Source organism: Electrophorus electricus, chromosome 13 (genome assembly GCF_013358815.1).
Source record: "Electrophorus electricus isolate fEleEle1 chromosome 13, fEleEle1.pri, whole genome shotgun sequence".
NCBI classification, from domain to species: domain Eukaryota; kingdom Metazoa; phylum Chordata; class Actinopteri; order Gymnotiformes; family Gymnotidae; genus Electrophorus; species Electrophorus electricus.
In genome coordinates, this window is record NC_049547.1 from 19,387,828 (window position 1) to 19,459,916 (window position 72,089).

At 42.5% G+C, this 72,089-nt stretch overlaps 3 protein-coding genes across 4 annotated transcripts; 2 read left to right on the forward strand and 1 right to left on the reverse strand.

The window, feature by feature from the left end:
• Nucleotides 1-7,826: 7,826 nt before the first annotated feature.
• vax1 (ventral anterior homeobox 1) lies at nucleotides 7,827-13,317 on the reverse strand. The gene is made up of 3 exons (XM_027024599.2): nucleotides 13,101-13,317; nucleotides 10,940-11,127; nucleotides 7,827-8,449 (listed from the first exon to the last, which is right to left on the reverse strand). The coding sequence occupies exons 1-3, from the start codon at nucleotides 13,315-13,317 to the stop codon at nucleotides 7,886-7,888; spliced, it is 969 nt and encodes a 322-aa protein (XP_026880400.2). The 3' UTR covers nucleotides 7,827-7,885.
• A 10,283-nt stretch (nucleotides 13,318-23,600) lies between these two features.
• On the forward strand, nucleotides 23,601-46,218 carry pla2g4f.1 (phospholipase A2, group IVF, tandem duplicate 1). Of its 2 annotated transcripts, none has more exons than XM_027024588.2 (20): nucleotides 23,601-23,712; nucleotides 28,434-28,503; nucleotides 29,385-29,521; nucleotides 29,698-29,826; nucleotides 30,631-30,671; nucleotides 32,392-32,434; nucleotides 33,379-33,433; nucleotides 33,561-33,700; nucleotides 34,006-34,104; nucleotides 35,156-35,190; nucleotides 35,338-35,476; nucleotides 37,092-37,228; nucleotides 37,395-37,617; nucleotides 39,636-39,747; nucleotides 40,177-40,314; nucleotides 40,485-40,592; nucleotides 41,101-41,271; nucleotides 42,916-43,085; nucleotides 43,784-43,970; nucleotides 45,513-46,218. In XM_027024588.2, the coding sequence occupies exons 1-20, from the start codon at nucleotides 23,707-23,709 to the stop codon at nucleotides 45,713-45,715; spliced, it is 2,343 nt and encodes a 780-aa protein (XP_026880389.2). In that variant the 5' UTR covers nucleotides 23,601-23,706; the 3' UTR covers nucleotides 45,716-46,218. The 2 variants fall into 2 exon arrangements, with proteins under 2 accessions (XP_026880389.2, XP_035388777.1); XM_035532884.1 differs by having other exon boundaries at nucleotides 41,104-41,271.
• A 4,896-nt stretch (nucleotides 46,219-51,114) lies between these two features.
• kcnk18 (potassium channel, subfamily K, member 18) lies at nucleotides 51,115-59,317 on the forward strand. Its single transcript, XM_027024585.2, has 3 exons — nucleotides 51,115-51,411; nucleotides 51,663-51,800; nucleotides 58,473-59,317. The coding sequence occupies exons 1-3, from the start codon at nucleotides 51,177-51,179 to the stop codon at nucleotides 59,315-59,317; spliced, it is 1,218 nt and encodes a 405-aa protein (XP_026880386.2). The 5' UTR covers nucleotides 51,115-51,176.
• Nucleotides 59,318-72,089: the final 12,772 nt, after the last annotated feature.

Consider the following 72,089-nt stretch of genomic DNA (forward strand, 5'->3'; position numbering starts at 1 on the left):
AGAGGGGGAGGGAGGGAGGGAGAGAGGGAGAGAGGGAGGGGCAGAAATGAGAGAGAGGTTTTGTTTTTGTTGAACCCTGAATGACCTTGCTCGTTTGGAGAGGTGAATTACCTCATAACATAAAGATATGATGCTAACCCTCATCCTGTCTTATGGCTAAAGATATGATGCTGCTCCCTCTGCATTAATTATCTGGACGTATCTGTTCTATCATGCATATGTATGTGCATAATATATACAAGACAATGTGCATGTTTTTAGCTTGTGTATTAATTCTGCATATTTTTTTCTAGCTGACAGAAAAATTACTTTTGCACTCTATTGATGAATTCTATTTTAGTTTTAGTTTGCAGCCTGCTTTTTAACTAGCTTATATGAAAACATTAATGCTTCATTGTCTAACATCACATTAGGCCCATGTAACCCCTGCAGGGGACGTTTCTAATGTAAACATCTAAAAGACATACTAGCATTCCAAAGCGGCTACCTTAACATGGGCGTGTTTTCTTAAATAAATCTGGATTCATTATACCAACATTTCCAGTTAAGCTTAATGGATATTGCGAAGACGAATACCAATTAGGTAAACCAAGTCAGGCTTTAGCACTTTGCATTCAAGTTTCAGTGGCAAATAAAAAGAATGCACTTGCATTCCTCTTCTAGCCTTTGGGGCATTAATGCCCTGTGGGGTAATAAAAGCTGTGGGGTAATAAAAGCTGTGGGGTAATAAAAGATGGACTGCATACATTACCCTGGCTTCCATAAGCTCACCTGGAGCCTTAAACCATGCTGCCATTACACTTTGTTCATATTATGTACTGTTTTATATGCTTGTTGATTTGTTTAAAAAGCAGGCGAGTGATAGAACAATTTTGGGAGGCTTCAACAGGCTCTAAGATGAATGCAAGCTAATGAAGTGGAGTTTGGTTTTTACCTACGACATGTAATGTATAATGATCTATTTATAAGAATATTGACATAAATGTAGATGTATAGAAATGTAAAACATGTGCCCCAATCATCATTTCCACTATTCGAACAGGCCATTAAATTGCCAGATTAGTTAAATTAAGATGTTTTTATATGAACAATTGGAGAGTGAGATGTAGGGAGCGCTTTTTGTACATATCTTATTACCATTGCTTAAAACTTATGTGATATGTTCCGTATCATATCATTCACTGGTTATAAAACAAAAAGCCCAAGGAGAAATAACAAGCACTGAGCACTGGAGTAGTGTGTGGAGACATTTGTTTTTGTGAGAAAGTCTGCTGTAACAGTTTTGGAACATGTGCAGGTACAGTTAGAGTTTCCTAACAGCAAAAATATTCAGCATGTGGTGATACGCCAGAATGTCTGCTGATATTGACGCTACAGACATACCCACAACTGTACCATGTTGGAAAACTACAAACCTACATACATCTGTATCATGTTGGAAAAGTACACTTACCTACATCTGTATTATTTTGTAAACTTCACAAGCTTTATTGGCTTCATTCTACACCCCATAGCTGTGCCTTTTCTCGACGGGACCTCTCAGATGAGCAGCTGTCCTCGCTTGAATGTTTGTGTTTGTGTGTTTGCTGTGGTGTCTGCCCTTCCTTTTCCTCCAAGTGATTTCATTGGCTCGTTTATTCACTGAGGTTCACGTCCTGTCTGCACTGACGCTTAAGGAGACCCTGTAGCCAGCTATGGGAAGGTCCCCGTCAGGAAGGCGGGTGGTGTTTACTTGTGCCCGTTCCGTTCTCCCCTCTCCTCCATATGTATGTATAGCATAAAGGGAGAAACCACAAAGGAGACAAAACATCCACAGGATGCGCTCCTTCCTGCTCCCGCCGGCCTGGGCTTAAGCAGTGCTCATGTGTCAGAGGAAGCGTGTAGGTGGTCTCACACAATCCCCCACTCCCCACCCCTGCCGCGCTAACTCCACCCCTATTCTTTCCGAGCCCAGTCCTGACCTTCAGTATAATTGATCTATACAGGGACAGAGGGGAATGAAGGAGAAAGACAAGGTAGCAGCTGGGTTTTTTTTTATGCTGTTTTAATTTGTTTGGGAGATTCCTAAACTTCAGTTATGGTCTCGACGCAGGCTGACACTCAAACACACAGACGGACACTCAAACACAGAGGCTGACACTCAAACACACAGCTGACACTCAAACACACAGACGGACACTCAAACACAGAGGCTGACACTCAAACACACATGCTGACACTCAAACACACAGCTGACACTCAAACACACAGCTGACACTCAAACACACAGCTGACACTCAAACACACAGCTGATACTCAAACACACAGCTGATACTCAAACACACAGCTGATACTCAAACACACATGCTGATACTCAAACACACATGCTGATACTCAAACACACAGCTGATACTCAAACACACATGCTGATACTCAAACACACAAGCTGTAATAAAGATGTCATTCACTGTCCTGTGAGCTGTACACAAGCACATAAACACACAAACACACAAGAACATATATGGAACATATATGCACACAAACACAGACACAAGTGTGGTAACTTATATAGACACCTAAACACATACCGTAAGCACATTATTATGCTTGTGTAGAATGGAGTCCTGAAGCTAAACATGCATTAACAAGACAATTCATGTATAAATTTCACATTTGTAAAGAATATTCTTATCACATGTATTCTTCCCTCCAGAGAAAACTTATAATAACGATATACATTCTCCATTAACTTTTACAAGGACGACTGTTGTTCCACACAACTATGCTCTGGATAATACATAGCTGTGAAACGCTGTTCAATTCACATGAATTATTTTTCTGAATTTCAAAACTGATTCATAACTCAAAGTGCCCATGAAGGTTATAACACAGGCACCTACTGCTGTGAACAAGTCAGCCAGCAAAACACTCTTCTGCAGTCAGATGTGTCTATAAGACCACAAACACTGATCTAAGGCCAGCTATGGCTTTTTATGTACTAATAGAAACTCTTTGTGAATTGTAAAGCTGATCTCAGTCCTGCTGTATTTTTTTCTGAGAACTGCTTGAGATATATAGGCACTGCAACTCTCTGTACACTCCATTTGGACTCTAAACTAGATTACAACCTTCAGATGACTGCAGTCTATGACAACTGCACCCATTCACCCAACCTGTACAGAGAGATGCGTTTATTCCTCTGTGCTACCCCCCACCCCCACCGCACAAACACACTCACACACACACACACACACACACACACAAACACATTTTCTTTGCTTTCTCTCTGTCACAAAAACGCAATTGTGAGCACTTTCATCTTTCTTGCAAGGACAGTCTATTCTTTTATCCCTTGTATAGCCCCTCCTTTTCTCAGGCAGAGAAGGAGTTGTGTGCCTCACCCTGTTTGTACAGGCGATCTCTTGCCCGAACTGTAAAACACAATGGAATAAAATATCTTAAGAACGACCCCTCAGAAAATCTGCTCCCAAACCCCGAGCTCTGCAAAGAGCATTTTCGTTTAGTTTGCGTACTGTATTAAATCTACTGTAAATTGTCAGTTGGTTCCTTGAAAAAATTCCTTAATTTTCCTCTATCCGTGTTCCTCTGCTCCCACTTTAATATTACTGCTAAATGACAGAATAGTTGGAAAAAATTTAACTTTAAGAATGAAAAATTAACGAAATATGGAACACATACTGTCACTGGTCAACAATGATTTTGCTTCCTGCAAAAAAAACCCAAAAAACTACCTGTGTATTATGTATTTTTGCAATTCAAATATGCTTTTAGAATTCCTCTATCGTCTGTAGTTTTTTTGGTCCTGTATACTCGTATGTCAGTATGTATACTATGGAAAAGTGGTACCAAAGAAAGTCGAGCCCCTCTATGTTGGTACACTACTACTGGACACTGAAGAGGAATGAGGTCAAATGTAGGGAAAAATGTATGTTTTTACATACTATGAATAGGTAATATATAATTAATGTAAAATTGAATTGCCCTATGTGATAGGGACATTCTAAAAACAGACTCTAATTCAGTATAAGAAGTATATACGAAATCCAACCATTTTAGTTTGGGAAGCAAAAAAATGGTTCAGATATTGGTGTCTAGGACAGTGGTGTTATTGCAAGCCACGTGACAGTTCTTTCGTTAAGCAGTGTACTGCTATGTGTACTAGCTGAGTCAAACAGCTAATTCAGGAAAGAATAACGATTCCAGACCAATTCCAAACTAAGTCTTCAATTGTAGCTTACAATTATTTCTGATCTAATTCTCACAGAGTGGTTTAGAGCAAATCAGACTCCTTTCTTTTCATTAGAGCAGAATAACCAGATTAGGATTTAGAACACTTCTGTCACTTCTACTCTCCTAGAGACATTTTGCTGAAACGTCCAAAGCCTCCTCTTTAGGCAGTGGAGAGGCGGTTTGATTTTATTTCACATTAATGTCAGTGAAGGATTTCGCTAAACACTGCGACTGGGGCCCTCTGACGCGGTTCACCCTGATAGCGATGTGGTAGAGTATGGCCTTGTTCCTTTGTCTTTTAAAATCGGCACAATGCACTAAGCATGAAAGCCACACACGTGCAGTTTGCTGATCCTGGTGACACTGTTCAACCTTGTACCTGTGAACCCACACAGAAGAATCTGAATACCACCACGAATGGCATTCACACCCATACAAATAATCTGTTACTTCAGTAAAAAAAAAAAAAATTACAAAAAAGACTCATAAGCTTAATACCCACTAATGTGTATGTAGTGACTGACGGAAGACATTTTTGGAACTCAGTTGAAAGCAATGGCATTCAAAAATCATCCTTCCTTTTTCTGCTTGGGTATAATTGTATATCATAATAATAGCTATGTAAAATGTGTACTCTAACCCTATACCGTATCAAGCCGTAATTATTTTAGTGTCAGAATAATTCCATTTGATTTCGAAGAAAGAGAATTTTAAAATCCGCATTTGCTGATGTGCGTTTTAAGTCCTAAAATACAGATGATGCCCTCCAAAGGATCAGGAATCCGATCCAGCAACGCTAAGCAGAAGAGGATTTATGCCTAACAAGTGGTCATACCTAACAACTTAGAAAAACAGAAACCGGTGCACAGCAGCCAAAGAGGCATGTAGCACAACGAACTCTCCATAAAGCCTTGTAGCTAATTTGCGTCACAGCATATGAAATGGAAATAAATAAGGAGACGTTGTCTGCTGTTGTTTTTGCAGTCGTATATATATATATTCACACTCGCATCACAGGTCACAAAGATTCAACATAATATTGAAGCACATTGAAGTTGGGGATGGACTGTCCCTGACTCTCTCCCCCTCATTCACTCCTGCATTATTTGCAAATAGACTAATGATCTATTTATTACAGACGTGAAATAATTTACAATAAAATAACATTTTTTTTTAGTTACAATTCTCGATTTTCTGTTCTTTATACTACATCAATGTCAGCCCCAGGCCTTAGCGGATACCGTATTCTGCTCTCTCATCGCCTCCTGTCCCACTGTCTCCATGGTGACAAGGGTGTGTAGAATCTCTCAAGTTCTGGGTTTTGTTTTGTTTTTGTTTTTGTGGTAGAAAGGACACTGGATTTTACAGAGAAAGAAAACAGGAAAGGAAACAATTCACATTGGTGTTGTGCTTTTTTTGTTTGTTTGTTTTCATTTTGGTCATTTTGGGGGTTTTTTCCACTTGGCAAAAAAAAAAAGTCACGGTCCATTAAATCCACGTAAATGATAAGTGAATCTCCAGAACAGAGTTCCTCTCCTCCTGACCCCTGGCCTTGGAGCACTGGGGGGAGTCTGACCTCGTCTCAGTACACGTAAAACATGAACTCAGGACAACATCTCCAGGACCACCAAACACGCAGAAGAGCAAGACTGCATATTCAAGACATTAAAACACAGATCGAGACGACCTTTGAGAGAAAACAAGCAGGAGAAGGAACCCTCACAAAACCGTGAAAAAAAAACAACAGTGATCACAGGACTACGAGAACGAGTTTCAGCAGCTCAACTGGGCTTCTTGATTTTGATTTGCTTTCATCTGAAAGTGAAAACCAGGCCTAAAGTGTAAAGTTTGTGTGTAGTTGCTGCATGTTTCAAACACTTAAGCTGTTGATGCCATCATATATTCACGTGCTGTTCACCGCCCGAAGACTGGAGGTGTTGCGGGTGTTGTGGGTGTTGTAGGTATTGTGGGTGATATGGGTATTGTGGGTGACGTGGGTGTTGTGGGTGTTGTGGGTGATGTGGGTATTGTGGGTGACGTGGGTGTTGCGGGTGTTGTGGGTGTTGTAGGTATTGTGGGTGATATGGGTATTGTGGGTGACGTGGGTGTTGCGGGTGTTGTGGGTGATATGGGTATTGTGGGTGACGTGGGTGTTGCGGGTGTTGTGGGTGTTGTGGGTGATGTGGGTATTGTGGGCGACGTGGGTGTTGCGGCTGTTGTGGGTGTTGTAGGTATTGTGGGTGATATGGGTATTGTGGGTGACGTGGGTGTTGCGGGTGTTGTGGGTGATATGGGTATTGTGGGCGACGTGGGTGTTGCGGGTGTTGTGGGTGTTGTAGGTATTGTGGGTGATATGGGTATTGTGGGTGACGTGGGTGTTGTGGGTGTTGTAGGTATTGTGGGTGATATGGGTATTGTGGGTGACGTAGGTGTTGCGGGTGTTGTGGGTGTTGTAGGTATTGTGGGTGATATGGGTATTGTGGGTGACGTAGGTGTTGCGGGTGTTGTGGGTGTTGTAGGTGTTGCGGGTGTTGTGGGTATTGTGTGTGATGTGAGTGTTGCGGGTGTTGTGGGTATTGTGTGTGATGTGAGTGTTGAGGGTTGTTGCGGGGTTCCATGAGTACTGTGGGTGTTGTGGATGTTGAGCGTGTTGCGGATATTGAGAGTGTTGCGGGTGTTGAGGTTGTTGTGGGTGTTTGCGGCGTGTGCGGGTGCCGTGGGTTTTGTGTGCCGGCTGGGCTCTGGAAACATGAACCAAGATCTCTGTTCTTTGTACAAAAAAAATAATATATATGAAATAAATAAAAAATTATTAAAATGAACATTTGGTATCTGAACAACTCAGTTTAACATCGGCAAGTAATGGGTTAAATTATAAACACAGCAGTGTTCACTAGTGAACAGTATCTGGCACTCTACTGCCTATTTAAAATTCCCTTCCTTACGAAGGGGAGCCTGTTAGTTAAATAAGGGGTGTGCGGAATAAATCCCTACACAGGACCATGGACCTCATTGGATAACGTAACTCTGTTGTCAACTTACCAGTGCTTAATGTAGCTGCATGTGTGATTAAACGCGAAACATGTGACTGCTGTTTACTATGACTTAAGCCAACCTTTATGCATGTATCAGAAATGGAAGCTTCCTTCATCATTTCCCAGCAGTCTCAGAAAAAAAAAAAACCCTACTTGGCTTTCTAGTAGACAGAGGGCTGTTATCTTAGCATAATTAACATGACTAAAAATGTCCAGCTCAAAAAACGGGCTCCCAAAAACATGTGACAGTGAATATCTTGGGGGGGGGGGGGTTGTTTGTTTTTTTCTTGCTACATTCCTTCTTCAGGCATTTGTGTCAAAATTCACATAGGAGTAAAATTCTGAATTAGTGCAACAAGCTTGAAAACTCCTCCTCTTTCTGCAAAAGATGAGTGTAGATCTGTCTTTCTGCAAAAGATGAGTGTAGATCTGTCTTTCTGCTTTCACTGTTCCGAGAGGCATCACATGTGCGTTCTGACAACATGAAGAATGAAATAAAAAGCAAGTGTGACAATCATAGCACAGACAACACAAAGGAGACCAAGAGAGATTAAAAAGGGCCAAAAATGAAAGTTTCAAAACAAGAAGAAGATATTTAAAAATAGCCACCTCCCAAACAATCATTCCAGAACTTTCTTGTCCACGGCCTCTTTGCCATTGGTCCGCGAGTAAGGCTCGAAGGCGGAGGAGCTCAGGTAGCGAGCAGACAGTTCCTGCAGGTTTCCCGCAAGCGAGCCGGCCATGCCCAGCGGGGCGGAGGAGATACGGGAGGCCACGGAGCCCAGCAGCGAGGGCATGGGAAAGCTGAAGAGCCCGTGGGCCGGCGACGAGCCCTGCAACCCCGATGCAGTCCCCGAGCTGGTCACTGCCGGCAACGGGGGGCTCCCCGCAGCACCGCCTGAGCTGGCAGCTCCGCCCCCGCTACTGACGCTGCTGCTGCTGCTGGAGGTTCCCCCGTTAGCAGTGATGCTCAGCGGGGGTCCACGGAGAGCCGAGCCCAGCGAGGAGCTCCCGCAGTGGGGCATCAGGCCCGGCAGCCCTGGGGGTGTCAGCAAGCGACCCTGCTCCAGCAGACGCAGCACACTGCAAGTGGCTGCAGTCTCAGACACCACAGAGCGAAGCTCAGAGTCTTTCCCCTGGTCCTTCTTCTGCTTGGTCCGGCGGTTTTGAAACCACACCTTTACCTGACCACAGGCACAGACAGAGGGGGAGAAACAGAGGTAAGAGAAGAAAGGCTTTATAACTAACTATGTTGAGAAGCACTTACTGATTTATTAGTTTGAGCAAATAGGAGGCGAAAAATATAAGTGACCACCGTGGCACAGATACAAAGGATAAACACTAGAGTATGAAACTGTGAGTACCTTTTAAAACAGAAGGCTATCTGAGTTAACCTTCTTTATTCTCATTAATATTTCTCCTTATAAAAGGACTTTGTGCTTTTAAATCAGTTTCCTGCTACCAGCCTAGTAGTGGAGGACTTAAAGGTATGGCTTAGAGGCTCACACAGAACTATAGTACTAATAGTTACCCAGATTTTTAAATACGAGAATACATTCGGAATAAAATGCATAACCAAAAATTAGGAAGCAATTAGAAACCAAAACATTATAAAGTAGGCTGTTGTTGTTGTTGTTTTGTTTTGTTTTTATTTAGGGTTTTGCTCAGAATACATATGAGATCAATAACCTGCATTTTAACCTGAATTTTACGGGGGACAAAATATGCTGTAGGATTAATAGGGCGTCCTTTCGGGTCTGTTCTCCATCGACGGTGTCAGGCAGAGGTAGGTACCACCAACTACACCACCTGGCCATGAATTAAACATAACTAAATAAAATTACACAGCTGCAATGATGTGAATTATGAGCTTGAAAGGTGTGTAGTATGAGGATGTTGTGTGAGGTGTTGTGTGAGGGGGTGGTAGAAAGTCCAAAATTATCAGTCTAATTTCATTACTGCTAAAATAAGGTTTTCGGTTTGGTTGGGCTATATCAAACAGGTTTGCTGATATTTCTCTGGATACTGGTTTCTTGATGAGCACAGACATACACAGACACAGGCAAACACAGGCAAGCACAGGCAAACACAGGCAAACACAGGCAAACACAGTCACAGAGCACTAGGGAGAAAGAGCAGACAGGCTGTGTGACCTCATACGTTCCAGATGAGAGTTCTGTAGATGTTCTGATGGCTCAAATTATTCAACAAATCAAAATGGTTAAATGAATGCAGGTCAACTTTTAACTGTGTCTCTTAAAGCTTCCGCAGTGTGTTTCAAAATATTACAAAGCACATCACAATCACAGTATGGAACAATATAATATTTTTGTTTATAATGCGCAACCCTTTTGTCTATGGTGCCTCTTCTGCACCTGGAACCACTTAAGATGAATCACTTTCTCTCTCATACACACTAATACACAGAGAGACAACAGACACACACATTGACACACACACGGACAACAGACAACAAACACGCACAAACTCTGGCAAACGGCATTTTTTGCGCTTGGTGATTATATTTTGTGTGTGTGCTTCAGAACCAAGGAGTGCCAGTTGAGTGAGATGATGTCTATAGGTTCATTAGGGGAAAGTTGTGTGAGACTACAGTCAGAGGCAGGGCGCTGTAGAGAAGGAGAGCTATATGGGACTACAGTCAGAGGGGGGCGCTGTAGAGAAGGGCGAGATGAACAGAATAATATAAGTAGAGACACGCAGAGCGGAGACACGTGAAGCTGAGAGGCACAGACCAGAGGCATGCTTACTTTACATGTATGAACATGTTATGTATGTTAATAACAGCTGCATGAAGCAAGTTTCTTTTAGTGTGGCTTATAACATCTGTTAAGGAGAATGTCCTGCATCGCTACCTAACCAAGCTGAAACCCACCAGAATATTTCAGTGTATTTTGTCTTCTGCCGTATGAGGTTTGGGTCACATATATATGCATATATAAACACGGTTAAACAGGCCTGCGCGTATTGCTTGTCGGCTCATTAAAGCTATAACGGGATCTCCGTACCAGTGCAAGCCAAAAGAGTGTAGGAATTTCCTTCAGCGAAAACCAATTCTGGGGGCAGGGGATACACAGAGGTGTGAGCAAGCCAGTCACACGCACAAACAGATGCACGCACACACAGGAACACACGTGTGCGCGCACATCCAGATGCACACACCTACACTGATACACGCATACATATACGCACGCACACATGCACTTCTGCGCAATGCTTTCATGGCATTTCAGCAGAAAACAAAGCCCATCTAAGAAAGCCTCAAATGAAGAGAACATAAGAGCAGTTCAGCTGGCACTACGATGTAGACTACAGCCTGGCGGTGTACATTACAGCCAACCGCACAGTGTAGGCTACAGCCAGACCTGTAGTTTAAGCTACAGCCAGCCCTATGGTGTACAGCTGGGGTCCTCCATGCATGAGTGTTAGGAAGGGAAGGAGTGTATGCATATTACTTAGAATTATCTGTCTGTGAATACAGACATGTCTATACACAGACTTGATATAAACCTATGTAGTGTGTTTGCGTGTGTCTGGGTATGTGGGTGTGTATACGTGTGCAAGCGTGTGCGCGCGTGTACGTATGTGTCGTGTGTGAGTGTGTGTGTGCGCATGTGCACGTGTGTGTGTGTGCATGCACGCGCACATGCGTGTACCTGCGTTTCAGACAGGTTGAGCTGGCGAGCGAGTTCAGTCCTCTCTCGGCCCACGACATATTGACAGCGCTGGAACTCCATCTCCAGGCGATATAACTGCTCCGCTGTGAATGACGTCCTGGTCCGCTTCGGCCGGTCCAGATCCAGGCCCTTGGGTAGGATAATCTCTCGGATTGAGCCTTTGGCATCTGGGAAAGTAAATAAATGCCTGTCTGTATCTGAATCAGATTATTCAGATATTATAACATCTATGTATATTTGTGCCAATTTACAATTCAAACATTAAATACACAGATAATGCAAATAAGATTAAAAAAGATGATTGCTTCATTTTTCTCTGGATGGTAGAATTTGCTGCAAAATAAACATGCACATTTTGGTTCAAAGTTGATGAAATTCTTTCTTTTTTTTAAGAAATAATCTTAACAGAAAAAGAGCATCTTTTGGTTACAATCACATTAATATATACAGCGTACTTCAAATTAATATTTGATTACAGGATCTAATACATATTTATTACATCTACAATTAAAAAAAATAAGAAATTAAAGAAAATACTAATTAAAACACAAGTTCATAAATCAGTTGATAAAACATCAGAATAAAGCCTTAATAAAAGTGTGGAATGCTGTATAAAACGAAAAGACAATTATAGCAAATAATATTTACTAAACATGTAGCTGCATTGTTTATTCATGTGATTTCAAGATGTTTGACATTCCCCGTCTCTTTTAGGAACACACTTAAGGTTTCCCAAAATAACGTAATTTAAATATTCTGCTTAAAAGGCCAGCGATTTTAAAAATATTTTTAAAAAATGTAAGATACAATTATCATATTTTCCTATTCCTAAAAATAGTTTAATTTTTTCTAACTCAAAAGTGATTTTAAATGTATCAGTATTACTGATAAAATTCAGACACAACCAATTTGAAATTATTTCACTCAATTTAAAAAGGACTATTTTTAAAAAAACATACAAAAAACTTCACTTAGATGTGAAATGCAATTTATAACACTTCCTTAAAATGACCACATTGTTAATCTTATAGTTTTGATGGACATTCTAACACCACTTATAATAAAAACTATCACTATGTATATTACTGTTAATTAAAATTAATTAATTAATCAATGAATCCCCTTTTGTGGAGTTTTCTACACTCTTATATGTTAAATATAGCCCTGATGACAGATTTATCCTGATTAGTGTTATAATACTGTAGTTCTACTTTGACCGTGACACTATTATCCGCTAAGTGTTGTAAATTAGGAATATTGGTTTCTTAACAGCTGGAAGAAACAAGACAATAATTTCATCAGGTTCATTTCACTGGGGTTTGATCAGGTCTCTGCGCGTGAGCCAGGCTGAGCTCAGCAGAGACCAGCCTTATAGGTATTAGGATGCAGTTAACCTACACAGCACATAACACTCTTCTATTCTTCAATTAGTATAAATCTAAATCATTTATGGCTACTTTATCCTGCACAAAATTTTGGTCTGATAGGTTTTTCAGTTTCTTCTGAATTAATCACTAGAACTTTGTTCAGCCCCCCTCCTCCAAAAAGACTGAAAAATGATAAATTTCACATTTGTATTAACTCTTAAACATTCTTTTAAAAATTAAATCACTTTTAAAATGAACAGATTAACTGCACAAATTAAAACTATGCAGGTGATTACATGCTTTGATAAATTAAAAAAAATACTTTTATGAATTTAAATACTAAAAATAATTCATATATTTTATCAGTTTATTCATGGAAATTAATCTGGAGGCAATTATCTTATATAGCTGGAAAATTATTATTCAATTAAATTTAGGAAAATTATTTTTTATCAATTATTACCTCTAAATGTGATTATTTTTAGCAATAGGACAAGCACAGAGTGTTATTTATTCTTGTTGGAGATTAACCTGAATTTCTTTGACGTGTGTTTAAAGGCTAACTATGTCGGTAGGTCTAGGACGAGTTGTGTGTTTGTGAGGGGTGTTGCGATCACAAAAGCTAAATCTTCATCTACATTCTTCTTCTCTGGACCAGGAGTTTTAATTCCTGTCAGTGCTGATGCTAAGATGAAGGAAGCACACTTCACGAGAGACAAGTCTGTCCGGCCAGGACACCGAGGGGCTTCCGTTCGCGGAAAAAGCTCTCTTACCTCGCACCAGTATCCGACGACAGTAGTCCGGGTCTCCAGAGCTCGTCCGGGTTTTCTCGCAGTTTTCTACAGATCCAGATGAAACAAAGGGCTCCAGTGACTCCTTCAGCAGCGTTTTGGAGAGGCTCCCCTGTGCCTCCTTCCCCTCCTTCATCTCCTTCATTCCGTTCTTCAGTCCCGCACCTGCGTCGGGTTCCTGGCCGTACCGCACATCCATGCTTAGCTGCTCCACTGGGACTCTCCCTTCACCTTCTCCTTTGTTAGGCAAAAAAAAAAAAAAACGAAAAAAAAAAGACCCGAGCCGACACCAGGGGTGTGACAGGACAGTGCGCCGCTGCTCGGGACTCTCGGTATTGTAGTTTCTGGTGGCCCGTGCGAAACAGCAGATTTCGGAGCGCTGGAGTTAGAGAGCTAATACTGGTGCACCGCTTGGCTTCGGAGCTCTGTTAGCAGCGTGCATGCTCTCTTGGTCGCTGAGCATGAACTTCTCGCCCAAATTCAACAGTAATTTGGCGTCCCCTCTCCTCGTTAGCTGCACATCAGCCTGATAGAGACGATCCCCAAACAATCAGAACAGCGGATGGACGCATGCTCACTCGTTTCAGATGATTACCGTAATTTTGCTGCCTTCAGATTTGCGTAACCTCCTGAATGTGCTAAATTGTTTGGGGAAATATATGCTGCACTAATGGAGGGGTGCACTGTCGACAACTGCTGTACTAGCTCGTCCTCACGCACACGTACACACACGCTCGCACACTCACACACGCACACATACAAACACACACACACATACACACAGGATCCCAGTCGATGATTGGTCTTGAATCGCAAAAAGAGAGAGCACACACACTCTCACTCATGCACTCACACTCCCGACATAGAGTGAAAAAGAGAAGCCCTCAGACAGAGAAGCCCAGAAAAGTTGGAGTCAAGCTTGAGAGTCCCGCGGCTGGCCAGAGTCTTGCTACCCAGTGTCTCGCTACCCAGAGTGTCACAGCCCTAACGGGACGGGCTCGGGCTCTGGTCTAAGATCACAATTAGCCTGGTCACAGCACAACCAGCCCTTAGCAATTCACACCGCCCCACAATTCACACCGTTCTCTCCCAATCTGAGAGTGTGTGAGTTCACGCAGACATGGACAGAATGAGAGAGAGAGAGAGAGTTGGGAGGGGGGGAGAGAGAGAGAGAGAGAGAGAGAGAGAGAGCGAGCAACAGAATTTGATTGAGGGAAAGAGGTGGAGAGACCAAAGGATACAAAAAGAAAATGAAAAAAAAATGAAATCCACTTTGGTCGGAATTCACAGTGCACAGTCTGACAAAAGAAGGGAGAGGCGCACCGATGAACTCCCACCGGCAGGAAGACAGGCGGACTCGCTCCGGCAGGAAGACAGGCGCCCAGCCCGCAGGGTCTCGTCGAGGCACTCAGAGCCTTAACAAAACCTCGGAGCAACTCTGACATCTACAAGCAGGCTGTCATCTTTAAGGCAGGTCTTTTACCAACACCCACCACTACACACCTGAGAAACAACCAACCACAGAACCTTTAAACAAGCAAAAAATCAGGGAAAAATCAAGCACATAAAAACCTGCCTATAGCCCCCGCATACACACACGCACACAGACACACACACACACATACACACACACACACACACACACACACTTACACACATACTCCAGAAACAGCAGTGGCTGTACCACCCACCCACACACCCTCCTTCCAGCCTGTTTTACACACACACACACACACACACACACACACACACACACACACACAGACCGTACTTTCAGCTATTTTCATTGTCAATGCAACAATAAATGGGAGAAGCACAGTGGTGGGTAATCCAATAAGACCATTGATTAGGCTACAATGACTCAATTCAAGCCAATAGCTGTATGCTCAGGGCCTTCTTGCCACCTTGCTGGGCCAGAAGCCCTCGTCCCTCAGAGCCCCCCTCAGACCCCCCCTACCCAAAGCCTTTCAGCGCTTTATGGGAAAGGGAGAACACAAGGGTAGAAGGATGGCAATTATCTAATTGGACTATTAACAAACAATTCAGCGAGTGTGTCTGGTAGGGAACACTGCCTGAGCGGGGGGCGGGGGGGGGGGGATGTTGAAGGGGGGTTGAGAAGAGTGGGGAAGATGCAGAGGGGGTCTGAACTTCATTCAGCGTGTGTTGTGGCCAGTCTGTTCAAGAGTGGGAGAGGGAGACAGAGAGAGAGAGAGAGAGAGAGAGAGAGAAGGAGAGATTGTTTAAAGAAGAGGAGACAAGTGGAGGAGGGTGGGATTGTTTAAAGAAAGGGTAAGAAGGAGGTATGAAGAGGGGGGCCAGCCACGGGGGTGGGGTTAGGGGCAGGAGGTGGTGGTGGGGGGGATTTTTAGCCTGTTGGAGTTGAAGCTTGAGAAAAAAGGTTTTGGTTTGACAGGGACGAGCTATAGGCTGTATCTGCCCACCTCCACAAAGGCACGACGGAAACATGGCAGGCGGTCCTGGGGCAGAACGTCAGAGTTAGAGTGATGGGGCAGAACCAGAGCAATGGGGCAGAACTAGTCTTGGGGTAGACCCAGTGTTGGGGCAGAACCAGAGTTGGGGCAGAGCTAGAGGCTGAACAGAACTAGGGCGATGGGGCAGAAGCAGAGTTAGGACAAATCAGAGCCGGTGCAGTTTGCAGGGAGTGCTGCAGGCAGTAGGTGGTGCTTTTCTGCACATGATATCTGTGTTCAACTGTTTAGTCTAGTACTGGGTTTATCCTGCACATGATATCTGTGTTCAACTCTTTAGTCTAGTACTGGGTTTATCCTGCACACAGGAATGAAAGTGCAAGTAAATTATTCCTAAATCTACACTAAGAAGGATTTCAATAGTGAATCAGTACTATTATTACAATTTGGTCCTAGACTTGGCTAATCCCTTAGTCCCTAGGGTTACTTCCCTGGACATGGAAGTTTACTTATGTTACTAATAGCTAAAATAAATCAATTAATAATTGATGAAGCAGTTTTACTGATGAAGATGAAAGTTCCAGCCTTGTGTGGAGTTTCTAATACAAAAAAATATGCATACTTGACCACAAAAAGTTACAATATGTACACTAAAAATAACGTTTAAAATAATCAGCAATTTCTCAGTTTAATATCACCACTGAAATAATACAAATAGATTATTTATAGCTCTGTTTTAAATGTTGGATAGCGCTGCTTTAAATGTACGATTGCTCTGTTGTGCATGAGGGATAGGTTTGTTTCAAATACAGGATCGCTCAGTTTAAAATGTTGGATAACTGTTTTAAATGTAAGATGACTTTGTTGCAAATGCTAGCTATGTTTGAAATGTTGGATGGCTGTTTCAAATATAGAATAGCTCGCTTTCAAATGTAGGCTAGCTTTGTTTCAAATGTAGGACAGCTGTATTTTATAAAACGCAGTGCATGATAAACAGCCAACATACCCTTACCATCTATTTAGTGTGCAGACCATTTATGTAGCAGTATAACTCAAACCTGATGTCCAGTCACACACACACACACACACACACACACACACACACACACACACACACACAAATGCACGCATGCACACACTTAAATGAATGTGTTTCTGTACAGTTAGTACATCCATTACCCATAAAGAAATATGTCTCAGCTAGGCTACTTAATGAAAATAGGGACAGACAGATAGAGCTAAAGAGAGAATGAGAGAATAAGAGAGAGAGAGAGAGAGAGAGAGAGAGAGAGAGGGTAAGATAGATACATAAAGAGAGAGAGTATGTAAGAGAGAGAGAGAGAGAGTAAGCTAGTGTTTGAGGGAGCTCAGCTTGTTCTAATAGCTCATTTCAGCTGATTAGGAGAATCTGCTTTGGATCTCCTCCGGATGGCGAATCCCTTTTAGCTGCTAATATGTTTGGCACCTCTTTACCATCTCACCAGCGGTAATGGCACCAAGCCAGGAGTTCACTGCAACAACAGCCCAACACAGCAGCCTGGCTCACGGCACACAAGAGTTAAGGCCTTATTACAGGTGTTAAAGGAGAGCTTCAGCCGTGTGTGTGTGTGTTTGTGTGAAAGAGATTCTCAGGGAGGGCACACACAAACCCTCTGCAAAATCTGTGACATGTGACAGGCTTCCAGTGCACCACACATCTGTGTATAAACAATAATACAATTCTTCTGTGATTAAACAATACCACACTCACATCTATGCATAAATAATAAGACGTTCTCTGTGCTTTTTTTTTTCTTTTAATGCATAAAATATTTATTGTGTATGTATGATGTGTTTTTCTAGTGTTTTAAGACTATATATATATATATCAGTATTACAGAAATTGTTGTTTACAATCCCTCCTGTACTTCAGAAATGAATTTATTTCTTAATATGTATTTCCCTTTGTAGCTCTACTGTAAAGAGAGAAGTAAACAGAGGTTCAGAGAAGAGAAGAAAAAGCCAAGACAGGAAGAAAATGTGTGTTTGTGTGTGTGTCTTGGTGCGCACGTTCAGTAAGGTGGACCCCAAGGCCCCTGTTGCTGTGTATGTGTGATCAGTACATGGCTCTTCCCCTTGTGTGCATGTGTTCAGTACACAGCCTTTCCATATGTGTGTGTGTGTGTGTGTGTGCGCGCGCGACTTTCCCCAACTGACACACCACTCCACCCACTCCACCCACTCTACCCACTCCACCCACTCCACCCACTCTACCCACTCCACCCACTCTACCCACTCTACCCACTCCACCCACTCTACCCACTCCACTCTACCCACTCTACCCACTCCACCCACTCTACCCACTCTACCCACTCCACTCTACCCACTCCACCCACACCACTCTACCCACTCCACCCACTCTACCCACTCCACCCACTCCACCCACTCCACTCTACCCACTCTACCCACTCCACCCACTCCACCCACTCTACCCACTCCACCCACTCTACCCACTCTACCCACTCCACCCACTCCACCCACTCTACCCACTCCACTCTACCCACTCTACCCACTCTACCCACTCCACCCACTCCACCCACTCTACCCACTCTACCCACTCCACTCCACCCACACCACTCTACCCACTCCACCCACTCTACCCACTCCACCCACTCCACCCACTCCACTCTACCCACTCTACCCACTCTACCCACTCCACCCACTCCACCCACTCTACCCACTCCACCCACTCCACCCACTCTACCCACTCCACTCTACCCACTCCACCCACTCCACCCACTCTACCCACTCTACCCACTCCACTCTACCCACTCCACCCACACCACTCTACCCACTCCACCCACTCTACCCACTCCACCCACTCCACCCACTCTACCCACTCTACCCACTCCACTCTACCCACTCCACCCACACCACTCTACCCACTCCACCCACTCTACCCACTCCACCCACTCCACCCACTCTACCCACTCTACCCACTCCACTCTACCCACTCCACCCACACCACTCTACCCACTCCACCCACTCTACCCACTCCACCCACTCCACCCACTCTACCCACTCTACCCACTCCACTCTACCCACTCCACCCACTCCACTCTACCCACTCCACCCACTCTACCCACGCCACTCACTCTACTAACTCTACCCACTCCACCCACTCTATCAACTCCACCCACCCCACCTATTCCACCAACTTCACCCACTCCACCCACACCACTCTACCCACTCCACCCACTCTACCCACTCCACCCACTCCACCCACTCTACCCACTCCACTCACTCTACTAACTCTACCCACTCCACCCACTCTACCCACGCCACTCACTCTACTAACTCTACCCATTCCACCCACTCTATCAACTCCACCCACCCCACCTATTCCACCAACTTCACCCACTCTATCTATTCTAATATTGCACCATGCAAAGCACTTAGTACTTCTCCCTTTGTCACTCACACACACACACTCACACACACACTCACACACAGACACTCACACACACACTCACACACACACAGACACACACACACTCACACACACACACTCTCACACACACACACACACACACCAAGGACCTTGAAAGATTCTGAAGATTTAACCCTTCATACAAAGCTTAAAATCTCAAGTAAAGTAACAGATAACAACACAAATAGTCTTCATTTCAAAGTCAGAATAATGACCTTTATTATATAAACATAGTATTCATGCTGCAGATTACTGAAGGATAAAAAATCCCAAAAGTCTCTTTCACAAGTTAAAGACCAGGTGTGCAGAGCAGCAAGTAGGAGATGAGCTGCATTTGTGCGCATGTATGTGTGTTTGTGTGTGTGTGTGTGTGTGTGTGTGTGTGTGTGCTTGACAGAGAGCGATATTGTGCTCCAAACATGCTACTGCAGGAATCTTAAATGTGTTCTCTATTGTCTATAAGCGTGTGCGAGCATGTGTGAGTCTTCGAGAGTGTGTAAGCATGTGTGAGCATATGCGAGCGTTACGAATGTACATGAGCATGTGTGACGTGTGTATGAAAGTGTGCATGCATGTGAACCCGTGCATGTGTAAACATGAGCACGAGCGCATGTGAGCATGTGTGAGCATGTGTGAGCGTGTGTGAGCGTGTGTGAGCGTGGGTGAGCGCGTGTGGGGGTTCACAGGGTGCCGATCTCTCAGGAAAAACACATCAGCACCACATGAAGGCCAGAAAACTTCACACCACGTGTTTTCAGTCAGAGCATAATAACCACATTCTGACCTTCAGAGAAACAGAAAGACACTCATAGCCCATTCTGAGAAAAACTGCAATACTACATGACAAAAAGACTAAAAGTAGCAGTCCAAAACCTTTATTCATCTTCTTTTAAAGCTTCAACATCACAATTTTGAGAGCCAGTGAGACGCTACTACTGTTTACACTAACAATAATAATAACAACCAATAATCATCACCATCATTATCACCATCTATAAACCCCACATTTGCGACAGGAGATCAAAATGACATGCACAACAAAAAGACAATGTAGAACAAGATCAAATTACAATAACAAATTACAAACAAATGTAGAACGAAGTACAATAAACATCACAGAAAATACAATAAACATCCCAAAAAATACAATGAAAAACAAGAGAAAAAACTAAAAATAGAAGCCTAAACATAGAACAAAAAGGAAATATGAACGAGTCGCTTGGTGAGATGAGATTTGGGTGCATTTGCATTTAGGAAAAGCAGGGTTCCACTCTTCTCCAGGCTGCTTTCAATGGTTCATAAGGGAGCCGTTTTATGATTCATCAATAGTTACCCTCACTGGACCTCCAACAATGTCTCCTGTAAGTCAGTCTTTGTTCAATTCTTTTTGCGCACTAAGCAGAAAATCACAAGAACCATTAAGCAAAGCCTGCAACCATTAGCAAAGCCTGGATCTGCATGATAAATGTAGAACGAGCAAAGAAAAAAGTAAAAGAATGCACGAAAAAGAGAAATGCAGTGTGAAAAGGCCTCCCTGATTTATTTAGCCACAGCAAAATAATGGTAAAAATAACAGCTGAGCAAATCTAGAACGCCACAGCTAATACACAAGCGCCACCATGTGTCCGTGCAATGGCATGACATTATGCGTTAGGAATTGTGCGGCGTTAAAAGATCAATTACAGCCATTTTAAATGGATGTGTGTGTGTGTGTGTGTGTGTGTGTGTGTGTGTGTGTGTGTGTGTGTGTGTGTGTGTGTGTGTGTCTATATATATATATATATATATATATATATATATATATATATATATATATATATATATATATATATATATATATATAAACGAATATAAGTTCATAAACCAGAAACTAATAATACATTAAACAGGTTGAGTAATTAATATGTTTGACTATATTTCGGTGACTAGACAGACACAAAAACTGTTGCGAAATTGTATAAGCCATTACTTATAATGAACGAAATCCAGTAATAAAATTTATTGTCGCGTTATTTTATTAGTAGGTGAAGAATCTCAGAGGACTGACAAACGTTAGCCACACCTTCATTAAAGTCGCCATTCCCTTAAAGGGCGTGGTAGACTGAGCATTTATCATTGTATAAGGCAGTTTAGACTTAATAGCCTAATAGTCCTAAACAGGTATGGCTTGAGAGCCCAACAGGTTCCCATAATCACCACATCATTAAAACCTCTTACCCTTGTTAATAATGATATTAACAACATTAATAACAGCAACATTGTTATTATTATTATTATTACTGTAGTTTGCCAAAACCAAAGTTACATCATAAACACCAAACAGAAAGCAAAAGAAAACAGGTGTTTACCTAAACATTAAATATTCACAAATTCCTACAATAATCACTAACTTTATTTAAAAAGTCCTCTCTCCTTTAAGCTTGGTTTATAAAGAATTGCATCTGAAGTTCTGTGCAAATTGTGTGTCATTCCTGTTACCAGTTACCACTTCCTATGAAAACTTTGTGGGCTCTGTATCCTAGCAGTGCTCCAATGGCCACTCAATTCTACAAGTTTGCAGTTGCTACCCTTATCATGACACAGCTATGTTCCTTATTTTGCTCCAGTTGCCATTAGTCGTGAAAACTTTAATCTTGTTTCAGTAGCAGTACATTAAAAAAAACGTCAAACCTGGCCTGCTCTGCTGCGGCATGTTCAGCGAATTCTACGTGCCAGGGAGCTCATTAAATGCATCTAGCCAACACCTTTGGTCAAAACCAGGTCACTCATGACAAAGGCCAGTAAAGGTTAGTCCAATTTTCTGAGGATGTAGGACCCCAATATTCGCGGAGTACAGGACCCCAGTGTCTGCACGGTACAGGACTCTGACACTTCGTTCTCTCAGTACAGAAGCCTCCTTAACAGAACTTGTTTATCAAAACAATAATGTATAACACAATAAGTTTAATCACTCGCAGCACTTTAAAGGTTGATACAGTATTTTATAAAAGTAAGTACATTTGTACTTTAACTCAAGTAGAGGTATAAAAAGAGGAATTCTACTTTAACGTAATATTTTACCAAAGGTATTTGTGAGTAAAACAGCTAGCCATAATCTGTATTAATCCAACCCAACAAACAATCTAAAATGGACAATAAGAAAACTGTAGACAAGTTAAATAATACATACAATGCTCATATTGAAAAACTTTAATTGAATAATTAGTTTCACCTTATAATAACACAAACCCTTTCACACCCACTCTAAGTGACATCCAACTGTGTTCATAACAGATCATACTATGAATAGCTTGTACAGCCAGTGCATTTATTTTTCTATCTGAAACAACTGCTAAACATACAAACATCAAACACTTTATAATGTTAGAGTCCATTTGCATCTGCTACATTTATGAAATATGCTGACCTGTTTGGTCAGAACATGTGAGCAGGCTTGCATGTTGTGACTTAACTAATGAGCAAAACTTTGTGAGTAGCCCAGTTCACACTACACAATTTATATTTATGGAATTTAGCACTCTTATTCAGAGTGACTTACAAAAGTGCTTTAGTTGTCTTAAATTATTGTTAGCTAGGTTAAAGTCCAAAAATATCCTTAACCAAGACTGAATAAACCATGTGTTAGTGCTGAGACATAGAATGAGAGCTACAGTAGTGCTATAAAATGCAGCATAACTGAAGAGCATTTACTAAATGAGACCACTATAAGTGCAAATACAATCTTCTTTAAAGTGCCTGATTTGGTTCAATCACAATATTTAGTTTACTTAGTTACTTGCAACAATCTTAATTTCAAAAGGAACTGGAACTTGACTGGGATTCTCCACTTCCTGTGTACGGGGAGAAACTTACAGCAGATTGATGGCTAATGTAGTTCTCTTCTGTTAAGGAAATTGACTTCTGTAAACTTAATGGCGTAGATCAAGGTGTGGGTGCATTCTGGTCTACATACAGCATTTTTTAAATATTCTTAGTGGTGTAATTACTCTTCAAAGTACTAGAAGACAAAAAGGCAAATAAGGAACATTTAAAGAGGAGTTTTCTACTAAAACAAAAAACTAATCCTTCAGTCAAATTGTCATCAGATCCACCTCTCTGACCAGACAGGGTATTTCACACAAATAAATATAAACCCCATCATCTCAGAACAATTCCAAGACCAACTCTCAAGAACAGTGTCCTTATAGTCGCCCGCCAGTGGAACAGAACTTCCTTACAGGTCACTGCAGATAAGGGAAAATTCTTTTCAGGATGAAACTACTAGACTATTAAAAAAAATGTTTTTCTCTCATGCCATTAGTCAGTGCACAAAAGTGTTTCGTTTTAGGTTTGCTGATGCCATCTGGGCTCGACTGTAATTCTGCATTCTTCTCGTCTTTTATTTTTTAAGTTTTGGTCTCATCGTTCTGTTCAGCCAGCTGCGTTACAGGCACGTCTGTGCTGACTCGGTTATAGCCGACAGTGGGTCAGCGGTTATCCCACACCACACCGACTCCTACTTGGTATAGACTGCAGGTCCTGTTATCACTTCCCAGCCACAGGATTGCTGCTGCCAGGAACGTACCGAGGACGAGATTAGCTCCGTGTCATACAGTCAGCGTCGCAGCTTTGCCGGTCGCGATTCGCAAAGTTCCCCGAACGCTTATTCTCGGCCAAGCACTTGTGATACCTGCGCCGCAGACATTTCATTATGAAGGTAACATTTATTTATTTTCCATTTAGGGACTGTTGACAACGCGTCTGACGGTATATCTACTCCCCAATGCTGCTAAGAGAGGCTAAAGGGTTGTAAACGTGCTTTCGTAGTCTAATCCGTAGCCGACCGCAGTTTGCGTAGCTAATTGTTACCGATTCGGTGTTAAGTGTTATTTCTGCGGTCTTAATACAAAAGCCTGATATGTGAGCAACTCCTGAAGCCACAGCTGAGCAAAGAAAAAGTGTTGAACACACGTGGAGGAGACGAGGGGAACGTCGGGGTTCCTGATTCCTCTCATTTTGTCAAGACTGGCACCAGGTGTAGAATTATTATTATTACTTTTTTAAATAAATGCATTAATAGGAAACTTAGGCTACTGACTTCTAAGAACGCACTGTAACTAAAGGCAAATAATTCAATAAGCCGAGCATTTTAGCTATACATAAATGCACAAAGTTCAAATCTGGTAAACAGTGTGGGCGAGGCCGGGTTTGGCGCGGGATAAAGAACTGCGGCGTTTCCGGTTCTGGCTGACGGCAGTGCACGCGCCGTGGACTCCCACGCTGTCATGCAGCCGAAGCTGCAGGTGCGTGTCGTTTTAGCCTGGCGAGACCCTCTGGCGCGGTGTCGGGAGAGAGATGCAAACCCTTCACTTGAGCAAAAGCTGGGAGGGTGTCCCCACGCCCCGTATTCACCTGTTGGCGTGTATCTGCAAATTGTTAAAGGTTGCACTCTGAATTTCTACAGCGAATAAAATATAATGGAGGTTATCACTAAAGTTCACGACGTACATTTAAAATGACAAGCGTTTGGCAAACTATTAATTTTATTATGTATAATAATAATGTTGAATAATTTAACAATGTGATTAGATTTACTTTATTGTCATTGTAGTGTGTGTATATATATATACAAGACACTGAGGCGCATATATACACTGCCTGGCCAAAAAAAAAGGTCACCACCTGGATTTAACTAAGCAAATAGGTAAGAGCCTCCCATTGGATAATTACTGCATGGGTGATTATGTTTCAGATGGCAACAAGTTATTGAACCCTAACTGATGTGGTGAGCAGCTTCTCATTTGTTAAACAACCATGTGGAAAGACACAGCCTTTGGTCGTGGAAAAGGTGTTAATCTGTTTCAGAAGGGTCAAATTATTGGCATGCATCAAGCAGAGAAAATGTCTAAAGAGATTGCGGAAACTATTAAAAACGAGTTAAGAACTGTCCAACATATTATTAAAAAGTGGAAGGACTGGGGAAATAACATCTTCGAGGAAGGAATGTGGCTGGAAAAAAATGATCATGATCAGCAATCACTTAAACGTGTGGTGAAATCAAATTGTAGAAAAACAGTAGAACTCAGGGATATGTTTAGTAAAAGTGAGAGCATTTCCACACACACACAGTGTGAAGGGAACTCAAGGGATTGGGACTAAACAGCTGTGTAGCCTTAAGAAAACCACTTGTCAGTGAGGCTAACTGGCAGAAACAGTTTCAGTTTGCTGGGGAGCATAAAGATTAGACTCTGGAGCAATGGCAGAAGGTCCTGTGGTCTGATGAGTCCAGATTTACCCTGTGTGAAGGGCACATCAGGGTAAGAAGAGAGGCGGCTGAAGCGATGCACCCATCATGCCGATGGCCTACCGTACAAGCCTGTAGGGGCAGTGCTATGATCTGAGGTTGCTGTAGTTGGTCAGGTCTAGGTTCAGCAACGTTATCTGCCCAAAGAATGAGGTCAGCGGACTACCTGAATATATTGAACGACCAGGTTATTCCATCAATGGATTTTTTCTTCCCTGATGGCACGGGCATATTCCAAGATGACAATGCCAGGATTCATCGGGCTCAAATTGTGAAAGAGTGGTTCAGGGAGCATGAGACATCATTTTCACACATGGATTGGCCACCACAGAATCCAGACCTGAACCCCATTGAGAATCTTTGGGATGTGCTGGAGAAGACTTTGTGCAGTGGTCCAAATCTCCCATCATCAATACAAGATCTTGGGGGGGAAAAATGAATGCAACTCTGGACAGAAATAAATGTAACATTGCAGAAGTTTGTGGAAACAATGCCACAGCGAATGTGTGCCGTAATCAAAGCTAAAGGCTGTCCAATGAAATATTAGTGAGATATTTTGGCCAGGCTGTGTGTGTGTGTGTGTGTGTGTGTGTGTGTGTGTGTGTGAGGATTTATTTATATATATATATATATATATCAGGCTCTCTTCATTCATACTCGGGTACTCTAACAGAGGTCTGGGAGCTTGATGGCCTTGCATAGAATATAGCTGTTCTCAGGACTGCACTCTTCAGGATGGAGATCGTAGATGTTGTTCTTGGGATCTGTTGGAGCCATTGCGGGGATCACAGTCCCTAGTGCACCAGTTATCACAGGAACCGCTGTTGCCTTCATTTTCCACATTTTTACCAGCTCTTCTCTCAGCCCTTGGTATTCTTCAAGCTTCTCATGTTCCTTGGTCCTCGCGTTCCACATATGTTCTTCCTGCTAGCATCTTGCATCCTGCTTTTATGTGCTGGATTGTCTCAGAGGCAACATTGCACAGCCTGCATCTGGGGTCCTGCCTGGTGTGGTAGAGCCCAGCCATTATTGTTCTTTTATTCAGAGTTTTTTCCTGTGCCACCATAAGTGCCTTTGTGCTTGTTTCATTCATGCCTTTTCCAGCCATTGGTAGGATTTCTGCATATCAGCTACTTCCATTATTTTCTGGTGGTACATACTGTGCAGGGGTTTATTTTTCCTTGATGGTTCCTGAGCCTCTTCATTCCCATCTTCATGACTCCCATTTGCCTGTGGGATTCCAAGGTACTTGTAGCTGCCTTCAACAGCTGCTGTCACCTTCTGGTAGTACAATTCCCTCAGTTTTGACTACCTTTCCTCTCCTGGTAACCATCCGACCACACTTGTCCAGTCCGAATGATATTCTGTTACTATATATCCTGGTGTTTAGTGAGTCAATGTCTCATTCACTTCTGGCATGCAGTTTGATGATGTTACTGAGGGGCTTCAGGCCTATGCAGAACAGCAGCAGAGAAAGGTCATCTCATTTGTAAATCCCATACTTGATTGTGACCCATGCTGTTGGTCTGAATTTGGCCTCTAGGGAATCATAGACATTCTTGTAGTCAATCCAAGTGGTGCACAGGTTGGTCTGTCTGGTTTTAGTCTTGAGGGACTGTTTTATACACCAGTAGATTTATCCATCAGGTCCTTGGCTCCACCGGTGTTAATGTATTGAGCCATGTGCCTACTCATTTTAGCTGCAGTGACACCTTACAGGAGCTTCCATGTTTTGCAGAGGCAGGTTATAGGCCAGTAGGTGGATGGAATGGACACTTTCTGGGGGTCCTTCAGGATCGGGACTGTCCGGCCTTCGGTTAACCATTCAGGGTGGGTTCCATTCATTAGCAGCTGGTTCATTTGTCCTGCCAGGTGCTCAAGGAATGCAGTTAGCTTCTTGAACCAGCAGGCGTGGATTATGCCAGGGCCTGGAGCTGTCCAGCTCTTCATCCTTGAGACCCTTTCAAGGACGTCTGTTAGCGTGTTGGGTACTGGATTCTGTTCAGGGAGGTTGCTGTGATCTGCTCTCAGGTTCATCAACCAGTGAGCATTGTTGTTTGTGTGATGCCTCCTTCTCCCAAATATTTTTTTTTTTCTAGCATTGTTCAGTTTCCAGCTTTGGTGGGTCTGTTCTAATGCTGGTACCCTGCCATCGAGAGTACGCTTTCGATGGCTTGTGGGAGAACATCCTGTATATTCTTTTGGGTTCTACTTCTGTTGTGCGCCTTTGGCTGCAAGAGCTCTTAATCTTGGCAGTTTTCTTGGCAGTCTCCAAGGCCTGAGGTATGGACAATTCTGCTATATTCATCTTGTAACCAAGCATCTCAAGTATATCAGCTGATTGTGATCTCAGTAGTGATCATTCATAGTGCCGCATTCACATCTTCCAGCAAGTCTTCAGGTATTTCACTTGACCTTGGTAGTATGCTAAGCCATGATGCACCAGTAGCTCTGGTACTGAGCTTGATGAATGGATATGATGATGATGATGATGATGATGATGATGATGATATCCCGCTTCTGATCTGTCATCCGGGCTCCCGCTCCAGACTGTAGCGTTCACTGCTGTAACCCATAAATTCATACTGGCCTCTTGTAATGAAGGCTGAAGGTAGACGCCCTACCCAGGACTCAAACCTGGGTCTGACAGGAAGTAAATGTGAGCTCTGATTACCGAATCAAAGAGGCAGCTGTCTGACATAGCAGCCAGAGCACCCATTTAACCTTCCTAAGTGACGGTCTCTGTCACACCTCCCCAGCAACCAAGGCCATAACCAGCCACGCTGACACCTTTTACATGTATGTTTAGTGCGACAGGTTTCATCTGGATCTACCACTCTAGACATGACTGACATATGAAATATGCAAGATTTGTGAGCTCACCAAAATATCAGGTTGTTTCACATTTTTTCATTTTGTTGTAATTATGATGAATTATGATGGTCTCCAAAAGTGTAAACAACCAAGCAAAGTGCAAATATTCAAAGCTGGTAGTACTCAAAAGTACTAAAGTGTGTTAAAGGGGCAATGTTTAATTTGTACACTTGGTACCGCTAGGTCTTTTACCCATATTATACCGGTCTTAAACCCAAGTATGTCTGACTGTGTATTACATGGTTTGCTTTTTCCGTAAGGAGCTGATGTCACACTGGAAGCTTTCTGTCAAAGTTCTGAAGGGGAAGTTCCACCATTCACATGACATCTGTATGTCTATCACACACACACACACACACACACAAACGCATACACAAAATAGGCATGTGTTTACTTAAAATCATATGGAATACAACAAATGTTTCTTTATACTGACTTGTTAAAGGTTCATCAAGACCTTCATGTTGCCTCATCCTAAGGCATAAGAAAGGTGCAGTGAGGAGGATTGTTACATTTAATTAAAGGTGCACTTAGAAAGACTGTTGCATTTTAAGGTGCACTGAGGACCTATACATTTGAAGTTGCAGTGAGAAGGACTGTTGCATTTAATTAAAGGTGCAGTTAGAAAGACTACTACATTTAAAGGTGCAGTGAGAAGGACTGTTACATTTAATTAAAGGTGCACTTAGAAAGACTGTTGCATTTTAAGGTGCACTGAGGATCTATACATTTGAAGTTGCAGTGGGAAGGACTGTTGCATTTAATTAAAGGTGCAGTTAGAAAGACTACTACATTTAAAGGTGCAGTGAGAAGGACTGTTACCTTTAATTAATTTTTCACAACAGATCAAAGATTCAAAGACACATTTAAATATAAAAACACAGTAAAATACACTTCATAAGAAGAGAATATGGTTGCATAACTCAAACAGGACAGCAAAATTTTACTGCAGATAGGGTGCACATAGAACTACTGTAATGACATTAGTGCAGTAAATAAAACATGGCAGTATATAATATTCTTAGTAATGACAGGTAACACCAAAGCTTGTGATTCAGTAATTCACCTGTATCAGAATGGTAAAACTATGATTCAGTGACTCACCTGTAGTGATTTAATGGCAAAACTTGGTTTAATATTACATTTGTTCCTCAAAGTTCCTCTGTTTCTCCTTCTCCCCATTTCTCATCCTCTCTTGTTCTTTTACACAGTGTCAGAGTCTGACCTCTACGTCACCTTGCACCTGCCTACGGCCTCTGCGTGTACCCTGCGCACCACCTGTATTCCCAACAGCAGCACACCTGAGTGGAATGAGACCTTCCACTTCCGTGTGCACAGTCAGGTCAAGGTGAGCAAGCACCATGGCAACTTGGTCTGACCCCCTCTCTGTTTAAATATACTCATTTCTAAATGTTGTGAATATAGTAACATGTCCAGCAACTTTTATCAAACATACATTGACAACAATTTTTTTTTTAAAGCGTATCTGTCAGTCAAACTGTAGACTATTGCCCTGTCCTCTAGAACATTCTGGAAATTAATGTATATGACAAAGACCTGATACAAGATGACCTCTGCACCACTATCCTGTTTGACATTGCCAGTCTCAAACCAGGACAGAAGGAGACCAAAGTCTTCTTCACCAACGAGAAAGTGAGTAGCTCCAAAGTTTTTTGGGTCTAGGAAAGCGAGAACCACAAAGGACCACAGATTTTTCTAGCAGGCAAAATGTTTATGTTGGACAGAGGAAGACAGTGGACTTATCACTCAGTGGAAAATGGTGAAATTACATCCTGCCCTTCATAAGAAGGTCTCCCACAGAGGTTCATGCAGTTTGGTTAGTGTTCAGTGTTTAGGTAAAATCGCTTAAAATTCACTTTGCATTATTAAATCTGTAGAATCATTGCATCACATATTAAAATCATTTTTCATATTATTTTGAGGAAAGTACAAAACCAAACTCCCAAATAAACAAATAAAGCTAACATTGACTTTGCAGTAGTGGGCCTGTGCATTAATGGGCCTGGGTGCCTGTGAGGGGCCTGGCTTTGCACTTAGGGGCTCACAGGTGTAGAGTGTTCAGCAGTACACATTGCATTCAGTAATAATTGCATTGTGTTCAGTAATGGTTACTGTTCTATAATATTTATGTTCAGTAATTCTTTCAAATATGTGTATTACATATAAAGGGCATATATACCATCCGGTCTAGATCTTCTTCTAGTGTTCAGTAATACTATGTTCAGTAATCAGTAATATTTACTGCTCTCAGTAACACATACTGTGTTCAGTAATAATTATATAGTGTTCTGTATTCCTTAGTGTGTTTATACACTTAATATGCAGTAATGCTGTGTTCAGTAGCACTTACTTTGTTCAGTAATACAAACAGATACACACACACACACACACACACACACGTATATGATTTTAATGGGCTGTGCTGGTTCTTTACAGACAAAGGATGAGCTATGGGTGGAATTTGAGATCACAGAGAGGTAAGTGACAGGTTCTTGTATCAAAAATATGTTGCACATTATTCAATCTAGTGAAGTTTAAAACTAAGTTTCTTAAACATTCTAATGTTAATTCACTGAATTTTCAAAATGTCAATTTGTGCTCAGCTGAGCTGGTCAATGTCAAACTGCAGTTTTGGAGGTCATGTTTTTACGGAATTAAGTGTCACTGTTTGTTTAGGTTTATTGGCTCTTTTTGAAATTGAGATGTGGCGTAACTGAATTTTGAGAAAAGCACATGCCAGAAACTCCACCCTTCCTCCACAGTTCCTCCTCCCTGTTTACACTCCCAAAATTCCCCTCATTTTTCTTCTGTCTAGAATCTCTCAGAATCAGGAGTGATTATGACTTTATTTCACCAAGTGTGTTAGACATACAAGTAATTTGGTGTGTAACAACCAGACAGACCAGACAAGTGTACAGACATATTTACACGTATTCAAGAGAACTAAGACATTAGACTAAGGTGGAAATATAAAAAAATAAGTACACAATAAGCAAAGCGGTGAATATGTGAAAGTGTGTTTATGAGCAGAATCTGAGGAACCATTGTCTGTTATTGACAGTATAAATAATAACTCTCCCCATCCTCCTCTATGTCTCCATTGTGTGGTAGTAGAGCTTTGCTTCTCCTATGTATACAGGCTCCCAGAACTCCAAACCAAAGTTCACCGAGGTTCTCCCCACTCCTAGTCACAAAGTCGCCTCTGTTACACCCTGAGCTGAGGACGTGGTGTGTGCTTGCGAAACGCTGCCCCTGTTAGCATTAGCTCTGGAAGATGTTCACTCAAAGGGACATTTTGCATCCCATTGTTCTAGGCTCTACATAATGTGGTCCATGATACATCACAGATATGTGCTAACTCGTACTGTGTTCAAGGCTGCCAGGGTGGTGCCTGTCCTAAAGAAGGCCTCTGTTGATAGCTCTGACACTTGCAACTACAGACCAGTGTCACTCCTCTTGAACATTCTTGAACATTCTATAATCATTTGTCTATAATCATTTCTAGCTCCAAGATCCCATTCAGTCTGGCTTCAAACTCCCAATCTTCACCATGAACTCAGATTCTTTTCCTTCCCTGAATAGCCTTGGTGTAACTTCGGATGACCAGTTATCATTCTCGCTTCAATCCTGACCCATTCATGCAGGTTGCGACAATTTCTCTCTTGGGAGGCCAGTCCCTTCCTACACAACAGCCCCGACTCATACTTCGAGTACTTCGAACTTCCGTTACGGCCGGGTTTGAAACACCATCCTTGAAGTCTCATGGAAGATAAACATCAGGACATTTCTCTGTTCTTCCACTGGCTGTCTGAACAAGAGTCCCTTTGGTGTCTTCAAACGCAGACTGAAGACTCCTCTATTTTTAAATGACCTCTAATCCTTCCCTTATTGTAATATCTTAGTCTTCTAACTTCCTGAATTGCACTACTATGTTTCTTCTTCCCAGGTATTGACGCTTATTGTTATTTGATATTGCACTTTTGTTAATTTTGCAGTTCTTTCTTGGTAACAGCTTTGAATCCTGTATCTAACAGTATCTTACTTCAGTGCTATCTTGTAAGCTAAACTATTGTACTGGCTAGGATATGTTCTATGAATAGATAACTGAGTACATTTTTGAGTTCCAGTGCTAAAAGCTAAATGCTGTAAATGTACTCAGCAGATTTATTTATTTTTTTGTCTTTGTTTGTGTTACAGTTCTGAACCACCTGGACAGTACCACTCCAATGGTGTTTTAGTGGTAAAGGCTTGTTTATCATTGACCATAATATTAACTTAAACTTTAACTAAAGAATTAACATTTCCCTTTAAACAGTGGAAATTCCCGTTAATGAGGTTTGAAGGGAATTTCAGATGGTTTATTTTCATACTCTCACGAGCGAAGAACATGCAGAACCAAATGAGGGAAAAGCGAAGGCGAGTCCCCAACGGAAGCGTTTGATGGAATGAACAAAGATGGAAACTGAACAAAAGTGCACGAACGGGAAGAAATGAAGCCAGTGTAAAACACAACGACCGACAAACGGTCACGAAAACAGAAAGGGCTTAAATAAAGCACAACATAAAGGCACAACACACCGATGATGTGAACAACGTGGCAAGCCGCACACCACCTGAGCTGGGCGTGGCAACAGTCCACCACAGACAAGCACGAGTAACGAAATGTAAACAAACAGCCACGTGGACGTCAGCTCTGGTCAGGGAGGACACACATGCCATCAGAATTAGAATGAGTTTTCTTGTGTCTGGTGTGTGACACTTGCGAGGAATTTGTCTTTGGTAAAGGCAAAGGTTTTAATGGAAATATTGAATGTGTGCATATAAAAATGTGCATTCAAAAGTAGTTTATACAGATGGCCCTGCACATTCGTTGGGGTTAGGGTCACAGGACTCCCACAAAAGTATCTCTAGGTTTAAATCTAGACCTAGCATCTATCGCTCTAGTACCACAAATATCTCTAGGTCCCCCACACCTTAATACTAATGACAATATCTAGTCACGGAGTGAGACAGTTTTTTTTTTAGTGCACTGAAATATTTTATGGAACTTTTTATAATACATTTGTATAAAAAATAAAATAGATTAATAATACATCTATTCTATGAATTTATGACTCATCCTTTTTAGCCTTCTTGACATGTTCTATGTGAATTTAACTGCTGACTGTTTTCCGTTTCCTGTAGACAGCCCCGTTATCTACTCTGGAGGTGAAATTAGACGCACTACTGCCCTCTGCAGGTGAGAAGAGAAAACTCCACCTGTGCGTTCAGCAGCTCTGGCCCGTCAAATGACGGTTTGAAAACATTGATGCACAAACGAAGAAGAGCGCTAATCTACTGCATGTGTGTCTGGGTGTGTGTTTCAGATGAGCTGGTGTTAAAATTAAAAGGGGCGTATAAAGAAGAGCAGGTGATTTCTAAAAGTTCCAGCATCTTGCAGACTCTTCGCTATTACATCAACAGAGACCTGGCAACCGAGATCGGACTTCTGTCATCCTGCTCACATGTTTGTATCACAAAAACTTTCCATAAGAGATGATACGTTTATTCTTCTCCACGTAGTCATGACTTTGAGCAAGCTTCTGGAGTTGTTGTTGGACTCATAGATTTTATGATATGGTTTTACATTAAAACGGATGCATTTCTGTACGCTAGAGCCAGTGTAGCACTTAGATGGTACAGGTGTTGCTGTAACATACTTTGGGGTTCTGGATTCGTGCAGCAGTTGCACAGAAGGAGCTACAAACCAGCCCGTTGTCTTTGCTGTGTAAATGTTGCTTGTCTGTTCTTTGTTTTGTTTCTGTTGATAAGGATAAGGAGGAACACGAGGAAGCTCCCAGTCAGAGGTTGGCCCCCGTAACCCCGTTTTCGTCCAGTCATGAGCTCACCGTCTCTCTTCCTGTGGACAAAGTAAGAGGACAGGTGTTTTTGTTGCTTGAACGCTCATATTTATGTGTGATTAAAAATGGGATAAACGTCAGCTTCACACAATCGCACAAATGGCGCGAATGTCACACTTCACAGCCCCCTGCAAGCATGTCTGCTAACATTAAGAGCACAGCGTCCTGTTTCCCGGCCGAAGTGCTAATTCTGTGTCGCTTTCCAACCTCGGGAGCGCGCAGAGTACCCTGAGTGAAAACCTTTATGCAAGAGCGCCGTTGGAGTTTAAAGTAACACAGACATGCACCTTAGATTTGATGTAGAATTGCGTGATTAAACTGTTTAATGTTCTACCCAACAGAATACAGTAGACATGCACCTTAGATTTGCTGTAGAATTGCGTGATTAAACTGTTTAATGTTCTACCCAACAGAACACAGTAGACATGCACCTTAGATTTGATGTAGAATTGCGTGATTAAACTGTTTAATGTTCTACCCAACAGAACACAGTAGACATGCACCTTAGATTTGATGTAGAATTGCGTGATTAAACTGTTTAATGTTCTACCCAACAGAATACAGTAGACATGCACCTTAGATTTGATGTAGAATTGCGTGATTAAACTGTTTAATGTTCTACCCAACAGAACACAGTAGACATGCACCTTAGATTTGATGTAGAATTGCGTGATTAAACTGTTTAATGTTCTACCCAACAGAACACAGTAGACATGCACCTTAGATTTGATGTAGAATTGCGTGATTAAACTGTTTAATGTTCTACCCAACAGAACACAGTAGACATGCACCTTAGATTTGCTGTAGAATTGCGTGATTAAACTGTTTAATGTTCTACCCAACAGAACACAGTAGACATGCACCTTAGATTTGCTGTAGAATTGCGTGATTAAACTGTTTAATGTTCTACCCAACAGAATACAGTAGACATGCACCTTAGATTTGCTGTAGAATTGCGTGATTAAACTGTTTAATGTTCTACCCAACAGAATACAGTAGACATGCACCTTAGATTTGATGTAGAATTGCGTGATTAAACTGTTTAATGTTCTACCCAACAGAACACAGTAGATTTGCATTTGAAGACGGTGGACAGGTATCACACTTAATTTGTTTGTCTGGCAACAGTTTAAACTTGATTGGCTGGCTCCTTCATTCATTTATGCAGATTATCATTATATTAAGTACAATATTTGATCCCTTTGATAGTTTCACAGTGATTTTGGCGTGTGCGTGTGCGTAGCTCCGAAGAGGAGCTGCAGGTGCGTCTGGATTTTGATATTCCGGCAGCAGAAAAGGCCTTTCTGGTCAAGAGGAAAGAAGTGTCATCTCGGGCATTGCAGCGGGTCCTGAAACTCAACGCTCCACCTCATCCCAGCAGGGTAGTACACGAACCACCCTCACACAACCAACTACAGCAACAACACATCAGTAACACCAGAGTTAGCATGGGTCACTACAGGTAGTGAATCTAACACACTTTCAGTGGAGAGGTGACGTGGAAAGTTGTAGCATCACTTTTTAAAACAATAAATAAGTATTTAAGTAGGTATGTAATAAGTATTTAAACTATTTTGTCAACTGACTAGCAAAGAGCATTGATAAATGCTATGCTTGATTTTCTTAATGTGCACAATATGTATTTTAAACCATGTAGTTGTTAGAGCTGCTTCTTGGTTGTTGTTCCAAAACTGATAAATGACTCCAGATTGGTAATGAATTCCTGGTCAGCATGGAGGTTTGCTAACTGTACCTGGACGTGCTACAGTTCATCAGCTGTCTGGAGTGTTAGATTTACAACTCCAGTAGCTGCACGCATCAGATTTAAAACCTTGATGCTCGCCTACAAAGCCAAAACTCGAACAGCCCCTCCAATCATGATGTCAGTGGTCACTGATCCATACCTGGAGTACTTCGAACCTCAAGTACGGCTCAGCTTGAAAAAACCATGCTTCAAGCCTCATGGAAGACAAGAGACTGTTCTCTGTTGTCATGGCTCCTAGATGTTAGAACGAACCTCTGCTTTCTGTACGGACAGCAGAGTCCCTTGCAGTCTTCAGACGCAGACTGAAGACCCAACTATTTGGGGAATATTTAAATGACCACTGACCCTGCTCCCATGTTGACTAGCTGAAACTCTAGTAATTATTGTTTATTGCACTGATTGTTGTCTGAGATGGAACTTATGCATTTTGCACTTATAGGCACCCGCATTAATCCCAGTATTTCAGCAACATTCTAGTTCATTGGTATCTTGGACTCTAATCTACTGTACTGGTTAAGATGTAGTCTATGAGTAAATGACAAAGCACTTTTGTAAGTCACCTGGTGTGTCATATCTACAATGCCTGTAGGGATGGAGTCTGGTGTGTGTTAGAATTTCCTACAAGGAGAATTCTTTCTGTACAAATCTGTCCTTTGAACACATTGTATTCTGACATGAAAAGCTTTTCAAACAAACCTGTTAAAACCAGTTTTCTAGTTTTGCTGTTGTCTGTTTAGGGAAAGATTACAGTGGAACATAAAAAAGGAACCTCTTGTGCAGATAGAATACTTATCATAGCTGCATAAGAGTTATTTTTTTGTGTTCCACTGTAATCTTCCATTACATGGTCTTCTATTGCTGTTGTTCTTATACAGTATATCAATACTGCTTAGTCTCCAAGCATGCTGTTTGTTTTCTCTTTAGAATACACTCCTCTCTAAATAGTTCCGCTTTTTATTGATTTTTCTTTTTACATAACCCCTCATGAATCCCTCAACATCTCTGGCTTTGTGTTACCTATTCTGAGACGCGTGCCCCAAGGCCCCGAGGGAGAATAACCAGATGAACGGAGGCTACGAATTTTTCCTGACATTGTGTTAGGTCTACAATGCCTTTACAGCTCACGTATTTTCACCTGAAGCTTCAGCTTCTGTAATGCATGCCTGTGTCTGTGTGTATGTGCATACTTTTGAATGCGTGCGTGCGCGCGCTCACTCTGTGCTGTGTGTCAGGTGCCAACAGTAGCAGTGGTGTGCTCAGGGGGAAGCACACGGGCCATGACGTGCATGTATGGCTCTCTCAGAGGACTGCAGAGACTCGACCTGCTGGACACCGTTAGCTACATCACCGCTGTGTCTGGCTCCACCTGGTGGGTGCACAGGGAATTACAGGCAAAGATATTTTGCCCTGTTTGTGGTTCTGTATTAATACACTCAGTGAAACAGCACTGTTTAAATACACACGTGCTTCTTCGTGTAACTCTTTTTTTCTTATGTTACATACCTTCTTCGCTGACGACTCAAAACCTTCCGCAGGACCACGGCTTCTCTCTACAGGGACCCCTGCTGGTCCAGAACAGAGATGGACAAGGCTATGGCGTCTGTACAGAATGAGCTGTTGAAGAGTGCTGCCAGACTCTTCTTTCCTCAACAGCTGCGTTATTACCACTCAGAGCTGGAGCAGAGAGAAAGCGAGGGCCACGACGTCTCTCTCATAGACCTGTGGGGGCTCGCCATCGAACAGCTCATCTACGGCAAGGTCTGCTGATGTACAACGTACACACACTTTAAGACCCACGAAACAATAACAAGAGAAGGGGAATAATAACGTTAAAAATAAGGGACAGAGACAGAGAGAAAGTGAAGAGTTTCGAAGCATTGAGACACATTACCCAACTGCTTTATTGACTGTAAATGCTACAATCTTGTTTTACAGTATAAAGGGTTTAATTTTTTCTAGGAGCAAATGACGCTTATTTATATAATGTATATTTAAAGGTGACGTCGTACTCCCTTTTACGCAAGTTAACATGGTTCCGTGGCGTCAAATGTCTGTGGCATGCCAATGACCTTTTTAAAATTGCTTTATTTATACATATAGTAAATTCCAAATATACAATGTGATGCAATGTTTGCTTTCTCTTTTCTTAAAATAAAGAAAAGTAGGGGGTGAAAATACATAAACAATAAATATTTTTTTTAAAAGGCAGGCGAGTTAAATTTAACATACCTTTCATATATCATTGCTTTTCTAAAACTCATAACCTCAAAAGTCTCAATATACCAATTATACCAATATTATACTTTGTATTTTTGCAAATAATGTAAATGCAAACAATCACATAGATACATAAATAAATCAGGTGGAAAATATTACTTTTAAGGTATTCTAGTTTTATTTTTGGTAAGAGAGATCTAAAAAGGCCCCCAAATTGTCTTGTATACTTCAGTCTTCCTCCTAACATTACGTAGGATTTTCTCAGGAGTGCTGTAAGATACAAGCTAATTTAGCCAGTGCATAATTTAAGGTGTGTATTCAGATTTCCAATTCACTAATATACATTCCCTGACAGCTGTACCAACTAGCAATATAAAGTTTTTAAACTGGGAAACACTTAACAAGCTCATGTCACCTAACTACCAAATGCTGGTGACTGGATTCATTTTGTATTGATTACTTCAGATGTATATATTCTGTGTGGTGTTGGGTATATTCGATGTAGAAGGGTAAACTGGACTTGCCTGGGTTTTGTATAAATCAGCACTGTCTTGCATTCTTTCCAATTTACATCCTTCTCCCAGAGAGCTGTGGTATCATAAATGGAGGAATTTTCCATAACTGTGTCTTAAATTGAAGAGATCACAAATATAGGGGAGGACATTATCTGGAGTATAGACTCAGATTGGCCCTTTTGGGGGCATCTGGAAACTAGAAACTAATTTTTTTTTCTTTTTCACACAGTGCGGTAGTTGTAAATATTGAAAAACATTTAGGTTAGGTATGTGAAGGGTTTCTGGAATCTGCTTAAAAAGTAAATGATTTGTTTACATAAACATCACCTATGGTCTTTATCCCTTTCTCCACCCAAGAGGTTGAAATACTATTTCTAATACCAACAGGCACAACAGGAATCTATGAAAGAGCAGTTGTCTTAAAAAGGGTAGCTTTCTGGCCAAGTAGATAAATTTGTTCCCAGGCATAGAATGTGTTAAGTATATGAGGGTTTTTAGTTATTTTAACTAATGTGGCTATTGATCAGAGGAAAGGTATAACCTTTCCAGTGCTTCATCTCATATTGCTTGGAATTCTGTGGCTAAATAATAGGAGCACCTTTTGGATTTGGTGCTTGTAGCTTAGCAAGTTTAATTGTAGGTTTACTAATTTTAGCAATCTTATTTCTTGGGTTTAGTCATTTTAGCAAGCTCAATTCTTGGTTTTAGTAATCTAATCAATCTTAATTCTTGGCTTTTTCACACCCCATAAGAAAAAACAAAATGCATTGGAAAAGATAAATGCATTTGGGGAGAACACTCATCTTTACTACATTCATTTGTGCTATTAATGATAATGGCAAACCTTTCCAGTTCTGAAAATCTATTTTAACCTTATCCAATAAATGTTGATAGTTATGCTGGAACAAGGATTTGCTTTAGAGGCCTATGTCAATGTAACTAAGTAACTAATCCCAGTGTTACCTAAACTGGACTCCCATCAAGAAAACCTGAAGATGTGTTTTTTGGTTTTGTAAACCCCCCCCCCCCCCCCCCCCCCCCCAGAAATACACAGGTACACTGACGGACCAGCAGAGGGCAGTCTCTGAGGGCCAGAATCCTCTCCCAATTTACACAGCGGTCAACATAAAGAACACTGATGACATCATGGTGGCTGGTAAAGACTGAAAATAACACCTGGAATTTGTATATCAACATTCACAGACTTTGTGGAGTCTGATGTGGTGTATTAGGATTCCTGTGAGCCTATCTAGGGCAGATACTGGAGTATTTATGTAGAGTATATGCTGGAGTACTTGCGTAATATCTTATTGTGCTGTTAAATGGTTTGTTTTTGTAATTGGAGTATGTATGCTTCTTTTTCCAATTAAACACTTTATATGTTCAGTCTGGCCAGTATTTATTAAACAGCCACTCTTTTAGCTAGAAGAACTGTTACATAATCTCACTGTTTACTTCACAATGTGTACAACTGTGATAAATAAAAATGCATCACTCAAAACAGAATCGGTGTTTGGAGAAATTTCACATTAAGGTGTTTATATATTTCTTTTGTGTTTTACTTCCTTTCCTCAACTTGTTACAGAGTGGTGTGAGTTTACCCCATTTGAAGTGGGATTCCCCAAATATGGAATTTTTGTCCCTGCTGAGAACTTTGGAAGCGAGTACTTCCTGGGTCACCTGATCAAGAAACTACCAGAGACACGCATCTCCTTCCTCTTGGGTCTGTGTGTGTGTGTGTGTGTGTAGGTGTGCTTGAGTGTGTGGGCATGCAGGTGTGTATGTGCAAGTGAGAGGCATGGCACTAGCAATACATTTTTAAAGCCCTCATTACACACATTATAACTCATTAGCCACATTACAATCCCAATATTAAACAATGTGTGTATACAGGCATCTGGAGCAGTGTTTTTTCTGCCAACCTGACTGAGCTTTGGAGTTCCGTCACTGGAATACTGCCGTCCTGGAAGCCCTGGCTAGGGCAGCAAGTTGTCAACACTGGTAGGCACAACCGGGCAACCCAGAGTATACTTGGGAACACCTAGGTACACCTAAGCACACCTGGGCAAGCCTAGGTACACCTGGGCACACGGGTACACCTAAGCACACCTGGGCAAGCCTGGGTACACCTGGGCACACGAGTCCACCTAGGTACACCTAAGCACACCTGGGCAAGCCTAGGCACACCTGGGCACACGAGTCCACCTAGGTACACCTAAGCAAACCTGGGCAAGCCTGGGTACACCTGGGCAAGCCTAGGCACACCTGGCACACGAGTCCACCTAGGTACACCTAAGCAAACCTGGGCAAGCCTGGGTACACCTGGGCAAGCCTAGGTACACCTGGCACACGAGTCCACCTAGGTACACCTAAGCAAACCTGGGCAACCCTGGGTGCACCTAGGCACATCCAGCCAACCCTGTAGGTCTCTTTGGCCTTACATCCTTTATGGCCTTTTCGGGCTGGACGAAAGTTGTTCATCCCCTCCCCCAATTCCTCCGCTGTGCAGCAGAGCCGGACCATGCTTCAACTCTAGACACGCGACGGGTCAGCCCAGATGTGACGGTACTGAGCAGCTTCTTGACCGGGCGTCCCGTCATCAGCAAGGTGTTTAACTTCCTGAGAGGATTCTTCCTACACAACAACTACAGCCAGCACGCTACCTTCACTACCTGGAATGGTCAGAAGTCCAGATTTATTTGCTGAACTTTATATATTCTCCATTTGCTGTTGTTGTTTTTGGTGTTGTGGTTATTTGTGTAATCTGTTTTAACTTGGCAGCTCATCTATATGCTGTCATCTCTCTCTCGGTTCTGTTTGTATAAAATTGTTGTGGAACTCTGAAATGTTTCTAATATGAGAGTACAGAGAGGTCAGCCAGGAACATGGAAGTTATGAAACTTTCTGTTAGCATCTTGGCACCATGTAAGGATAGCTTGTTTTATTTTGTGAATGTTTTAGATGAGATTTAGAGATTTATCAGACTTAAATCAGTATCAAAGGTCACACCAAGGCCTAAACCATCAACTGTAGCTTTAGTTTTCACAATACAACCCTTTAAGGTCTCGAAGTCCAGGGATAAAATCTTATTCTTGGCCGATTTAGAGGCCACCATCAAAACTTCTATTATCAGAATTTAGAAGAAAATGTTTATGGACATCCAGGCTTATGTCCTTAACACAGTCTTCGTGTGTGTGTGTGTGTGTGTGTGTGTGTGTGTGTGTGTGTGTGTGTGTGTTACATATCCAAAGGTCTGTATGTAAAGGGAGATTTGGGGGGCTGAAACATAACCTTGTGGAACACCACACCGCACTTTATCCATACCTTTAACATCCCCATTTACACACACAAATCGGTAGTGGTCTATAAAGTGAGATGTAGAGAATGCAAGAACTAGCCTGTTTAGGTCTCTGTCTTTAAGCTTATCCATTAAATTATCATTGTTGATGGTGTCAAATGCTACACTCAAATCCAATCCAAAACAGACAGTCTAAACCAGTTAAACCAGACTGAAATATTCAATCTACAGTCTAAACCAATTGAACCAGACTGAAATATTCAATCTACAATCTAAACCAGTTAAACCAGACTGAAATAATCAATCTACAGTCTAAACCAATTGAACCAGAATGAAATAATCAATCTACAGTCTAAACCAATTGAACCAGACTGAAATATTCAAGGCTTGTTATTTCTATTTTTGAAAAGACTAGAGCTGCTGGTTGACCATTTACTCCAAAACCGTTAAACTGTTGGGAACAGAATTATTTTTCAGGATATCAGATGACATAAGGAACAATCTTTTTTGGAAGGGTTTCTTTGTTTTTTGCTGAAGTGAAATGTGTGTTTATGAGAAGTTCCCCACAGAGGAAATGTCTTCTATTATGATTGGCTTCCCAGAAGTGCTAGTGATGAACACATGTATCTTAACAGTGTTAGCATAATGAGATCTCGCATCCCACTATGATACATTGCATAGTCTGGAGTCGTCCATCACGCTGCAACGGTTTACAGTAGCGGTGTGGGGAACCTCTGCGCTATACTGTTTAACACTCTGACAAGTATGGCATCAGCACTTCAGAATTGCTCATTACACAAATTATTACTCATTAGCCTTATTACAATCACATTAAACTGTGTGTGTGTGTGTGTGTGTGTGTGTGTGTGTGTGAGAGGGGGGGGGGGTGGGTAGTGTGTGACACATTTTGTCTGATCATCTTTGCCATGGATGGGTGGGTGCGTGTGAGAGATGTAGTGAGGGTGATTAGTGTGTGAGGCACACCGAGCAACTGTTTTTGTTTCAGTGCTTCTACAATGATTGCAGATAAACATCCGGACTCATTTCCGAACAAGCTCACTCCTGTGGACTCCACATTATGCTTAGTGGATTCCGGGTTTGCCATTAACTCCAGCTTCCCGCCTATCCTCCGTGCGCACAGGCGTGCTGACATCATTCTGTCGTTCAACTACTCTTGGCAGCATGACCATTTTAAGGTAAACAGGATCTGCAGAGACATTTAAGGAACATCCAGTCGTATTTTACACATTTTGCTCCGCAAGTTGCACACAGACACAGGTCAGCACTCTGGGAACATTTTCACACGCTTTGACTAAATGTTACTGAAGATAATGCTTGCTGTGGCACACATGTAGATACCAGGAAGCATCCATCTGAGAAACCTGTGTGCTCTCAATCACTGGTCACACATCACTGCATAATTAGTGACTCACTGTAACATTTTCTTAATATTTCATTTATCCAAGTTGCAATTAAGTTTTGTCTTTTTGGTCTACTTAGCTTTAATGAGATACCTAATCTAATTAGAAAGAGAATCAGAGACCTTGCAAGAATTAGGTCCATCAACTTTTTTAATTAGGCCCATCACCTTTTTAATTAGGCCCATCACCTTTTCTAATGAGGTCCATCAACTTTTTTAATTAGGCACATCACCTTTTTAATTAGGCCCATCAAATTTGATTTTTGTGCATTTGTTTGTGCCAGTTGTATATACACCCAAGAGTAACCTTACCTGGAACACCTGTGTGCACCTGCCCATTCATGTAATAATCAAATCCGCCAATCATGTGGCAGCAATGCAATACATAGAATCATGCAGATTCAGTTTAAGAGCTTCAGTTAATGTTCACCTCAAACTGAGAGGCTTTTTAATGAACCCTTTTGTGTGTGGCAGGTCCTCAGACAGACTCAGCAGTACTGCAGTGACCACAGTGTTCCATTCCCAAGGATAAACTTTGACGGGGTAGCATCTGAACCTCAGAGAGAGGTTTATGTGTTTGAGGACCAGGAGAATCTCCACGCACCAATAGTGATCCACTTTCCACTGGTCAACGTCTCCTTCAGACAGTACAAAGCCCCAGGTAAACACTTCTTTCTCTTTTAGTTGAGAACTGTTGTTTAAGTATTTAAACAGGGAGATTTGGGCATATTCACCAGACATGTCCTCTTCACAGTAAATGTGTACTATTTTTAAAAACCGTGGCGTATCTGATTGGGGCAATGCTAGCCTTGATTCCATCCATCTGAGGTTTTGAAGAGTTGTCTGGAGCCACTACAGTTTTACTGTGTAAATGTGTAGACAGAAATCTGGCTGGCTGTGGTAACATTACCTGAAAAGGTTTAATAGCGATAAAATGCTTCTGTAAGGGTTGGCGCCAGGCCAAGGCCCCTTCCGGCCACCAGAGGGAGGCCTCAAGTCAACCACGCTACTAATCAGGCTTAACACCCAACAGCTGGGCTCGAGCTTATATAAGACCAGTGACCCAGTCATTCAGTGCTGGGTCTTTGCTAAAGTTCTGAGCCAAGTGCCTAGCCGGTAATTTAAGGTACTGAGGTCTGTGAGCTCTCGTTCCACACCTCATGTCTGTGCTGCGAGGGTGTCTGTGTTTTCACACGTCCCCTCTTGAGTCTGTCTCTCTCCGGAGGCTTCCCTGAGCCATTCAAGCTCCTCCCCATTTTCTGGTTTTGTTTGGGAAGTTTTAGTCTGGTGCATCGGAGTTGCCACTTCTTCCCCTGGCGTCCTTTGTTCTCCCTTTTTTCCCACGCTCGGCGTGGTGTTTAGTTTTTCCTTTTGTTTTACCTGACTCAATCTCTAACTGTTCGGCACACGGGCCCACCATTGTTAGAGCGTGGTTGCTCGCCCAGTAGGCTGTTGGTATCATCACTCAGCTGACCTGGGTTTGAGACTAGCTTCTGCCTATTTAGTACTGAAGGGTAATGGAAAATGTCTGACTCCAAGAGGCAAAGCTGGGTACATTGTGGCAGAGCAGATATTAGAAAACCACATGAGTTGCATTTGGTAACTCACTGAAATCAATGTGATTATTGAAGGTAAACTGTGAAATCAACGTGAGTATTGATGGTCTGAACATATGCCTGAGAAATGTCTTTGCCTGAAGATCCAGAAAGGAGTGTCATTACAAGATGGCTAAATTGGTCACACAAGTAATTGGCTTGTCAAACTCGTACAACAGAATGGTGTCTGCTCAGAACCTAGTGCTGATGGTGGACCCATGTGTACGGTGTCTGCTCAGAACCTAGTGCTGATGGTGGACCCATGTGTACGGTGTCTGCTCAGAACCTAGTGGACCCATGTGTACGGTGTCTGCTCAGAACCTAGTGGACCCATGTGTACGGTGTCTGCTCAGAACCTAGTGGACCCATGTGTACGGTGTCTGCTCAGAACCTAGTGCTGATGTCTGCTCAGAACCTAGTGCTGTTCAGAACCTAGTGCAGACGGTGGACCCATGTGTACGGTGTCTGCTCAGAACCTAGTGCAGACAGACGGTGGACCCATGTGTACGGTGTCTGCTCAGAACCTAGTGCAGACGGTGGACCCATGTGTACGGTGTCTGCTCAGAACCTAGTGCAGACGGTGAACCTAGTGCCTTGGTACATTACAGGACTGAGGAGACGGGGAGAGAAGGAGTTGAAGGAAGGAGACGTGGACGTGAGCACAAGAGCTTCTCCGTACGTCACCAAGCACCTCACCTACACTCCCGAAGACTTCCGCAGACTAGCAAACCTCACCACCTACAACATCCTCAACAACAAAACCGCCATCATACAGGCACTTCAGCGAGCACTGCACAGAGGAGAGGAATGAAAATTACTAATGCTTCAGATATCTGACTAACTGCAAGTGGCGGGAGGCAAGCTACATTTCAAGAAAAAGCCACACCACTTATTGTTTTTTAAATCAAATTACAGTTCAGTTGCAACTGTGAGCAAGAGGAGGATCTGTCCTCAGCCTGCTGCTGCTGTGACCACTGTCCTGTCCTTTCTCTGCTGTGGGGAATTAAATTACATATATTTGCACTGTTTGTCTTCATTTTAAATGTACTGAATATCAAAAGTCAAATTAAATGTATTTATACAGCTTTTTTTTAAAATAACAGATGTGGTCACAAAGCAGCTTTGTAAATGTCCATATCCAAGCCCTCCGTGAGCAAGCCGCAGGTGACGGCGGCGAGGAATAACTCCCTATAGGATGAGGAAGAAGCCTTGAGAGGAACCGAGACTCAGAGTGGGGCAACTCTTCTGGCTGACAACGGTCACCGCAATAGTAACAGTTTTGAGAGATAAATAATAAAATGAGAAATTAAGCAATTAATATCTAGTCCAGTTTTCTAGAAGTCCTAGTCTGGTCCCGATGGTGTGCGTGTCCAAAACCCATGCCGCACGGGAACGTCCAATCGAGGAGCAAGAGAAGTAGTTGGCTGGGGTGGAGGTGTGGTGGGCTACAACAGGGGACATCGGGGGTGGTGGGAGTAGCCACAGATGGGACTGGATGAGGGTCAGTAACATCGTGACATCTGGGGTAGGTGTACCTCGGCAGAAAGGGAGAATAGATGCACGATCTGATTACACAAAGCTGATTCTCTGCTTAGCTTCTTGGAAGTGCATGCGTTTCAGCCTGTATACGGTTGCAACAGATTAAGCAACTATGCTTTATATAGTTCTGTTCACTTCAGAGTAATGAGTATTGACACATGCTGTAGGGAGCAGTGGAGGAAAAAGTAAGGATGTAATGCAACGAAAGTAAAAAGTCTCCAAAATGAGTAGACTTTTAAAAAGCAGTCCTATCAGATGCAAAAGTAAGACGGGAATCATCCGCTCCCCATCCTTAATCTATCAGCAGGCGGTCTTACAACTGACCCTAAACCAATAAATATACATTTACCTGTTTTAGGTGGGGAATGGAAATTAAGACACTGATTGGTTTGTCCTAAAGAAAAATGGAGACAAAGTGCGCAACTGCATTAAATAGAGGAAACGAAACTGCAAAGTCTCTCAAAGGTGCTTTATCTCTCGTGTTGCTGGTTATATATATATATTTACTCTGCGCAATGTGCTCCTACTTTCCAGCGCTCAAAATGAATGTGACGCAGGAAAACGGCTCCAGGCAACTCAAGCTATTGCACATATTATGTTCTTTATCAGGTCTTACCATAGTATCATAGGATGGCAATAACACAACTGTTAGTGTTACATTAGGAGCTTAGCAGATTTTAGTCAGGCAGTAAAACCACTTATTTTTGTGAATGCCTCTGTGATTTTTGCATGTAATCTTTAGAAGCAGGCATTTTACGGGAATAGTAATATTGGAATATTTGAGAAAAATCAATTGGCTAATGATGTATGCATGTGTAATGATGCTTGGAAGAGGCTGTCTGGTCCGTTTCTCTATCATTTTTAGAAACTTTCTCTAAAAGGTAAATAAAAGTGAGGCCATATAGCATGGTGAAACGCACCCATTTGTGTTTTGCATTTCCGGCATTTACTGGTTATTGTTAAACCCCTTGTATAAAGTCTGTCATGTGTAATAAAATCTATGCACAGTTGTATTGTGAATTAATTCACGTCCCTGTTAGGCCAGGCCACAGTGGAAATGATGTCATGTCAGGCTTCCATCCCTATTTCCGCTGTCCGATCTCTTTTATAGGTTCCTTATCCATACCAGCGAATGGATTATTCCATATGGAGGAATAAGCTTGATTACAATGAGATATCGTCAACGTTTTATGCATCCTCGTCCACGCCCATTGTGAATGCTGTAATATTCTGTTTGCCATTTTCTGTGATAGCCCTTCCATCGGCCTAAAAGCAGCAGCTAGAGACCGTTCGGTTTTAACCCGCCCCAAATGTAAATCATAGCCTGACCAATATTTTGCTTATTTAGTTATCTCAAAGACTACGCTATACAATTCTACATTAGCTAGTGTTAAATCATCCCTCTCCCTCAGAGCATGTCATTGTTTTCAGTCTAATTTTTCCCATTCCACAAAAAATATCTATGCAGTTACATTTTTACATGATGTTCCTGAGCCTCTACCCGCATCAACTGCCATGGCTACTCCCACCACCCCCTGATGCTCCCTCCTGTATCCCACCACACCTCCACCCCAGCCGACTACGTCTCCTTTGCCCTTAGTGGACGTTCTCTAGCGAGATGGGTCTCTCACACGTCTCTGACACAACACCGGGACAAGACTGGGAGGCTTGGACTTGGACATTTTTAAAGCTGCTTTGTGACATCTGTTGTAAAAAGTGCTATATAAATAAATATTGATTTGATTTGATTTTTTGAACATCTCACCAGAGACGGTCATCGGCATCATCGTGGAAGTCTAATTACCAGATTTGTTTTTAGTTTTGGAAGTAGTGGTGTCATTTATTTGCAGGATATTTTCTATATCAGCCCGTAGATTTGTTCCCAAATACTTCACTCCTACAGGTCTCCATCTGAATTTAAACTGTGACGGGTGGCATTACCGATAAGTGGCATCATCTCGAAACAGGCATCGGTCCAGATTTCCTCCGGCTGACTTTGTAATGTAACAATTCTGAGACTGTACCACAAAGCATGAAGGGGCTGAATTAGTGGGATTTCTGATGAAAATATCATCTTATGCTCCACATCCTCTACCTGTCTACCAGCTTGTACTCTGATCCCTGCTGCCAGAGGTTGAAGGGCAATAGTTAAAAAAAGAAGGAAGCTAAGTCTTGTTTTAACTCCTTTCGACAGAGCAGCCCTCGGACGTGACTATGTCGTATCTCTTCCATCTGCCGAAGACTTCTCTTAATCCAAACTTATTCAATGTGTGTTTCAAAACGGTACTCGACTACCCAAGTATCGTGTGAGTGTTTTATAGTCCACTGTCAGTTATTGTTGCTTCTATGTCTCTGTCGTTATTCTTACTCTGTTGTTATCACTGCACTGTCATTTTTATATTATGTTGCCTTTGTTTTCCCTATATTTCGGGTTTTTTTAGCCTTTATGTCGGCCTCCTTTTTTTGGGGGGGGGGGGGGTTTCCTCGCTCCTTTTAAACTCCTCCCTGCACTTACATCATGCCTCTTGACTCATCTCAGGAGGACCTTTACCAGGCAGGTGGCAGAAACCTCTGCCTGCTAGGCAGTGCCCACCAGCCTGAGCACTGAGAACCCAGGCAAACCAGGTTTATGGAAAAGCTTTATGGAGAAACCTCCAGGTTCAGCGACTGCCATATAGGCTCCAGGCAGGGCAAGATAACCCTTTGCTAGACAAATGAGTTTGGGAACAAGGCTCCACCAGTACTGAACGCCTTCCTGCCCGGGACTACCGAGGCTGTTGCCGACACCACCAGAGTACACTTCCATCTGAGCCTGGTCCTTGTGTGGTTCCTGCCAGCTGTGCTTTGCTACCCGGTGTGCAGGCCCCTGGGGCGGCTTTGCGGCCTTTCCTATACCCGTGTGGGAAGGACTCTGGGCCTAAGTTGCCGCCCAGGGGCATCTTGCAGCCACTCAGCCCCTTGATCCTGGCGTGGATGACACAGCCCGGCCCACGTCCAATAGGGAAGCTCTGCATACAGGGAGCATCGCCTCTGGCTGGACCCACTGGATCCAGTGCCCCCAGCAGCTGGACCCCGCCGATGGCTGTCGTTTCTTTGAAACTCAATTTCTGTGAATTACCAGAGGTTGCCATCTTCCCTAGTCCCCCGACCCTTGTCATTTTAAAGTATAAATATTCTGTACCCCTCATCAACTATTTTATGTTCAAATGGATGAAATTCGAGGCTACAACTGGTTTGAAGCCCCACATGACTCCAATTATGTTTTTTTAAATAATGGATGCTGATCAAGGCGATAGACTTTGCGCCCTTCCTTAGTCATTACATGCTCTATTATACTTCAGAATTTCAGACTGATGGGCAACAATAATTAGTAATTTTAGACAAACTTTCAGGTTAAAATAAGCTTCATTTCAGTGTAACGCTTATTCTTTACTGCTCAGCGTTCTGTTGCACCTTTTAAGGACGTGCCCCGCTTGCGCGCACAGCATCGATGCTACACTTTTCGTGCCGAGAGTGGGAAACACGAGCAGACTACGCCCAACCTTTATACAATCCAAAAACCAACAATTTTTGCTTAAAACGTCCACTCGTTAGTCACAACCCGGCTGACATCAGCGCCGTCTTGAGTTGGAGCTGTAGATGGCTCAGTTGCGGGACTAATATTGCGCAAGAAGGCTGCGCTATTGCGCGTCAAGGGCTTTTACATAAATATTTACGGGCCAGGACACTAACAGAGCAACTTTCACAGTAACAAGTGTTCCAGTGCCAAGATCACAGAGGACTCCTTAAGTGCCAAGCCAGCATCTTCTTATAAGGGCTTTCTTTTGTCCTTTGCGCTTTTAGGGAGTGGTTATTCTTCAGTAGATGTGTTGCATGAGGTTGAAAGACTGAACTTAAAAGTTGTTTATGTGAACAAAGCAAGCACTCAGGTTTTTATAGGTTTGTTTGTTTTTTTTTTGTTGTTTGTTTGGATTTTTGTTTTTTTGCGGTTTGCGCAATATTGATGGCTGTCCAAGCATAAATATTTAAGGTCTCGCCAATGGCCGGAAACGAAGCGACCACCGGCGGCTCTCTGCATCAGCTGAGGTTTAAAATGGAATCGCTTAACAACTACGCCATGCGTTTTAACGCACTCACAGAACAAGCAAGCAGTGTATGGGGTTTTTACGTTGAAGGGGGGCGGGATGTTGCAGCGTAATGGAGGAAAATGAAAACGGGGGTCAGTTTCTTACTGCTTGAACTCAAGTTCAACCCCCCCCCCCCCCCCCCCCCCCCCCCACTCCTCTTCCAGCGAGGTGTGCGCTTTGAATAGAGCGTTATGGAGAGGCATTCCGCAGGACAACAGTTGTACTTACAACTGGGTCTATAAATAGTTTTGCTTGCACACCTGTCGCTTGTAGCGCTGTTTTAGTCTGCAAATTACCGTGGGCATGGTCTGCCTAGAAATTCGATTGAAATTACAGATGCCAGGTTGTGCATTTAAACACAAGAGGCGTGGGCGGTTTAATGAGACGTATGTAAGGAGACGTCCAGGGGGCAGTAAATCATCGCCTCTTGTCTCTGTTACTAGAATGGGAGGCATGACCTGTTTCTTCTGAATCAGGAACGTCTGCCCGTGTAGGGAGTTAAACACGTCGCGATTTACAGCTACGGCAGGTCTCACTGCGCTGCTGTTCGTACTCGAGCTGCGCTGGCATGCAGACAGTTCCTCCAACTACTCGACTACCTAAAAGATGTCCGTAGCCGTGGAAGAGGGACGAGTGCGCCCGGAGGATAAACGGAGAGGATGGAGATGTGTTTGGGCGCTGTTTCCTCATATCTTTCTCATCCTCTCTCTTATCGGCTACGCGGTTTTAGGCGCATGGATTTTTCTGGCTATTGAGGGAAGAACCAACGCCAACATCAGGGGAGAGAAGGAGTACCGAAAGTTTGTGCGCCAAGTCGTGGACACTGTTCACAATCACTCCGGTATGAATCTTGCTTTCCTTATTTTTTAAACCTGAAGACAGTTTACCTTTCTTGTTCTGATTCTGCTGTTTAATTACGCAATTAAGCGAATACTTTACACGCTTCGCATTGCTTGTAGAAATATCTTTTTATGAGGCTGAAGTTGCAAATCTACCAGACAGTTTTAACATATAGGCTTATAGAAAGGATCCAGGAGACCCACGCAGGATTCTGTTTAACATTCTCCCACTGAACATTTATTGGTCGTTCAGCTCATCCCAAGGAACGATTGCTGGACATTGTGGGACAGAAGATCTTACAGGACTACAAAGCCGTGTGGTCACAGAGACCCCAACGCTGGCACTTCTATGGTTCTCTTTTTTTCTGCTGTACGGTCTTCACAACTGTGGGTGAGCTCACACTCCACTACACACACTGCTTCAACCCTGCACAGTCCGCTTCTCTCTCTTTTAACTCTTCTTTACTCTACGTTTCCCCTTTTGAGGGCAGTTGGACCCACAGCAGTGCTTTCTGCTTGGTGGAACAAGAGAGTTGTCCAGCAAATACTTCATACTTTTACATTTTACTCCAGTTTTACTCCAGTACATGATGTCACCCCCATATACTCTGTCTTTCTCTCCCTCTGTTATGGTTTGTTGACATTATTTGCATGAACATTGTGTGCTTTGGTCCTAATTGTTTGTCATGAACACACAGATCGAAGGCGGGCCTGCCTACTGTAACCAGGCAAACCTCATAAAGACAGGAGTGAGTCAGCACATTAATATGCACTGAAACAGCTAGGCAGCAACAGAGAAGATGCTCTCGTTTGGTCAGTCAGTTTTAACTTAACATTAAATGTCATTAGCAAGGTAAGGCACGACAAATTTGTTTGTATAGCACCTTTCCTACATAGAAGCAATACAAAGCGCTTTACAAAGAGCAAAAATGAAAAGAATAAAGATTATTTGTGACGAGGAAAGCAAGGCAAGACGCTCGCGGATGTAGAGTGTGCACGCAAAACTATTTATAGACCCAGTTGTAAGTACAACTGTTGTCCTGCCTCTCCATAACGCTCTATTCAAAGCGCACACCTCGCTGGAAGAGGAGTGGGGGGGGGGGGGGTTGAACTTGAGTTCAAGCAGTAAGAAACTGACCCCCGTTTTCACTTTCCTCCATTACGCTGCAACTTCCCGCTCGCCTTCAACGTAAAAACTCCATACACTGCTCGCTTGTTCTGTGAGTGCGTTAAAACGCATGGCGTAGTTGTCAAGCGATTCCATTTTAAACAGCTGATGCAGAGCAAAGCGCCCCCGCTTAGTTTCTGGCCATTGGCGGGACCATAAATATTTATGCTTGGACGCACAGCCATCAATATTGTGCAAACCGCAAACAAACAAACAAACAAACAAACAAACAACAACAACAAAAACTATAAAAACCTGAGTGCTTGTTTTGTTCACATTAAAAACCTTTAACTTCAGTCTTTTAACCTCATGCAAGAAATAAGCTTATATCATTCAAAACACATCTACTGAAGAATAACCACTCCCTAAAAGCGCAAAGGATTTATTGTCTTCCAAATTCGTGATGGGTGAACAAGCCAGGGTCAAAACCAGGAAAGCCAAGACAGGAGTAATCCAAATCATGAACGTAAACAGTCCGAGTCAAACACCAGAGAGCAAGAATAAATCAGGCAAACTATTCCGAAAAAGGGGCAGGCAAAAATCAGAAGTCCGAAGAGCAAAAAAAACACAATCGATACAGAGGATAGAAAATAAGGAACGAACGCTCGGTGAGCACAAGCGAAACTAGTGGCAATACTTCGCAGTGCTGGTAAGTTCTAGGCAGGTGTATATATAGTTGAATGTAGAGAAAGAGGTGATGTGAATATTCTGGTGATGAGGCTCTGAAGTAATGTGTATGATTGGTTGCGTTCTTAGTCGAGTAACGAACAGCTTGTTGGGTGTTGTGTGCTTGGGGATCGGCTGACGTGACATTATTAAATGTAAGATCTATCACCTTTGGAAGGTTTTTGCCAAAATAAGAAGGAAAAAAGAACAGGTTACGTAAGATCTTTTAAAATTACATTAACTATTGTTGAAAAGAGGAAATGGTAAATGAATAAAAAATGTTAAAAGTTAATTTAAAGAAATATGATAGTAAATAAATAGCAAACATTGCAAAACTCACTTTAATCTTGCGTTTTTGGCCATTTGATGATTGTGCTGTCAAAAATAGAAAAAGAAAAAGATCTGAAAGTGGAAGAGTCAGTAGAATAACCCTGGATACAGCTTTTTGCTGCGAAGCACAGGAAACCACACATAAAACATTAAACGTAAGATGAAGCAGCTCCTCGCTGTGTTTCTGGGCGTGCTCAAGTGGGGTAGTCAACTCTAAGCACTAGCGCGGTTTCATTCCACTGTGCTTAACAAATGCAAGGCAAGAAAACAGCCTAAGATAAAATGTTTAATGTTTAATTTGTGATTGCATAACTACTAAGAGCTAATTTCTATGAACCTGAAAGAAACGAGTCTACAGCCACAGACCCATTCGTCTCCACAGCCGTTCAGCTCTGAATGCACAAACTGGCATGTATGTTTTATGTTGCTAAATAAAATGCATACAACTTATGAACTAGCTTGTGATTTAATACGATTTTTCCGTGAATCTCTTGAGACATGCAGAAGGTATAAAAGGAGAGATGCAAACACACGTGGGCTTAAAAGTGACAGCGTTAAACTAGTCCTCAGCGTTGGCTCCTGAAAGTGTTTGGTGTGGAGTAGCTTCTCTAGTGTGACCAATGAAGACTCAGCCTCTTGGTCGGTGGTCCACTGGACAAAGCTACTCAACCTGGAGGAAAGTTTCAGGTGCTTAAAACAAGAGGATAGCATGGTGGGCAGGCACCATGCCTCTAAACAGAATTCAATTCAATAGCCCATGACATAGCGCTATTAGCAGGGGATGCCTAGTAACTGTTGTGGGTTACTAAGGCAGGGAGCACAACAGCATATTAGCCTAGATACACTGATCGCAGGTATGCTCTACAGGTGCTACTGGCTTTGTGGTGAATGTTATTATAGCTCATTATTATTATAGAGGTTGTTTTCCTTTTTTCCCCAAAGCCAGGGTTTTTTGGTTTGTTTGTTTGTTTTTTGTTCATGCAAGGAGGAAGAATAACCAAACATGGTGTAAAATGTTTACAAAGTTTAATTAATTAACATTAGTCACCTAAAAAATATGCAAGTCAGTCATTGTATCTGCACCTGCTTACAACTCAACAGTAGAAGAGAGGGGTGCATATTTTTTGCATTATGTTGGGACCTCATCCATTTAATCCTTAAATTTAAGTGGTGGAATATGTAAATATTCTTTGGTCTCAGATCTTACACTTTAATCTTACATTTATGCTTTGATGCCAAACAAGCCTGTTTATTTGTATAGCAGAGTTCACACACAGTGGCAATTCAAAGTGCTTTACAAAGACCAACAATTAAAATAATAAAGATTATTACAACCCAGGAAGGTTTTTCCAAAATAAACCCATTAATTTTCTACATTAATTAATATAGAAAATCTAATGATAAAATGAAATGCATTAATTTAAATAGAATATAAATAATAATAATGGAATAATAACATTAATAAAAAAAGAAAATGCATTAAAATTAAGGTGCAATAATAAAATTATATAATCAAGTACTACCATATATAATGCTATAAGCATGAGAGAATAGAAATGTTTGCTGCCTTTGGTAACTTCATTAGTATGTTTCTTTACTAAGATATAATGCTTCTTATTCTGTGTACTCACACTGGTAGCATTGCTATCATTTGTATTAATTGGCTAGCAAACTAGCCAGCTTCCCTGACCCAAATACAATTTGCCAGAAACATCCGCAATACAACAAAGGCACCGTGTACCCTAATTATTACTCACAGCCAGAGAAAGACAGAGTGAACCCAGCTGCAGCATAAGAGAAACACGTACAAGACAGAGATAGCAGATAGCAGAGATGCAAGACGGAGATAGCGGATAGCAGAGATGCAAGACAGAGATAGCGGATAGCAGAGATACAAGACAGAGATAGCGGATAGCAGAGATACAAGACAGAGATAGCGGATAGCAGAGATGCAAGACAGAGATAGCGGATAGCAGAGATACAAGACAGAGATAGCGGATAGCAGAGATACAAGACAGAGATAGCGGATAGCAGAGATGCAAGACAGAGATAGCGGATAGCAGAGATACAAGACAGAGATAGCGGATAGCAGAGATGCAAGACAGAGATAGCGGATAGCAGAGATACAAGACAGAGATAGCGGATAGCAGAGATACAAGACAGAGATAGCGGATAGCAGAGATGCAAGACACAGATAGCAGATAGCTATAGGATTGAAGTATAAACAAACATCTAAAGAGGCAGTAGCTGCAGGGTCAGAAGTACTCTGTTGGGCAGGCTTTCCACTCTGTCTGTGGGGCACATGTTTGCTGCCCTTTAACAGAGATAAAATAGCTGTGATTTGCATTTTAAATGATGTTATTTTAGTAACACTGAATAAATCTGCACTGACCAAATTACTTGCGGCAAGGAAAAAACTAATGATGTGGCTGATGATGATGGTGTTGATGATGATGACGATGATCAGTATAACAGCACCCTGTCTCGTGTGATATCGCTTAAATATTAATAGTGCCATTTTGTGATAGTACATAACAGTATAATTGAATGGTGGAGTCCTCACCTAGCTCCAAGCTTAACTGTCAGGGGTTTGCTTATCAAATGCAAATTTAAGATCAAATCAATTTAAATTTAAGTTCTAGTTAGTGTCGTGGTAACTAAATCATTTAAATTCAAAAAAGGTTTAAATTCCAATAGATTTAATTAACCTGCCCAAGCCCCTTTTCAGTGCCAGCCATGAGTTTGAATGACAGACTGTTGAACTGTGTTTATCGAATCAAATCAAATTTGTTTTTGTTTTTTTGTTTCTTTTTTTACCACAGATGTTGTCACACAGCGGCTTTACAAATGTCCAAGTCCAAGTCTCCAGTGAGCAGGCGAAGGGATACAGTGGCAGGGAAAAACTCCCTAGAGCATGAGGAAGAAACCCTGAGAAGAACTGAGACTCAGAGGGCCTCCTCTGGCTGACAGCGGTCACCACAATAGTAACCATGTTAGGAGAAAAATAAATAATAAAATGAAAAAATAAGCATTTAATGTCTGGTCCAAATGTAGTGCTGCACCATTGGGGAAACCACTGGGACCCAAGCAGATGTCAGTTTCAGATGTAGCCGGCCTAGGCAGCTGTCTTATCTTAACTTGTCTCAGTTCAGTGGTATCCATAAAGGTGAGGTGATTCTCAAGTAGGAAGCTTTAGTCTTCAATCATGCAGAGAAGCCACTTAAGGTGACAAAGTGCTTATATACAGTTAAATACAAAGGACATTTTACCAACAGTAGCTCCAACAATAGGACGGCCATCTCTTGCTTCCAGGCCCCTGCTTGCTTGGGAGGAGGGTGGGGAGACTAAGCTTTGGCCTCTTTGGGTCTGATTAGGTTATGTGGAGGACTGTGAAGCTCCCTGAACCACCCCCTCTTCCTGACTCCACAAGGATGAAGATTTGGAATTTCAACAGACAACTACAGACGTTGCTGGAGACGGAAACCTGAATATTTATGGGGCTTCCACAAGCTGTCAGCCCTAAGGATTTCATAAAACCACCTCCTTGTATTTACTTACTTTTGAAAATGTCCTACCATTTCAATCTTGAAGCCATCATCTCTTGCGGTTTAGCTAGTGCCAAGTGGGCACTACACAACTTTCAAAATCTCAGAATTACTATTTTGGTCACGGTACACAATTAACACCTGTGACCTGTTTGTTGATGGGAGGATTTAAAGCTCCCCCTCTACACGATGTTTCACCTGAGGTGATCCTGATGAAGAGCGCCTGATATGCTCTTTCATGAAAATAAGCCCAGCACTTCATTTTCTATTCATGCTATCCATACTCTAGACCTTGAAAAGACTCTGAAAAGACTTTTAAAAGGCTAAAGTCTGACAACCTCTCACATCTAAAGATAATGTGCCATTAGTCACTGAGCTTTCAGTCACAGACTATAATTTTGCAAAGATGGGATCTTGCAGGGTCATTTGCAAGACTGCAACTAGATTCGTTTTAAGATTACTTCTTATCATGTTTCTATTGGAATTTACAGGAAGAGAAACTGTTGAATAATGGAGCAGACACAAGCAGCTTTAGGGCGCAGCTGCCCTTGTGTGTGGAGTGGTTTGTTCTGAAAAAACAGCCAAGGCCTCTCAAGTGTCTCCTCCATGTCTCACATCTATCTACCCACCAGAGTTGTTTATGTACCTGCTTTGATACTTCCTGTTTGGTGCTGGAGAAATTTCATGGTTATTGCTATTGGTTGTTATTGGTTGTTGACAACATTCGTCACTATTTGCACGAACCAAAGACCTCATGATAATTTTAAAAACACCTGATTTTATTGGAACATCAAGACAGCAAAAATACATATTTAAGACAGCTATCTTGACCACCTTACACCAAACGATCCAGATGACCAGAGCACACCACAACTCTTAACAAAACTCTCATGATTTTATTCCATTCTGGAAATTTATCTGCAGCAGTGAACTTGCTTGAAAAGTCATTTGGTGTAAGTCCAGCATAAGTGTCACCTGACCCTGTAATAACAGCAGCCAAATATTATAGCTAAGAGCTGATAAGAGTTTCATTTGTGAGCTGTACAAACTGCAGAAGAACAAGGAGTGCTCAGATAATAGCTGTATGTATGTTCCAAGAAAATGGACTGTTTGGCTTGAAATTCTTCATTGGGTGGGATGGAGAGATTGGTGAGATATCTCCTCTAACACACCGGACTTGGCTCGGTGAGACCTCTCCTGTAGCACACCAGGTTCAGCTTAGCAAGATTTGTCCTGTAACACATTGGACTTAGCTCAGGAAGATCTCGCCTGTGAAATGCTAGATTCAGCTGACTGAGATCTCTCAGTCTCTTTTTTTACAGTAACATCTCTCTCTGACTCTTTTCCCTCTCAGGCTATGGAGACATGTACCCAGTGACTCTGCCTGGTAGGATAGCCTGCATCCTCTATGCCATGGTGGGCATTCCCCTCATGCTGCTGGTCATCTCAGATGTTGGAGACATTCTGGCCAAGTTGGTGTTTAACGTGTACAGGAGCGTGCACGCCTGCTGGCGCCGTTCTTGCTCACACATGTGGAGCCCTGCTGGAGGTGCGGAGAAGCCACAAGGGGGCGCCAGATGCATCTACGACGGCACCTACAACACCTCCAATCAGGTCGCCATAGTGCACGATACTCAGCTGGACGTCAGCCGGATGGTCCGAACCCAGTCGTCTGTGAAGCACAAACCCGTGCAGGTCTTCGACAACATTGAGATCTTTGACCGCATTGTCGCAAGGGAGAAATTCAAGCGGCAGGACCAACTGGCTCGTTCCTGTTCCTGCCCCGAACTCAATCAGATGGCCCCTCCACCCACCAGCTATGGCATGTGGGACTTCACCTCCATTGGCCAGGAGATGGAGCGCTTCAATGTGCCTTTCCTGATCATCCTCCTCGTCATCTTCGCCTACATCCTGGGCTGGGCACTCATCTTGCCGCTTTGGGAGACAGAATTCTCCATTTTCGACGCCTTCTATTTCTGCTTCATCACACTCACCACCATTGGCTTCGGTGACATTGTGCCACAGCACCCAAAGTTTTTCATGCTCACCTTCCTCTTCATCATCTCAGGGATGGCCATCATGAGCATGGCCTTCAAGCTGGGCCAGACACGTATCGTCAGCTGCTACCGCCGCTGCATCGGTTGTGTCAGCTGCCTCAGCGATGGGAAAGGGAGCAAAGATAGGGTGCAGGGGCAGTAAGAGGGGTAAGTAGAGAGTGTAGGGGCAGTAAGGGGGTAATTGCAGAGTGTAGGGGCAGTAAGGGGGGCAGTTACAAAGGTGGGGCAGTAAGAGGGCAGGAATAGGTGGGCAGGTACATGGCAGAGTGCTCAAAAACATGGGTGGATTCACCTGCAGAAAAATGTTTGATGGGATGTGGCTAAAAATATCTCTTTACCTAAAAAATCTTTGGTTCAGTAAAAATAAGGGCTTCACTGGAAATTAAGTAAGTCTGCGCAAGTGATGTAGCTTCCTCATTCTCATTTGAAAGTTGATTTGGATGAATGTTACAACTTTGCGTTTGTCTAGGCAGATCTGGGATCAATAACATAGCATACATAAAGGACCTGGTGTAGAAGGGGAAAATTAATGGAACAGACACAGAAAAATCTTTGGGCTTTTTAATGTCAACAAAGTAGTTACACCATTTACATAAATATTACTGTTGCTTTATAGTCTTATCTTGTAGGTGATGATAAAGAAAAAATACAACCACACTATCCATAAAACAAGATTGTTATATTCAGTGTAAAAGAAATGGAGAAGAAAGGAGCAAAATCCTTCTTGTTCTTCCCCAGTAAGAAACCAACAGTTACATCGGCTGGTCCCCAATCCTACCATAGAGAACTATAGAGAGCAGGTTCCCCCCACATTAGGGAACTATAGAGAGCAGGTTCCCCCCACATTAGGGAACTATAGAGAGCAGGGTGCCCCCCACATTAGGGAACTATAGAGAGCAGGGTGCCCCCCACATTAGGGAACTATAGAGAGCAGGGTGCCCCCCACATTAGGGAACTATAGAGAGCAGGGTTCCCCCCACATTAGGGAACTATAGAGAGCAGGTTCCCCCCACATTAGGGAACTATAGAGAGCAGGTTCCCCCCACATTAGAGAACTATAGAGAGCAGGGTGCCCCCCACATTAGGGAACTATAGAGAGCAGGGTTCCCCCCACATTAGGGAACTATAGAGAGCAGGGTGCCCCCCACATTAGAGAACTATAGAGAGCAGGGTGCCCCCACATTAGAGAACTATACAGAGCAGGGTGCCCCCCACATTAGGGAACTATAGAGAGCAGGGTGCCCCCACATTAGAGAACTATACAGAGCAGGGTTCCCCCCACATTAGGGAACTATAGAGAGCAGGGTGCCCCCCACATTAGGGAACTATAGAGAGCAGGGTGCCCCCACATTAGAGAACTATACAGAGCAGGGTTCCCCCCACATTAGGGAACTATAGAGAGCAGGGTGCCCCCCACATTAGGGAACTATAGAGAGCAGGGTGCCCCCACATTAGAGAACTATACAGAGCAGGGTTCCCCCCACATTAGGGAACTATAGAGAGCAGGGTGCCCCCCACATTAGAGAACTATACAGAGCAGGGTTCCCCCCACATTAGGGAACTATAGAGAGCAGGGTGCCCCCCACATTAGAGAACTATACAGAGCAGGGTTCCCCCCACATTAGAGAACTATAGAGAGCAGGGTGCCCCCCACATTAGGGAACTATAGAGAGCAGGGTGCCCCCCACATTAGAGAACTATACAGAGCAGGGTGCCCCCCACATTAGAGAACTATACAGAGCAGGGTTCCCCCCACATTAGGGAACTATAGAGAGCAGGGTTCCCCCCACATTAGAGAACTATACAGAGCAGGGTTCCCCCCACATTAGGGAACTATACAGAGCAGGGTGCCCCCCACATTAGGGAACTATAGAGAGCAGGGTGCCCCCCACATTAGAGAACTATACAGAGCAGGGTTCCCCCCACATTAGGGAACTATAGAGAGCAGGGTGCCCCCCACATTAGGGAACTATAGAGAGCAGGGTGCCCCCCACATTAGAGAACTATACAGAGCAGGGTTCCCCCCACATTAGGGAACTATAGAGAGCAGGGTTCCCCCCACATTAGAGAACTATACAGAGCAGGGTTCCCCCCACATTAGGGAACTATAGAGAGCAGGGTGCCCCCACATTAGAGAACTATACAGAGCAGGGTTCCCCCCACATTAGGGAACTATAGAGAGCAGGGTTCCCCCCACATTAGGGAACTATAGAGAGCAGGGTTCCCCCCACATTAGGGAACTATAGAGAGCAGGGTTCCCCCCACATTAGGGAACTATAGAGAGCAGGGTTCCCCCCACATTAGGGAACTATAGAGAGCAGGGTTCCCCCCACATTAGAGAACTATACAGAGCAGGGTGCCCCCCACATTAGGGAACTATACAGGCAGGGTGCCCCCCACATTAGAGAACTACACAGAGCAGGGTGCCCCCCACATTAGGGAAGTATACAGAGCAGGGTGCCCCCCACATTAGGGAACTATACAGAGCAGGGTGCCCCCCACATTAGGGAACTATACAGAGCAGGGTGCCCCCCACATTAGGGAACTACACAGAGCAGGGTGCCCCCCACATTAGGGAACTACACAGAGCAGGGTGCCCCCCACATTAGGGAACTACACAGAGCAGGGTTCCCCCCACATTAGGGAACTACACAGAGCAGGGTGCCCCCAACATTAGGGAACTACACAGAGCAGGGTTCCCCCCACATTAGGGAACTACACAGAGCAGGGTGCCCCCAACATTAGGGAACTACACAGAGCAGGGTGCCCCCCACATTAGGGAACTACACAGAGCAGGGTGCCCCCCACATTAGGGAACTACACAGAGGAGGCCACCACCTACTCTAGGGAACTATATCAGGCACGGCACCCTACCCCTACTGTATGGAACTGTACAGAGCAGGATTTCTAGGTGTTTTATACAGTTCTAAAAAGGTGTGGGTATGCCACTATTACCTGTTTGAACCCCAAGGTGCTCTAAGAATGACAAGGTAGCTTTCAGAAAACAGACTGCCATCAGAACCAGACATATCCTGCTCACAAAAACATAGCATAGGCCAGGAGCAGCTCAAGAAATAAAACTCAAGTATCTCAGAATAATGCAGAAGGCTTCTCTCTAGTCATTGTGGTCTGAATCGTTTAAGACTTTGGCTCCACCCTTAATGAACCCAGCAGTTTCCTGACTAACTACTGGCTCTCACCTCATTAGGATGGTCAAGTAATCCCAGCTGGGGAGGCAGGGGTAGGGACCCAAAAAGCAAGACAACATGCTTACATGTAAAATTGAATTTTAAAGTGATAGTAAATAATATTGGATGATGTGGCAAGAAAATCCAATTTCATTTCTGCTTCTCTAGGAAAGTCCCAGCAGTGATGTATTAAAGTACATCATTGCAAGATTGGACTCAGGAAAGATTGTGTGTGTGTGTGTGTGTGTGTGTGTGTGTGTGTGTGTGTGTGTGTGTGTGTGTGTGTGTGTGTGTGTGTGTGTGTGTGTGTGTGTGTGTGTGTGTGGCCCAGGACTCCTATAGCCTGGGAAGATGTAAAAGTTGACCTGTTGTTAAAGCAGTGGCTTTCAGTGACTTAGGCTATACTTACATTATAAGACTCAGTGTTCAATTCCAATTTTTTGCTCAGATCAGATTTGGCGGTTTACATTCATAATTGCTAATGCCGTGTATTTGTCTGTGATGTGAACATATCTGTCCTCCAAAACAGCATGCATGCTGTTTGGCACAGCCATACATTTGGCACAAATCACCTGCCAAATGGATGCACCAGTAGCTCATATATGCATTGCATTTTGCTCCGGAGGATGGCAAACAATTCGTTAACTGTACATGAGGTCCTGTCTGATGATAACACGGTATGTATATAGGCAAAAAGCCAAAATTTCAGACTGTTCTCATTCAAGCGGCATGGTCATGAATTTGGTACGAAAGTGACATACAAAAGTAACTCAAATCAGATTTGAAAAGATTAGATTCCTGTGTAAAAATCGGATTTGAGTCACTCCAGCATGGTTCATGTTTTTCCTGCTTTAACACGTCTGAAAGTGCTCATAAAGAGAAACTTGATAATTAACTGTAAATGCACAGATCCTAGATCTCCAAAGCCGGGCTTCCCCATCACACTGAATATTGTTGATTGATGTGCACTGCATATGTATGATTGTCTCGTAACAATTCCTATTTCTCTGTATGCCTTATAGATATCAGCAAATGGGAGATTGAATAATGTTGAATTGTAATAATATTTTTCTTGCAATTTCAGGTTTTTTTTTTATTTGGTACTATAAATGTACCACCTACTTGACAATAAATGGTGCTGAATACTGTTTATTACTTAATAGGATTTAAAACCCCATAGGCATGTTTCAAATAATAGGAATGATCACTGTCTTAACAATGTACTGTTGATGGAAAATGAAAACTCTTTGCAAGAATTTGAAAAGTGTTATCAGAGACTGAACAGCAAGAAAAAATAATCCATTCTGCAGGATGCCTGATTACATTCTTAATGCATGTGCTTTTCTGTGTCAGAAAAACATAAAAAATAAACTAGTATTGCCATAAAGCAGTCACATTAACAATTAAAGATGTGTATGTGAAAAATTGTGAAGTAGGGCTGTTCTTGGATCAGTTTTTGTGAACAGAACTGATCATGACAGAAGGCTGGGCTTGATCTATGCATAGATCTTGATCTATGCAGTGGGCTCAATTCCTGATTGGTTTTCAGAATAATCCAGTCCCTAATATGTTCAAACTATGTGACTGATGCAGGTAAACAATTCAAAGTGAAAATGAATGTGGATTATTACAGGTGATTGTTTCTTTCTTTTCTTAGCAATGAATTCTGTGTGGTGACCAAACTGTTTTATGCTTAAAAACCTTCCCAGTAAGCGGAAAGTGCAGAAAGGTGCCCAGGCATGTTCATTTAGCTCTATTATCCTGCAGAGTTTAGTTCCCTACGTAATCTGACAGACCTGGCTGTAATCACGTTCCAAGATCTGGATTAAGTGAGTCAGTGTTACAACAGCAAACCTATGAAAGCACACATAAAAGAGAGATTTAAAAAGACGAGAAGGTAATTAGTAATAATTTCGAAATATCTTTGAAAATGGATAAAAGTCACAGAAGCCTGTGAAACATTGAAAGCAGGCAACAGAACAAATGATGTAATTAAACATACAATTAACAAAAATCTCCCACGCTAAGAGCAGGTGCATGACATTTTAACTAATCAAAACCAATTAGTTCATAAATAACATGTCCTACTACATATTATATACTCTGCACTGTGCTCAGTATTTACTGTACACTGAATTCTGCTCCTCATAGTAGTATGCTGTATAGTATCCAGTATGTAACAAAAGCAAACCTTACTATGGGATCACGCAAACAAATGAAGGTTCCACCCACTTGTGAAAGATTTTCCACCACTGTTACAAGATGGGATGCATTACACCATGAATATTTGGTCTGAGGAGTACATCATCTGGGTATTTGTTTTGCATACTGTAAAAACAATATAAGTAGTAGGTAGTAGGCTATTTCGAACCCACCTATAATGTATGCTTTTGCACCAGAAATGGTGTGGCTATTCAAGTTCAAGTTTGGTTTATTTGTCACATAGTCATACACAGTATAACACGCAGTGAAATGGTTTGAGAGTGCTCTCTCCAACTGAGGGAAAAAAAACAGCGGTGCATAGGGAAATATATATCTATATATATACAGAATATATTAACAATTTATGTACAGTATATGTATATTATGTTTATATACACAATGTACAATGTATATATGGATATGTATATATGTATGTACACAATGTACAGTTCCATCTTACAATTTAACATATTTACAGTTACATGTTACATGGTGGTGGTGGTCCCCACAGTTTATCAGTTGCCCTGATTCAGGGCCTGAATGGCCTGTGGGAAGAAGCTCCTTTTCAGTCTCTCTGTCTTGGTCTTCAGGGAGCGAAAGCGCTTCCCTGACCTCAAGAGAGAGAAGAGCCTATTGTTGGGATGGGTGGGGTCCTTCACAATCCTCCTGGCCTTGGTCTGGCACCGCTTGTAGTAGATGGTCTGCAGGTCAGGAAGTTCCGTATGAGTGATGTGCTCTGCTGAACGCAGCACCCTTTGGAGTGCTTGTCTGTCCTGCTTGGTGCTGTTCCCAAACCAGACTGTGATGTTCCCCATGAGGATGCCCTCGATAGTGCAGGTATAGAAGTTCCTCAGTGCCTTGGAGGGCAGTCTGAAGTCCCTTAGGCATCTGAGGTGGTAAAGACGCTGACGAGCCTTCTTTGCCAGGGAGTTGGTATGGCGGGACCAGGACAGGTCCTGCGAGATGTGAACACCAAGGTACCTGAAACTATCTACTCTCTCCACCGTGGTTCCACTGATCCTTACAGGTTGATGGTGCCGCTCCTGCTTCTTGCTGCAATCCACGATCAGCTCTTTTGTCTTACTGACGTTTAGGAGGAGATTATTTTCCTGGCACCAGTTTTCCAGGTGTTTAATCTCCTCCAGGTAGGCCCTCTCATCGTTGTCCGAGATCAGGCCTATGACGACGGTGTCATCAGCAAACTTGACAATGATGGTGGAGCTGGAAGTGGCTGTGCAGTCGTAGGTGTACAGTGAGTAGAGCAGGGGGCTTAGGACACAACCCTGAGGAGCTCCAGTGCTGAGGGTGAGGGTGGATGAGACACAGTTCCCACCCGTACTGATTGTGGTCTGTTGGTTAGAAAGTTGGAGATCCAGTCGCACAGGGATGTATGCAGTCCTAGATCCTCCAACTTAGTAGTGAGTAGGGAGGGGATGATAGTGTTCAATGCTAAACTGTAGGCAACACAGTGAAAAAAACAGTTCTAACGGGAACACCACAACTCACAGGCAGAATTTCACAAATTTCCATATTCTCTCCTTCCCCAAGAAGTTCAGACAGAGAATTTCTGGAGAGGAGTAATGCCCCTCTTCTGGGTTTGTCAGACATGGGTTTCGCCCATGAGAGAGTCTAAAATGAACTGAGCTAAACAGCTAATAGCGAAAAATTCAAAGAGTTCCTCACCACTTGGGCAGCATCTTTAATTTTGGAAAGTAGGAATATGTATTACAGGAAAAATAGAAAGCTTACCTGTATATTTACTTTTTCTACTGCAAACAGGTTTGGGGCAGTAGGATGCTAGCATTTCTGCTACTAAGTGCTGATTGGCTAGTGTGCTTATCCTGGAGTAGCAGAAATGTTATCTCATTAATATCTACATGTCTGATTTGAATATCTGTAGAGTATTTCAAGATATCTTATTTTCTCAATTATAATTCTTATTTTGTGCCTGGAGATTTGAAAATGAAAAGATCTCAGTATTTATTGTCTCAAAGTACTTTCAGCAGTATTTGAGTGTAGTTGAAGATCTCAGGCTACTCTCAGCTTGTCTCCAGAACACGCTTAACTTAACTCCTTTTTTTCCACTAAAGGAGCATTGGGAGAAAGCATTGCAAAATTGGTGAACCTTTCTGCAGTATAACAGCGTTAACTCTGCTGATTTATTTACATTACAGTTGACTTAATTGTGCACACAACACAATTTTTCATTCATACACTGGTACATTAATATAGTCACTCACTACTTCTGACCCTTTTGGCTTTCCATAGCCACGCTGCTTTCTATGCCATGGCATAGCTGAGGCACTATTTAAACTTGGCATGGCTTACACAATAATTAATGTTGCATTTCTCCCTGGAGATGCCTGTCCTGGGAAAAAATACACATGAGATTCTTCTGCAGGGTAAAGGCCTCAGTCGCCACAAAGGCATATGCAGTTGTCCACAGTGCTATGTTCCTGAAACAGTGTCCGCTGGGAGTGCAGGAGTACCATCTCTCAGCACTTCACCAAATGCAGTGTTGGCCAATATCCCACCATCAGTGTTACGACTGCAACTCCTTCCTGGAACAAGCAGTCTGTGTCCACAATAGCAAGGAGCGCAACACAGAATGTGCCCTGGTGGAACAGTGACCCAGAATTGGAGCAGGCCTGGATAACAACATTCTTGGAATCGGTGTAACCCAGACAGTTTGGGACGTTCCATCACTGCTGGAAGCATGAAGCAGTGTCTTTCCAGTCCTGCTTTGTTGGCACAGGCATGTAGTCATCCAGGCATTTCTAACGATGGCAGCCACAGTACAGCTTCACACAGCTAACTGCTGCCACAGTGCAGTATGCCACAATCATCTGCAGTCACAGTGCAGTTTCACACAACTAACTGCAGCCACAGTGCAGTGTCCCTCAGCTAACTGGAGCCACAGTACAGTGTCCCTCAGCTAACTGCAGCCACAGTACGGTGTCCCTCAGCTAACTTCAGCCACAGTGCAGTGTCCCTCAGCTAACTGCAACCACAGTGCAGTGTCCCTCAACTAACTGCAGCCACAGTGCAGTGTCCCTCAGCTAACTGCAGCCACAGTACAGTGTCCCTCAGCTAACTTCAGCCACAGTGCAGTGTCCCTCAACTAACTGCAACCACAGTGCAGTGTCCCTCAGCTAACTGCAACCACAGTGCAGTGTCCCTCAACTAACTGCAGCCACAGTGCAGTGTCCCTCAGCTAACTGCAGCCACAGTACAGTGTCCCTCAGCTAACTTCAGCCACAGTGCAGTGTCCCTCAACTAACTGCAACCACAGTGCAGTGTCCCTCAGCTAACTGCAACCACAGTGCAGTGTCCCTCAACTAACTGCAGCCACAGTGCAGTGTCCCTCAACTAACTGCAGCCACAGTACAGTGTCCCTCAGCTAACTGCAGCATTAACATGCTAGAAAAAGAAATAGAAAATCTGTTAGCATTACCATTAATTAATATGCTAATGCTGATCAGATAACTAAAATCAATATTTTATCACATTTTCTTCTTGGCAAATATCATGCTAACAGAATTATGCTAACAGAATTATTAAAGAATGAATTAATGAATAAGTAATCAGCACATCAATCAGTTCTTCTAAAGCCATTTGATGAGGACTGGAAATCTTTCAATCTTTTTTTTTTAATTTTTTTTTTTTATTGGCACTGTGCCCAAAAAACTCAGAATAAGTGGGAAATACTCATATTGATTGCATATCTAATAAAAATAAAATGTCAGATGTCACACGCACATTCACAGGGAGATAATCACATTGGCCCAACTGGGTGAGCATATTTTGTTTTTTATAGAGGACGGTGTGGGAGGTGAGCATGTATATACAACCACTTTTTAACCCATTTATTTACTTACGGGACCAATAACAAATTCCTTTAGAGCCTATATGGTCAGTTTTATTTCCAGTCCATTCAGTGGTTTCTTATTAAAAATAAAAGAAAATTAAACATTTTTTTAAAATAATTTTAATAAAAAAATAAATGCATAAAGTAAAAACTATTGTAGCAGGTTAACCTAGACAGGTGGCCAAGCATTAGAAGCTTTTCCCCTCCAAATACAATGTGGAAACTCATTAGCTGCGTGCTATGATGAGGGAAATCTTCAACAGTGACCAAATAAAATGATGAAGTCTTTTATTAAAGCGTATTAGGAGCCGATGCTCGCCGCTAGCTGGCAGGTGGGCGCTAACGAGAAAACACGCTAGAACAGCGCAAAGAAGCTTGAACATACCTTCAAAATAACAGTCATTTTACTTGCGTAACATAAAATATTTATAATATTGCAACTTACATACAGTCATTAATTATAAATCAGTCTTAGAAAAGTAAATAAATTGTATAACTTATAATCTGCATAATTGCAGTTACAAAGAAGAAAATTAAGAAAAGGAAAATAAGTAATTTTAAAAGTATGAGAAAAGTCAAAAGGATTCTAATGCTTCTATGGATTAACATGCAATCCTAGCAAACAGAACTGAAGTACACTTCAATACTGTTCTGGGACTAAATCAAAAGTCAACCTGCCAGCACTGCGTGACAAAGGAAAGCGATGCTCCCTCTTCCGCCACGTTATTCTCCCTTAAATACTACATGCCCCGTCCCAGGCTAAACCAATATTACAGCGACATCATAACCTCAATATCAACATTCTCACGTCGATTCGATATCACATATATTACAGCTTCAATGGCCATTACTGCAATGCATTTACCTGTGTCATTTGCACGTATTAACACAGTCTTTCGGCTGGTGTTCCCTGCTGCAGTTTCCCCAGGTTTTGTCTGGCCATGGGCCCTTCTGAACAGTACAAGAGATGGCAGGATTCCAGGCAAATCGATGTCATGTTTTGTGTGACGTAAGGGGACAACCTAGGGATGGTATAAGTGTGGGCCTTTGACAGATGGAAACAAATGGTTCGGAAAAAGATTCAATCTTGTGAAACGTTCAAATGATCGGGCCACAGTGACATCTGGAGGGCAATTAGCAGTCAGTTCAGCAACTTCTATCTTATAAGCCACTGAAAGAACTGCGTTTTCGTAATACTAAACTGAAACATCTCCCCACCCCTTTAGACACTAGGCATCCTTGACAGATCATTTGCTTGACAAATTAAGTTAAATAAAAATAAAGTTATTTAAAAATAAATAAATGAGTATTTTATATATATTTAATCGAATACATTTTTTATTAATTATTTTTGTGCCATCATATTGTATTTCCTATATTACATCTTGTGTAATTCATGCATTAGTCAGTGTGTTAATATTTAAATTCTTTTTTTTTTTACACTTTGTGAGGGTGTGGCAATGTTGCTGATGACAATCACAGTTCTGGGATTTTCCAAATCTCACTCAGAAGAATTGTAGGTCAAAAGATTATGAATTCAGATCAGCAGTTTGCACTTCCTTTGGTGCATTCTGAAACCCAAGAAAACATCTGAAACACTTCAAAACAGCATGTCATAATGAAAGCTTTTCTGGGACAGTCACATGACTTTTTTCATTGTGATATGGACTTCGAAGCAATGTCTTGAAACACTGTGCTTCAGATGAACTGATTCCACTTCAAATCTGAGTATCAAGGTTGACATCACGAGGAAAACCCTTGAGCTCATGAGTCAGATGCTCACCTCACTGCCGGTGCCTCTTTGTTTATCGGTGAGTAGTTCAGTTCTCTCGGGAGCAGTTTTCTCTTTCGGGATCCCAGGTAAATTTACTTCATGTTTTGTGTGATGTAAACGTGTCTGTGTTATAGGGGTCCAGGGCCTGGCTCTTTAATGGAAGACCTCATCTGACCTCATCACATCTATATATATATATTTTCATGGTCATAGAATAAATGAAAATCTGTTGCCAAAAAAATACACTACTTTACTAGACACTTTTCAGTAGTTCTGATGTTGCCACTTTCCTGAAGATCAAATCGGTTTTAACAAAGCAGATGTGCAGTCCACATGTGGGAATCTAGTTTACTACAGATTTCCACATAAACTCTGGCCACTTCACTTAATTCTGTCAGATTTGTTTTTAATCTCTATATTTAGACAAAGTCTTAATCTGCATGAAATGTTGTGGTGTGTGATTGTGATTGTAGACTTTTTGTCAAATTCTTTTGTCCCACTGTACACGGGACAAAACTGACGTTGCAGAAAAGGGGCCAACTCTCACAACATCTCCAGCATCTCTGTGACATCACAAAACGTCAATGTGGGCATTTTTAGGCCTTGTTTACGAAGCCATGCTTAAGATCAATACAGAAGAGAAACTTCTATCCTCTCTCGCCACACGCATCTGTGAAGCAGCTACACCCACATGGTGAAAAGCAGTCTGACCGTGTAGACCATAGATGTCAAACTCGAGAAAATACCGAATGTCTACTAGAGCTGGCCCGCCGGTAGACAGCGCATGCACCGCTAATACTACAAATCCCAGAATGCTTTGCTGGTGCGTTGGCGTATCAATCAGGACCCACAAGCGGCCCCTCCTGTGTTGACGTTCATTAGCGACCTCATGCTATCAGCTGCATAGCCTGCAACTTCATGTCATCAGAGACATGTACGCTGCAGTGAAGGCGTAACGAAATTGTGCCTGTGGGAGACTCGGATGCTGCGAGGAAACCTGGGCCATTTTCCCTGCTGCCAAACCATAAAAACGCAGATCTTTACCGCCGTGTTCCCATGTGCACAGTTTGCTGACAATTTCAGTTTACCCGGCGATTTGCCGACTTTGATGCCCAGAAATGTAGGTTTAAGCTGGATTGTTAGGCAGCACACATCTGTGTGAGCAACCATTCTCCTTGATGAAGATGAACAAAACATCACACAGAAATTAATGCCACAGATGTGTCTTTTGTTTGACATTTGATTTCACATGGGTTTATAGTATTAAGCTTTGCGTGTAAACAATTTCTTCAATAAATATCAAGGTTGGCCCGAGACTTGGTCCAAGTTTTTAATTTTGGCTCACTGTGTATTGAGTTTGACAGACCTGATGTAGATCATGTGAGTGCATTTAGGTCGTAACTCTAGAAAGCAAATGTCAACATGAAAGAAAAGCCAAATCTCGGTCATTTCAGGCTTTTAAAAATCCTGGCCGGTCATATTTTAGGTCCTAAAAAGAGGACATGTCCGAGAAAGAGTACGTATGATCACCCTATCGGAACATAAGGGTTTTCTGGGTCAGCGTTTCACTGGGATACAGGATTTGCCTACAACTCTGCACACACTTGCATTAGACAAATAAACTTGTTTGCGTTTTAATCAGACGCCCCCAAAGCGGCCAAAAGAAGGTGAAACAAGCGTTTCAATGCAAATATAGCGTTAGCCAACAGGAGAAAAATGACAAAAATAATAGGCGTAGGCCACCAGGTGGCGCCATTATGAAAGAAGAAAGACTGCGCTACACTGCAAGCGCTGTTTCCTTGCACTACTGCTGGTTTGAGTCTAAAGATTTTATTCTGAAACATTCTTTGATATTACTTTTGCTGTTTGAATACTTTCACTT

Bases quoted from the DNA above. Each gene is read 5' to 3' on its own strand.
- vax1 (XM_027024599.2), bottom strand. From the start codon at position 13,317: ATGGATGTGCGGTACGGCCAGGAACCCGACGCAGGTGCGGGACTGAAG. The intron at 11,128-13,100 runs GTAAGAGAGCTT...TTACTTTCCCAG, and splicing joins TCGTCGGATACTGGTGCGAG to ATGCCAAAGGCTCAATCCGA. The intron at 8,450-10,939 runs GTACACGCATGT...GCCTGTGGTCAG, and splicing joins TCAACCTGTCTGAAACGCAG to GTAAAGGTGTGGTTTCAAAA.
- pla2g4f.1 (XM_027024588.2), top strand. The intron at 28,504-29,384 runs GTATGTCTATCA...TCTTTTACACAG, and splicing joins CCACCATTCACATGACATCT to TGTCAGAGTCTGACCTCTAC. The intron at 29,522-29,697 runs GTGAGCAAGCAC...CCTGTCCTCTAG, and splicing joins GTGTGCACAGTCAGGTCAAG to AACATTCTGGAAATTAATGT.
- kcnk18 (XM_027024585.2), top strand. From the start codon at position 51,177: ATGTCCGTAGCCGTGGAAGAGGGACGAGTGCGCCCGGAGGATAAACGG. The intron at 51,412-51,662 runs GTATGAATCTTG...TTGGTCGTTCAG, and splicing joins CACTGTTCACAATCACTCCG to CTCATCCCAAGGAACGATTG. The intron at 51,801-58,472 runs GTGAGCTCACAC...TTTCCCTCTCAG, and splicing joins TACGGTCTTCACAACTGTGG to GCTATGGAGACATGTACCCA.